This window comes from Ruditapes philippinarum, unplaced genomic scaffold (genome assembly GCF_026571515.1).
Source record: "Ruditapes philippinarum isolate M1 unplaced genomic scaffold, ASM2657151v2 ctg13715_1_1_1_1, whole genome shotgun sequence".
Lineage (NCBI taxonomy): Eukaryota > Metazoa > Mollusca > Bivalvia > Venerida > Veneridae > Ruditapes > Ruditapes philippinarum.
The window spans coordinates 16,060-88,148 of NW_026865439.1; the positions used below are offsets into that span (position 1 = coordinate 16,060).

The 72,089-nt window shown below is 33.3% G+C and overlaps 1 protein-coding gene across 1 annotated transcript; it reads left to right on the forward strand.

Annotated features, from left to right (window-relative positions):
* Positions 1–16,147: 16,147 nt before the first annotated feature.
* Positions 16,148–53,425, forward strand: LOC132729006 (uncharacterized; the record flags this gene model as incomplete). Its single annotated transcript, XM_060714730.1, has 23 exons — positions 16,148–16,346; positions 21,143–21,277; positions 32,246–32,381; positions 33,059–33,198; positions 33,740–33,916; positions 34,437–34,625; positions 34,955–35,215; positions 36,491–36,709; positions 37,486–37,680; positions 38,002–38,496; positions 39,819–39,980; positions 43,008–43,374; positions 43,795–43,994; positions 44,574–44,804; positions 45,501–45,728; positions 46,086–46,256; positions 46,903–47,097; positions 47,536–47,811; positions 48,579–48,773; positions 49,275–49,430; positions 49,864–49,947; positions 50,610–50,697; positions 51,383–53,425. Coding segments are annotated over 23 exons (4,620 nt in total), but the record flags the coding sequence as incomplete, so codon positions are not given.
* Positions 53,426–72,089: the final 18,664 nt, after the last annotated feature.

The window sequence follows — 72,089 nt, forward strand, 5'->3', positions numbered from 1 at the left end:
AGACGCGTTCTAATCGGTGGGTGCGTGGTGCTGAAATGAGTCTTTCCTTGCGTGTGGATCTGGGTTGTACCTTACTTGCAGGCCTGAAATTGCGCATTCGTTAGAATATCATAATCCGTGGCCCATTTCTTTAATCTGTCATTCAGAAAGAATCCATAGACACAAAATAGTTCGAAAATGAGTATAAATTTCATCGTAGATTCTTGTCTCGCGGGAAGGGACTTAAACATTTCAAAACATACGCGGGCTTTTGAGGCGCGCCTCAAGTTGTTCATTTTACTTACTTAGTTTCATATTAAACTATTGATTCTTTTGTTCTAATCTCATGTGTTCTCTGTTAAGCTGGTGTGTATATTGGTTTCGTGTACATTTGTTATGATTGTAATCAAAAAGCAGCTCTTTTATATATTGTTTATATTATTATCGCCTAGCATTCCTCACTCTTATATCACTTTTGCCTATATCCACATAATGGAGTTGTGAATTATGCTCTCAAGTCGTTTTGTTTTGTTTCTATTCTGGTTTTTTTTCAAGAATATCTACTTTTGCTAATTCAAAACGTCATGTAAATAATGACCACAACATTCATGCTACATTTCACAACTGATAATCAATTTTGTTTTCATTAATGCCTGGTCCAAGGACTTTCAAGGCTTATTTTTATATCATTCACGAGATGAGTCTTTTGTGGCCAGTTACCATTTATAGAAGTGTTTGTGTGGTTGTGGTGGTGTTTGAGTTGAACAGTACATGTTTTAGAAGATAAGAGAAAGACACTGGTTGCATATTGCGAATTCTTCGGGTTAAGAGTTTTGCAAGTGGCAAGTACTAAATGTATTTTGTGTGTAGTATTGGCGAGTTGTGGATGCTGCGGATGAATGGTGTTCTTAAATTCCAATTTTACTATTTCAGGTCTTAAATGTTGAATTCTGCTTGAGCCGGTGCGTAGGGGCGAGGTGGACGGTAAGCGTTGGGGTACAGCTTTCGGGAGTGAGCCGTTGCGATGACAGGCTCAATCAAACGACGCCTGCAACATTTTCAATTTTGTCGTGTTGTGGCGTTCGGTTTTGAGGATTCTGTAGTTTATGCCTGATTTTTGGGAAATGCTGGCCTTAAGAAGTACGTCAACGACACTTTCCCCGATATGGGTGATGGGCAACGTGAAGAACGTTCAGGCTAATGCGGTCTCATGCAGACGACGCATTTACTATGCGCACTTTTTTAGTCTTTACAAAGGTCTAATAAATAGTCCCCGAAAAACTATTTGGATTTAAAATCACGTGAGTGTGCTCGCGGTGAGACTGTTATCGACGCCGCTGGTGTATCAGTAGGTGAATCATATGAGGCATTTCAATATTGCGAGTTGCTCGCTCATAACTGAAGGTCAGGTCTATAGGCGTTGTTCACAAGTTGAGGACACGAGCTGCGCTGTGGCTATCGTTAGGTGATAGCTATTATTCCCTTACTATACTTAGCTTTTCTGAGCCGGAAAGTATCGGTATTTGTAATAAACTAGTGGTTAACTAAAGTCGTTAAGTTTTAATGCAGATGATTTAGCTGTCCAAGTTTTTGATATGCAAATTAAAATCATATTCCGTTAATGAGTTTTAATAAGTCGGCAAGACGGGGGGCGGTCGGTTTTGCGGTATTATTATTAACCTCTTCGACATTCCAGTGAACGCTTTCTTAAACACCCTAAGTCTTTATCATATACATTTCTCTATTACAGTGTGTTTGTCGATGTTGTAATTTTTGGTCCACTATGATAAGCTTGTCTTTCCGCTCGCCAGACCGGGTTTTTTCATAATCGGATGTTCTTCTTTTTTCCATATACTTTCTTGGCCGGGAAGTGTTTCACTTGTTCCGCAGTGCATGGCGGTATCTTTTAAATGCTTTGCAGGACTGTCGTACTTTTTTCACGATGCTGAGAAATCTTTGCACAAAGTAGGATTCTAAGATTAACTGTTATAGACGCAGGTTTGACTGCGGGTGGGGAAAACTGAAAAATTAATATAAAATTCCAACAATCCATATCAAATTTAACACAACCTTTATTTTTAAACACGATTGAGTGGTGAAATGATATCCATAGGAAAAATCCACCGAGTTTATATACAGAAAAGTGCCGAAAGCTGTGGAAAAAAAATAACAGGAAGCCATTTCCATTAACTATGCAAACCATAGTTAAACAACAAATCACCTTATTATTATTGTGTTTGTGAAAAGTAATATCACCCTGCTTCCTTGTTTTGTATTATAAAACAAAGTTGGCTATGGACTTAAGCCTTTGAAGGGGAGTAATTTGTAAGACTGAGATCAGTTGCCACTATTAAGCAGGGAAGACTTAAGAAATGCCACATTGTATTGAAAAAAGTTTTACTTAGGAGTTGTTTTTATGAATATGGGAAATTTTTATATGTTTAAAACAATTTTTAAGAAAAAGCTTCCTTATTGAAGTAAAACTTGCAATTTACTGTAATTAATGGTTTTTAGGGACAAAAATCTGTAAAACATATGATCAGTTTGATACTCAAACATGACCATAGTTAACTTAAAGGAAAAATATAAAAATAATTATCACTATTACACAGGTACAATACAAGTGGTGTACAGTAAAGTTGAAATGACATTAACATGACAATGCATAGGTATAATTACAGAATACGTAATTAAATCAAGACTTGGGCGATGTATAAAATTTACTGATTATAGACAAGTTGCCTGGACGGCCCGTGAAAACTTTGCCGTCCCCAAAGTTGAAATACTGAGAACATACATTGAAAAGAACTACATTACAAAACTTTACATGTAAACAATAAAAAGATACAGCAAATAGAAAGTATATACAGATAAAGATATGTACGAAACAGTTAAGTTGTGTTTCTTTGGCCGTGATGCAAAGGTGTGTACCAGAGAAGTGTGAGCTTAGTGTCGCGTAGGCTAGAAAGCGAGGTAGGCAAGGTAAAGTATCGGACCAAAGATGTTCAACGCTTGTCACCGGAGATTAAAAGGTCTTGTGTCTGATGGGATAAACATTATACAGAAGGATGTTTCTTTCAACGAATTTATCTTGTCTTCAATTTTGCAAACAAATGTTAAACTGTATATAATGCAGGAATGTTATAAGCTTGTCATTTCTTGATCTTCAATAGTGAAATCAGCCATGTAAATGTAAAGTTTTCTGTTTATACAGGTGCCTAAGTTGGAAATTGGCAGGATATCAGAGGGGGGATTCTTATGTTACAGAATGCTGGGCATAGAGGTATTGTTTAAAACAGTAGCAGAAGATACATGAGTCACCTGTTGGTCAGAGTTCTAACATAGAAGAGGTGATACTGCTATTACAATAATTTTTCTTCAAAAGGAATTAGCAGTTACAAAAGAAAGTGTAAGACGAAGAGCGAAACAAATTAAGGGGGATACAGTGTTCCTCAGGTCAGAGTTCGTAATGGATTAATAGGTGGTGTGAGAAGAGACGACGTGTTCGAGTTGTTTCAGGTGATACTTGGTGATGATGAGAATGATGGGTGTAGGTGGATGAGAGTGGCCTTCTTACAGGTCGTTAATATGATTGAAGGAATTGCAAGACTGCATGTATAAGGTTTTCTTATTTTTAAACAAGATGCAGGAATGGCAAATAACCTGAGAGCCTACTGTAACACCCAGAGTTGAAAAAATCAAGAATAGGCCGGCAGTTAAGATCTGGCCAGTTTTGATTGAATGTTTATAAGTGTCCTCAATGAGTGGCCGTCTGTTAAAGATTGGAAGGCAGGGCTGAATCTGTGTTTGGGCTAGGACTGCCGACTCATAGCGCGAGGACGTAGGTGTCAGAGTGGGAGCTTTTCGATCAGTTAGCTAGTAAGTTGAATGCGATTTTATGTTCAGAATAATTTTAAATTTTGGGCAGAGAGACATTAACAGGTTGAGCGATAAAGCTGAGTCTGCAAACATGTTTTTATAGAATGGCTTCTCAAAGAATTTTTGTATTAAAATAAGGTTTATATGATGCACTTTAGAAATTTCATGTGTGAAATTTTGACAGGCTACCAATCTTGGTGGTAAATAAAAAGTTTGATGTCATAACAGAGACACGTGACAAGGCCGGAATGATAATGCAAAAGGTGCAGAGCACCGTGGGGTGGGCGGTCATTTTATGATTGATGTTTGCAACTTCAACTGACAAAAGAGGTGTTCATGTATACGAATAAAATTGAGTTTTGATCCAACTTCAGGATTAGCCTTGGCTCAATGATATTTTGGACCAAGATCTGAAGTTGCCAAATGGAATGAGAGGCAGAATCCCATGTTGATTACTGAATAAAGCTAGCACAACAACTTTGGGAAGGTTAATGAGATGCAAAGGTGCTGTATTTTCGAGAGCAGAGTGAGTTATATTTAGTTCCATGACAATCCTTTAAATCATTTTGGTTTAATGTCATATAATGTTGCTTGCTTGAAGTGATTGAGCGAAAAAATAAGGAAGGTCTAAGGCCTGTTTACATGGAGTTGAAGAAGAATTGATAGGAACAGGGAGACTTGATTACTTTAAAAAGTTGATTGCTCCTTTTGTACAGTTAAGGAATTTTACAGAAATAAAGAGTGCTATTCTTGTGTCTGCACAAACAAACATTTTGCGCTGGTGAGAATATAGCGCTGTTGGAACTGTTTTTGTAGTGTAATATTAAAAACCTTGATATTTAGTATTTAAAGTTTGTGAAGTTATCGGTTTGTAGTCGCGGCCTTGTATGACAGTTGTTCTTCCCTTATTTTGACTGGGTATAATAAGTAGGCGATAATTTCCGTTCAGCTAAGCTGTAACAATTCCGATTTATATTGCGATCGTAGAATGTGGTCAAGTGGCTTAGATTGGATTAAGTGGTGAAGAGGTTAGAGTTTCCATCATTTTTGTTAAAATTTATATTGTAATGTTTATAGAAGATATTAGTAGTTGTGAGCATAGCAATTCAATTTTGGTTTATTTTGTATCCGGCGTGCGATGGAAATTATCCATCTAGCATTTGCTGTTGGTGCGGGATAAATGAAGCTGAAGTGATCCCCCATGTTGCTTCCCATGTGTCCAGTATTTTCATAGTTTTTCCGAGTAAGAGCATTTATTGTGACGGACAAGCATATTAACTGTTCTTCAGTAGCAGTTCCGAACAGAAGACTGTAGACAAATTTGTCCAATAACATGCAGGGAGTGCCTCTTCGCCTACGTGGACATTTTTCGCTTGAGTATTCTGGCATTAAGGCGTTTAGATGCGATCTAATTGTTCATCCATTCCGGAAAGGATGTTTCGGCCCTGATCGTGTTGTATTTGAGCCAACACAGTGGCTCACCATGTATACACAGTTTCATTGTCTCTATGGACAGTTCCTCGTATAACAGGGCAGTGTTAGTTTTTTTTCCGGAATTGGCAATTCAAAAGTGTAGAACCAAATGTTCATGTTGCAAGATGTAAATCTGGCAAGTGTTCTTAAAAAGCGGACTCCACTAGGTGGGGTTAACCTTCATGATGAGCTTACTTTGCACGTTGGCCGGCGTGGTTGAAGGACAGATTAAGAAGGTTCAGGGCAGTGCGCAAATGAGGCAGTGGCCCGCCAACTTTTAGTTCTCTTGGAAGTGTGGGTTCTAAAGAGAGAGAAAAATGGCATTGCAGGTTAGGCCGGGTTGAAGGGTGGGCTCAGCCTCCATGAGCGCGACGTGATTGACAGCGAGGAATAGAGTAAAATGTGTGGTAGAAAGTTGGGTGGCTTAGCGTAGCATGAAAAAAATATTTTAGGTTTGGGGACCTATGGTTCCGAAACAAGGGGAAATAGTGTTATAGGATAGAGTACCAATAGGGTGGGTGGTGGAGTTATCAGAGAGATAGAGGAAGTAAACGCATGCCAGGATGCAAGACAATTTAACCCTCCTATGATGGCCGTGTTTCTCGCTCACCGGGGTGCTGCTGCTGGCGAGACAGTTGCATCTTGGGTGCAATGAAAGGGTCTTGGCCTTGAGCTGCTTTCGCTGATAATATTCTGCACTACATCAAGAGCGCATTATGTTCCTGTGTTGGATCCATTACTGGACTTTCAAAACTGGGACAGTGCTGTTACAATTACTGTGACCCATAAACCATTATTAATTTTTCCAGACCCATAAGTCCTTTTCATTTGTTTCAGGTGGGTATTCCGTATATATATTGCTTACCAGAGCGGTGTTTTCTTGTTATTGTACTTTTACATTTTGTTTGGTATTGGTGTGGTTCCTTGGCTTGCTGTGGTTAACGAAGCAACGACTCAGCGCGCGGTGTTCGTGAGCGAAGGGATAGAGCTTGCATTTGTGCTGAGGGGGATGAGTGTTGACTTGTGGTGTTCGTGACCTGGGTGTGTGTTGGCAAAGTTGAAGGATGTCTCCGGCACTGTGCGAATGTGTGTACCTATTCGCTGGGTGCATCAGACCAACCACTGTACCCACCACCTGGAGGGCTTGTTAACGCAGATTTGTGTCTGGGGGGGGTGGGGGGAAACTGAAAAGTTAATATAAAATTCCAAAATCCAATTATAAATTTAAACACAACTTATTCTTAAACGATGGATGTGTGAATGATATCCCATAGAGAAAATCCAACGAGTTTATATACAGAAAAGTGCCGGAAAGCTGTGAAAAATAACAGGAAGCCATTTCCATTAACTATTGGCAAACATAAGTTAACAACAAATCCACCTTATTATTATTTGTGTTTGTGAAAAGTTATCACCCTGGCTTCCTTGTTGTTGTAGTTATAAACAATTGGCTTGACTTAAGCCTTTGAGAGTAATTGTAACTAATCAGTGCCACTATTAAGCAGGAAGACTTAAAATGCCACATTGTATTAAAAAAATTTACTTAGAGTTGTTTTTATAATATGGGAAATTTTTTATATGTTAAAAACAATTTTTAAGAAAAAAGCTCCTTATTGAAGTAAACTTGCAATTTACTGTAATTAATTGTTTTTAACAAAATCTATAAAACAAATGATCATTTTGATACTAACATGACCATATTAACTTAAGGAAAAATATAAAAATAATTACCATATTACACATACAATACAATGTACATAAAGTTGAAATGACATTAACATAACAATGCATAGGTATAATTACAATACTAATTAATAAACTGGCATTATAAAATTTACATTATAACATAACTTATCAAAATATGCATTTCTTAGACTGGTGAACACTTGATTGAGAAATGTATGACACCTTTAGCCTGAAGCAAACCATTTTTAAAAATTTAAAAATATGTCACTGAACTTTTTCTATATACCTCCGGTACAAACATTTTGCAGAAGTATAAAGTCTGATAATTAACGCATAACAATTTTACAAAGATTATTTCATCGACAAAGATTTTGCGAATTTTGATCGCACAATACTACTTCACTACAACTGTACTAATTGCCCAAAACACAATGGCTTAGGTATATGGCTAATGAGGATTTTATTAGAAACTGTAAAGTACATCAAAATAGTACGCATATGAAAAATAAAAACGTAAAAAAAAATGAATATTCTCGGGACTAACTTGGCCTTTAAATCTAATAGTTTTCTTTATTGTTAATCATTTGATATTAAAGAAATGTAAATAAAAAACATTTCTTGATAAAAAAACATCGGACAGCACAAGTTATTGTTTCGAATAAAGCTGCCAATATTCTCTATATTGGCTGTCATAATAACAGTGTTATTTTAAAGAGACAATAGAAGAAGAACTGAATGACCGGGCGGCCCTTTAAATTTCATGTAGGATTGGATATTGTCCACGATTACATTTTGTAATTTTTTACTTAATGGTAAAATTTGTTTGTTTGTTTGATTTGGTTTCGCAACCGACACAGTTAGGTCACATGGCGACGTTCCAGCTTTATGGCGGAGAAAAACCTCAGGTGCCCTTATTCATTTTTCACCACCGACGTTCCTTAAAGCTAGCGGATAGCTTCCCACACATTGAAATAATCAAAAGTCCGGTGTCCGGATTCGAACCAACAGCGGTGAGGGGGAAGTGGTTTTTAAAGCAAACGACCATCTACTCCGGCACGGACGCCCCACATTATTGGAAAATTGTTATGTAATCGCAAGCCCCGTTTTAACTACACATTTTAAAAAACACGAACGGGGACTGTCTTTCCATGCGGCATGGTAGCGATATGGTCCTGGCTCCTGTATTGTTGGCGCTTGGATTGTTATCATTTTCGTTTACACTTAAAACGTATACTACTATAAACTTATATACACACTGCACAAAAGGGAACCTAGTATTATGTGCATTATGTAAACATGATAATTTGATTTAATTACTTCGTAAATTACTACAAAAGATTAAAAAATATAGGGCGTTTTCTATTGTTTGCCCTGGACAAACTTAATTGATTGGTAAAGTGACGATTGAATTCAACCAAAGCTACAACAATACGGTCACTACGAAAAATTCGGCTTTTTTGAGATTAGAACATTCTGATTTACTGTTTAATTTGACTTTTATGACTAAGCAACTAATTGAATAGACTGACACAATTTTAAAAATGCCAATTCTAAATGACAGCGCAATAAAACTTATAACCCTATGCTTTAATATAACAGCAACAATGGTATTGGTTGGTGCAACTCGTACTTTTGGAACACTTGGATAAATAAGACTGAAGCCGATTTGATTAGAAATGCTGACAAAATTGTTATCTGGTTAATTGCATTTTACAATTGAAAGGGCATTTATTCATAAACCAGTTTCATGATCTGCATCCTAAGTGAAACATCACATGGAAAATGTTGTGTATTTATAAGCACGTGTAAAATATGATAACTTCAAGGCGAACACTGCCTTTTCTCTTCACAAATATGTTCGAAGTTACAATGAAATAAGTTAAAAAGTAAACCGAGCTGTTATGTTTAGTAATTTTATGGAAAAAAAATGACTTGAAAATACTTCATGTTTTACGTGCAAAAGGTGCTTCAAAAGACATCCCAGAGCCCGCCATTTAACATCTAATTTTTCAAAATATTTCGGGGGAACCCCGGACCCCCCCCCAGCGGGAGGGGTATACCCTCTCCCCCATTCGGCACTTTCGTGTCTCGTTTTCGCGTATATTTTTCCAAGCCCTAGCTACGCCATTGAGTTTATATTGCAATTCAAATTTAAATTGTAAATACTTAAGAGTTTTTTCATACTGACATTTATAGTGTGGTGAATGTATTGTTGTTTTCATTGGCGTAAAGGACAAGTAAAATTGTTAAACATTCGTATGCATAAGTATATATTATTTCCTCCGTGTGAAAGGGGCGAAGGTGAAATTTCACTTTATTTAGATGAAACGAGATAGCAGGTTACACAGAACTATCTTAGGTGACGATGTCTTCTTGTAAATGGTCTATTCCGCTTCTAACAATCCTGTGTACGTCTGTTTGTTATGTTGGTAGTAAGGAAACATACAAAGGATTGAAATTAAGGCAAGTGACATTTATAATGTTTCAATTTAATGAATTAGATTTATTTACAGTTTTGATACAGAACTTTCAGACACATACTTTTTTTCCTTTTTTATTTTAAGATTTAAGTTGAATACTAAGTTTGCAATTTGTAATTGATGCCAAGTCCCCTTTAAAGTGATTCGGTTATTATTGAAGGTATGCTATACAATTTTCTTTTTTTTTTGATGATATTCATTACAACAAGTGACAACAACTACAAACGAATTATATACAGATGTTGTTGTTAAATGTAAGAGTCATTAATTAATATAGCATAGTCTATGTATAGCAAATAATAAAATGTTCTTGAGCAAATATCATATTTCATCATTTAAAAGGTGTGTTTTTTTTAATCAATTAAAATCTAATTCATTTACGTTTCGTAGGCATATCGAAAATACTTGTAAGTTTTTTTTAAGGAAATGTGTTTCAAAAAATGTTTTTGGTATATTGCCATTATTTTCAAAACTTCCAAAGCATTTACAATGAAACTTGATGCATATGAAATAGTGATACCTGTCGCACCTCATTTTAAGGTCAAAAAAGTCCATTCATACTTGGTTTATCATCAAAATGCCAGATCACTATGACATATAATCTTAAAACACGTGTTTGAAATTTTATATGTTTATAATGTATTGTGATCCTTTGTAAAAATATTGTGAAAATATGCCCTACCCCAGGGTCGCATGGGCTTATCAAGACATGAATATGAATAAACTTGAGCCTTCTGATAATGAACAAAAATGTGTTGAAATATAAGTATTTGTATGTGTTTTGAATTTCACTGAAAGCATAAATTTGAAGCTGTGAATATCGCATTTTGTAAATGAAGAACAAAAATATGTTGAAAATTCATTGGTAGGCCATAATTTCCCGGACGTTAAATTTTCAAGGACCATTCCCACGAAATTCAATACTGTTGCTATTCTACAAGTCACTCCTATCCCTGATTAATAAGAAGTAAATAAAAAACTGAGCTTGGATAAACTCATTAATTAGACGACAGTGGTATATTACATGTGTACACTTAAAATAATGACTACTGAAACTAACAGAGGAGCATTTTAGTTTGCAAGTGCTTATAAATTCTCCTTATGTAAAGACATACACATAACATGCGTTAAGTGAGCTCACTGAACCAAAGGGATGTGAAACACTGTACTTAATTAGGAGGAAATTGAGTGCAACTATTGAGAATAATTATTCTCTAGGGAAACTCGACCGAACCTCGTTACCACCTCGAACAGTTATCCGCGAGCTAGATATTCCGGTTTTTATCGGCAGCCAGTGTAAGATTCTTAAAGTCTTCTTTCTAGTTTTATAAACAATTTGTTTTGAGGTACAAACGGGAGAGGAACTGAAACACGAACGAATGATTAGTTATAATGATAACTTGTCAGGAGTTCTTTTGATAGCAGTTTCGAAGTACCTTGAAAACGTTACGAATTTCGTGGGAAAACCTTTTTATATACCGAAGAAACAATCGTGAAAAATAGTAATTTTCATCTTGTAGTGCTTATTTAAACTTTGATAAATAAGCTAGCCTTACACATTGTTTTACGAGAAAAAACTTCTAACAGAATTCAATGTCCATTTAACATTGCTTCCTGTTTAAAATCTGCTAGTTTTGATTAAAATCCTTATTCATTGCTCATTCGTACACATTGCATTAAATTGTTTATTTATGATCTTCTTCAACCGTCTATATTAAGCAGACACTATTAATATGGGGTTCCCTTAAGTAGCGGCTAAGTAATTTGTATCATTTATACCATTATAAACAAATATAACCATAATAACTTTCGCACGTATGCAGCCAAAATGTATGATCTTTCTAAACATGAAAAAAAACAACCGCGGTTGGCTCTCACTATCGATTTTTTCAACAAATTTGCACGTGCCCTCCGAATTCGAGTGAAAGAAGTTCGAATTTATATTTTTGTTACAGCTAAAGAAGCCAAACTCTAGGATTAGAAAGGGGTCAACTCACATCTATTAGTGTAAAGACTTTTTATTGTCATATCGTTTTTCATGAAATTTCCTACGTCTCTTTTGGCAAAAATTGATACCTTGTAGAAATCAAAATATCCAGTGAAAACCTTAAGATGACCCCACCTCATTAAATTTAGATAAAGGAAGTGCATACAACCTTATATTTTGTTGCAAACCATTTGCATGTAATTGGTTTGGTAGACCGATAGCATAGTAGTTTAATGCTCTCTAAAACTGCAAGGATTAAAATATACATGGATGCATTATACTTGAGTATTGTAATCAAATGGTATTTGTTGTGTAAGTCAATGCTCTACATTATACAATTATTGACTAATTTAAACGCTAACATGTTCCGTTTTCTTTGTGTTTTACGTCACACCGACACATTATAGGTCATATGGCGACATTCAAATTTACAAAAAGTAAATTTTCCTACGAGATTCGTAACGGTTACCAGGAACTCTGTGACAGATATCATAAGAACGCTTGGCAAGTTATTATGAGAGCTCCATCATTCGTGTAATAGTTTCTCCCCCGTATGCACCTGAACACAAATTGTACCCCGTGGTACAGACATGTCATATCTGGCCACATATTTGACATTTGATTTCTTTTATGCTATTTAGAACTAATACTTCATAATAGTTTAAATCATATTGCGTTTCGCAGTGTTTGCACTTTAAGAAGTCCTTTATCCTGCTAACATTTGATAGTTAAGGCTCTTTCTGCTAACCTGTATTCACTTGTAACACTCGGCCGATAGGCGGACACCAAACAACACTAAGTTCCCATTGATAGGTCAATTAATTTGTCCCTTAATTTTTAGAAATATTAATAAAAAATGCTGATGGTTTCACATAAAAATTCCCAAAAGACAAGTAAATTAATTTCAGCTTTACGGTGAACACCCGTACATCGTCTCATACTGTGCAAATACTGTTGGAAACGTCTCTTTAAGGATTTTCTACAGACGGACGCCAAACAATTAACTTTATTAATAAGATACAATAGATAAAATAATTTTTAACATATTTTACTGCAAAGTGTTACTTATTAATTTGTAAAATTATGACATTTCGGAAATACGATTATTAGGCAGAAAAAATATTTTCGTCAGATAAATTATTTTAACTCAAACCCACTTGTCCCCAACTGATAAGCAATAGTGTAGCACAATGATGATAAAATAATGAACACGCGTGTCGCGAGATTCGACACGAGAGAAATTTCCATCGGTTTGATCGTGGTAACGTACGGCTTCTTCTCTAAAATTCATTGTTTCGTTTATATTGTATATGAACTGAAACCACTGACTTTAAAAAGTTGTAATATGACGTCATCTAAGCATTCATGCCCATTCTGGCTAGAATAACCGCTGAAAATATTTATATCGGGTCATTTCCCGGAAATAATAACGTATGGCGCACAAAATATCAATGATAACGTACAGCGCGTTTTTTTCCGGCTTATTGGATTTTCTATATAATAGAAAGGTTGTGAAGATGTATAGAACCAAATAATGAAACTGAAATAAATAATGTTAATGTCCAGCTTTATTTGCCATCCAACGAAAACGCTGTATTTCTTAAAAATTCTTTGTGTTAATTTTCAAAAATGACAAAAGTCAATAACATATCAAAGTCCGTTCAAAGCAGCCTTCTATTTTTCATAGTGCTTCATAGAACCGCTTTCGTAACAATATACCGGGATAGTGAAGAAATAAAGTAAATAAATAAAGCTTGAACTAAGTATGTTTGTATTCATCCGTAGCTGTTCTACGGAAATAAGTAATATTATCCGGTCGCTATCGCTCCCGTCGATTTTTTTATTTCTGTAGAACAGCGGTGAACGCTAACAGTAGCGTAATAATTTTACAACCGTTCATTCATAAAGATAATGACGTAATTTGAACGCACGAGCGGACTGGCATTAAAGTTTTTTCCGCCATGGATAAAAACATCCAAATCCAAATCCGATTTGAAACTTTATATTTAATGGTCGTTTAAAATGTTAACCACTTGAAAGAAATAAGCAAATTTCAATGTCACTCTTTTATTGCCGATACCTGCGATACAGATTTTGATTGCTTTTGTTGGGGCGATTGTGGAACAAAACACCGCCAGAATATGATAGGCAAATTCATGAATTGCATGTAATTGTTTTGATCAAATTTTGACGTTCCTTTCATTTAAGAAAAAACAAAATCTGTAAGGCTATGTCGTGCAAATATATCTGACGTCATAGTGTCGCAACGTCACGTTAAATGGTACCACCCGTCAAATAAACAGGAAATTTCTTATTTACTAAATTAATTGAACTTTTACGCATAATATCATTTTCCAACTCATTCAATAAATTCAATATAGAACCTACTTTCAATGAGCGATCAGATTGAATAAACACAGGCTCATCACATCTGGGTGTAAGCTAGTCGCAATCACTTTCGTTTTGTTTCTGTTTGACGCGGTTCAAATATAAAGATTTCCTTACCAGACATTTGTTAGGAAAGATTTTAGACTTGTTATTTGGAAAAGAAAATATATCAAGCCGTCCATACCTTTTTAACATTTTTTGCTGTGCTGAATGCGTTTCTTCTTTCTGATAAGGGTATAAAAGTCATAAGACCATAATTATCGCACAACACTGGCGAGATTTAATGTTAAGACAGCAGTGCAAAAATGTTTCCTGTAAGTGGAGGCTTTTCTTTCCATTCAGCATTTTATACAAAAATATTCTCAAACTATACACGTGTGTTTTGATTGGTATATTAACAACGAATATTTATTATGCCACCAGAGTAGTAAAGGGGACTCTTTAGGACCACGACTGCGCATGTGCGGCGCCATATTGGATTCTATATTAAGAATAACATCATCGTTCTTTTTTGAGAACGACATTATTCATCTATTTTAGAATGAAATCATCGTTATAATCTCCTGGTAGTATACGGAGCTGACTCGTATACCCGATCTAGGGCTTGAATCGCGGACATTGAAGGTCAGGTCCTCGGCCCTAGACGGAGAGATAAATATCATCATTTATAAAAGAAATGTCTGTTAATAAATACCTGCTTTACATTCTAATTAATAAAAGCAAATAAACTAGAATTAAAAAAATACAAATAGCTTATGTTTTTTAATATGGTCAAAATAAATAATATTTATACATTGAATAAAAAATAGTACTTGTTTACTTCTAGGCGGCGCGAAACTAAATGACACAAATTATCAGTGTATTATTCCTAAATGCTCCGATCACGAGTGTATCAAACGTGATCGTAGTCACAGTGTCTGGCGTATGTTTATTTAGGTACGGATATGCGGACAATGGTCCATTCAACTGTCAAAGTTAATCTCTTTAAAGTCGCCACTCTGTGGCTACTTTAAAGGGATTAACTTTGTCATGTTTACTTTTAATTGTCCGTCATCCGCTCTTAAATTAACATACGCCAGACTAAGTGGCGACATTAAATAGATTAACTTTGACAGTTGAATGGACCATTGTCCGCATGTCCGTCCCTAAATAAATAGACACAAGACAGATTGGCAATTTTCAAAAACCTTGAGCTTCGATAATTGACGTCTAACGGCAAAAATATGATTTATTAAAAAAGATATGAATGATCGCTTGTTTCAAACATTGTGACAAACATTTCAAATAGATGAAAAGTTATATTCCCTTTTGATACACTAACAGAGCGGACAAATATATTAGTGCATATCATCAGACCGCCATTTTTTTTAAAAAGTTGTTTATCTAAAGTGAGGAAGGAATAAAATGTGCTTGATTCGAAGGGATTTCATTAAAATTTTATAGTTTTACATCTATCATTAGGAAGATTACTTACTCGTGGATTGTTACAGACAATAATTAATTGTTGACATTTGCGTATATATTCAAGAAGGGACTAGGATTTCAGAAAACGAGATCTTTTGAAAGACTGTTTCACGAACGCTGGGTTATTTACTTCGGGCCCATGATTGTCATTGGTTTTATATCAAATTTTACAGTTATTGCTCGTAGGATACTTGAACATGCCCAAATGTCATCAAGAGTAGTTCTGCATGATGAAGTTAGTGTAATTATTAGAATATAAGAAGGAAATCAAAAAATAAAAACGAACTTTTTGGTGATCGGTTAATTAAATGAATTGAAGTAAGTTCATCTTTTTGATTGAAAAAAGGTATTTGCTTTTCTTTAAACTGCCATAGATAGGTCGAAATCGTTACCATTAATAAAATCGTGTTGATTCGTCATTGAAAAGTACGAAATTACAGTTTGATAATTTTTTACTATGTAATTATCAAATATAATTTGCACGGATAAATCAGTAACCCACTGAAAAGTATACAATTTAAAACTAAAGTGTATAAAATATTTTAATGATAATTATAAACGGTAAATTTATGTCGTTTCCATGTCCATGATCTTATAATTTATTCTCGAGGTTTAACATTAAACACATATAGATGTTGAAAGTAAAAAGGATAAGCCTAAGGTTAGCCAAACTCATCTTTTCTGTTTTGACGCCGTGTTTGTGCTCCGTCAAACCAAACAAAGATAAACATCAACGATATGTCGCGGCAAATAGTTATTGTTTCAGTTTTATCAAATGTTGTATCACTGCTTTTTTCATTATATATTTTAGGCATTAATTCCAGGATATGACTGCAATATCAATCAATTGCTACCTTTCCCAGTGGAAACGGATACAGTGCGGTGTTATACGTTTGATAGGCATTACAGATATTTGGTTCCAAACCATTCGTTTTGCGAGGTCACAAAAAATGAAACTGTTTTGCAATACCACTGTGTCGATGGCACTTGGAAACTTTCAAAAGGAACAGGTTATTTAACATTATATTATTGATTATAATCGTTATTCTATGATCGTTATGATAATAAAAAATCCCGGGAGTTTCAGTCTGAGTTTCAAAACTTGATAGTTGCATAAAATAGGCTAAGATATGCCCATTATAACCGATATCAGATATGGTAAGCAAATTTCAGTAGAATGAAATCAATATGAATATTTCATTGTTTGAAAACAAATGCAAAGTCTGTATCATATTAATTCTAATTGTTCAACGGTTCTTAAATCACTTGAGTGATACTTAAATTTTCAGCTACCATTTTCCTCATACTTGTTTGTAATTTATTCTCCATGATCATACAGTAATAACATGTACAAAATATATAATGAAACTACAGTGCAAGTAATAAATATGGTCACCTCATCAAAGAAAATGAAGTAGATAAAAAAAACAGACTTATTTTGTGTTGTGCAGAAAACAGTGTAAGAGTTAAATATTTATTATGTCAAAGCCTTTAATCCCTTTCCAGATAATATTAACAGCCGTCCGTCTGTTTACTCAGGCAATTCCCAATGGTGTATTTGCTTCTTTAATGAAAAAAAAATCGCATTTACTGTCCGTTTTAATCGTCACTGGTTTGTCGAATTTATATAAATGGTTTTAAATATGTTTTGAAAAACTTGTATGTTGATGATAAGAAATTGTTTCTTAACTTGTGTGTTGAACATGAAAGGACAATACATACAGAACTGGCATGTGAAATTAATACAAAGTAAATGTATATTCATATCGATAGTATAAAATAAGTTTATCCATGATACATAATTATCTGTTGTTTAATTTCGTAAATTAAGCAATGCACTGGCAAAAATACGGATTATCATCATACAATTTTAAGATTGAACTAGATAGAAACAGATACAGAGATCAAAGCGTATATGTTAATTATGTAAGGTTTCGGTGGAACGGACAAAAGTTATTTTAACTGTACTTTTTGAGATTTGTTTTCAAAAAGTGTTAGTTTATTCATATAGTTAACAATTATTGACTTGTGAGCCATTAAATTGCATTTGATATTCACCTGCAAAAGTCATATTGACAAATCGTAAAATCAGTATGCTGCCTGCTGATCAATATCACACCATATTTAGTGGCTCACATGTCAATAATTGTATGATAATGACATAATGAAGAGGTGCACACTGTATAGATAACTTTTGTTTAAAAAAAAATTATTTGTACAAATTTTTTTCTGTATCAATATATGTATATGTTCTTTTGGTTTATTGGTCATACAATTTGTCATATCCGATTGGTCAATATCACAATTGAAGATCAACTGTTAAACAGTTTTCTTTTATATTATTATTTGGCATGATCATCATTGTGACAAATGTCCAAATTACAGCACCAAGAAAAAAGTCACACAAGTCAATTGCTGAAAACTTCAATTACGTTCAATTAATTATTGTTATTATCACTGCGGTATATCGTACCCCGGATATTGCTCGATATTATGAGGACTTTCATCCCATTTCGCGACTTTGAACGGAGAACGAAGGTAAGTTCAACGTCGATATTTTCCAAACTAATGGCTATTTCATTTATTTCAACGGGTTTTATATATCTAGAGGTATTTTTGTAGCTCTAAAAGATGTAAAAGTATTACAGGTATTTGTAAAATTGATTAAACTACCTCTAAACGATCTGCTGCTCACTAGGAAATACTGACCGCGATACTGTAGAATCGTTAGAAATAATTATATTATCAATTTAAAAAAAAATTGAATCGAGCATTTTTTTTATTCACAATCCAAGTATGCTTTGTCCAAATTTCAGGCAAAAAGTGTGAAAGTACAAAAAGATACAGGCCAAAAAAGATACAAGAAAGTGTACCGAGTATTGATTTTAAGTGTACCGAGTATTGCAAAATAGCCAAACTTTAGTGTACAGTGTATTGCAAAACAAAATGAGCACATAAGTATGGAAAATCGATATTTTTGTCTAATTTTCACGTCTGTTTATCGATTCCATTACATTCTGCTGATAATGTACTGTTTATATGATATATCTATTCAAATATGTATTCAGATTCAACAATGCATTTTCAGTGTTATTACTGTTCTTTTCCTACGGGCAAATACAGAGATTTAATTTCCAATTTGATTGAAAATCACACTATGGATGAAATAAAGTGTGTGCAGTGTCGGAAGCAGGGTCGGGAGCAGGAATGAACCATCAAAATTGACGATAAAAATCTTTAAATGCATGTCTCAAGAGAGACCCATCTCTGAAAAGAAGGAGAAGAAAAAAAACATTGATTTAAGCCTCTTTTACAAGTTCAAACTGCTATGAAACTATAAAAAAATGCTTCAATACTGATCAAACTGGGCACAAATGTTGGATGGACCATAGCCTGTGGAACACCATGCTCATTTGAAATTTCCAGTTACCATGACAACGGGGGGACGTCTCAAAATTGCCAAAAATCTCTTTTTTGCGTTGTTTTTCCCCCATCAAAACTGATTTCAAGGTGCAGCAACTTCTAAATTAATTGAGATAAAGTCTAAGATTTTCGGCGTTGATTACACGGTACGCTTAAATCGACCTGAGGCCATTTTAGCCCCCCCCCGCCACAAGTCTCAAATTTTCTCGGCGATAAGAGGGGCTACTGTCCCACTTCAAACCCCCAAAAACAGAAGGGGGTACACCTCCCCTGTGGCACCTCCTTGATGTACCTTTTTACTGGGGTGTGGTGGTGGTGCCGAAAAAGTGATCACTCTTTTGAACAACATTAATTTTCTCAAACTCAAAATTTCTAAATAGCGCATGTTTTACACTATTTGAGGCCTCAAAAGGGGTGGGTGTAAAGCCTTCAAATATGATAAACAAGAAAAGGAAAGGAAAGGCGGCGTTCAATTAACGCAACCCCCCTTCGACCCATCAACACGAACCAGTGACAAGGAGCCCAGGCGGACCCCAAACAAAAACAGGACAGCACAAGACAGTCCTAAAACACGCCTTTATGTGGTAAAAGGTAATAAGGAACATAACCTTCTTATTGCATCTGCAGCCCTTTATCATTATCTTATCTAAATCCATTATTCGATTTTTTGAGCTGTATTCGCTCGGCAGTCATACGGTAACTCATTGCTAATGGCGTAACATATTTCACATGCAGACGGTCTGCCGTTGCTAGAGTGCAGGTACAAAATGACCGAAAGTTACATTTATATGGATTTTTTGCATAGTAGGAAGTCGTTTGATAATACAACATGTAGATATTGGCACACTTGCTCAATACCATCTAATATTGACAATCTTCAGGCAGCATTAATGGACTTTGGATGCTTTTTTTACTATTTAAAGTAAGATATGCAATAACTACATGTATTAACAAATTCTGGATAGGTTGATCCTTCGATAGCAACGAGAACTTTGTAAACACAGAAAATTGCTGAGTTCGACTGAGATTTTTCATGATCAGGAATGAAAATCTGGATTATTCGCAGATGTTTCTAGTAAAGTACCTCCGAACTCTGCATAATGTGCACATATAGTGCAAATAAGTATACACAATAAGAAATATTTACAATTAAATGTGGTAAATACTCTGTGTTTACTACTTTCATTTACTCTATATTGATAACCAATACTCGTTACACTAAAAAGCAATACTCGTGACACCGGCGGGCAACTCCAACGCAATACTCGGTACACTGACATGTGTATTTATTCTCAAAATGCACTGTCATCTGGGGTTCTATTGTTAATTGAACATTTACATCATAAACATTATCATCATTATCACATTTCACTCGATTCAAGTTTTTCTTTTGAGGAAGTATATGCACAAAAACATCAAATTTGACTGATCCGAGCTCATTTATCACGTGAGCAAAGAGACGAATTATACCTCCTAATTACATTTCAAAGCTATTTCTCAACATGTTTGGGGTTTCAGCAACTAGAGAAATTATCGAAGTATTGTGTTTTTCTATAAAAATTATAACAAACCAATTCCAAATGACTAAATATCGTCACTGAACTTACCTCCCTCCTCGTTCAAAGTCGCGAAATGGGACGAAAGTCCTCATTATATCGAGCAATATCCGGGGTACGGTATGCCGCAGTGTTATTGATATTGATAAAGGTCTGAAAACTATTTAGAATAACTGATGACCACCATGTCAAAATGTGCAGAATGCAACATCAATGCTAGTACATGCAAAAAAAAGCACTTACAGACAAACAGACAAAGTTGTAAATTCTTCCGGTCCATTAGTTTTTACTTGAATTGTTGTATGAAAATCTAAAATAACTTGTCAAAAATATCACACTTATGACACAGGTTGCATATTCAAATAAATGCATGAATTGATTAAAAATTGAATACATACACGTAAGTCAATCAATCAATCAATCAATCAATCAAACAAACAATCATTCAATCAATCAAGCACTCAGTTTATTAATTAATTAATTACTATCTTGATAAGGTGTGATACCTGGAAAGCATTAATCACAACAAATTAATATGAAAATAAAGCCAATGTTATAATAACATTAATGTTGGTCTGTATACAGATTTTTCAGTTACTTTTTTGTGGATGAAGACATCGGATGCTCATCCGTGAGTTTTAATTGGACACTATTGTGAACATGAAAAACTGGCATTCGTTATCTACAAGGCCAATTTTTGTTACATGAAATAGTCCGTTTCACTGGCGAATTTCGAACCTACAGTTGAGAAGTAGCGATGAAGTCAATATGTCCATCACAAACTATCTGTATATTTTACAGATCATATGATGATTTTTAAATTACAGACTCTCATCTTCGACCTAAACGAGCTGTTATCGCAATAAAAGCAGTCGTTGCAGCTGCAGTTCTAGTGGGATTAGCAGTAGCAACAGTGATTTATTGTGCTGTAAAATATAAAACCATGAAATGTGAAGAACAAAGTAAGTAGTGTGAACGTTTATCAGCATTAATAGAGCATTAATTAAGGAAGTGTTAATATCTGTAAGATTTATGAAAAATACTGGTCAGTTTATGAAATGACATATAATCCTTTCTATCAACATATACCATTAATATGTGAAATAGCATGGACTTTAATTGACAATGATAGGACACTCTAATTTAACCGTATTTTATTTTTTTAAATGCAGCCCATCTGTCCGCAACGACGATCAGACAAATTAACAAGATGAAATCCGCGGTAAATTTTCATTTTTTTTATCAAAAACTGGTACTAATAATTCATTATAACGGTAACACCAAAAGCTCAATTTCAATATTTAACTTATTTACAGACCACCAAAGATGCAATACTTTAGGCTTACTTAGTAACTTAGTCTTAGTTTGTGACGCCCAATTGTTTTACAGGTAATATTACGGGCTTTACAATTTGCCCAAAAAGTGAAATAACTTTGCTCAAATGTTGGAAAATATTTTTCAGATATTCCATATATTACATATTTATAGAAAATTTCAGAATCATTTTGTATTTATTTATTTTGTCAATCAGTTTTCAAATGCCCGCGCAGTGAACTAGACAATCATTGTTGCAGTAAAGTTCTCTAGTATGGTTGTCTCGAATCCGGATTCTTTTAATGTCACTTGTATATTTTCTACTTTTATAATTAGACGTTCATTTGGAATGCAAAGAAAAGGTAAATATGGTATATTAAAGGACATAGTCCAAAACGATAAAAAAAATATTTACAATATGAGCCAGTATTATGCAGAATGAAACATCGCTTAAATTTCTTTAACTTATTTCATAATGAAGGAGTGTTAAATAACAGGTAACAAGTGGTTATTGGAACACCAAATTCTTTTTTCCTAACCAGGTTACAAGTGATAATTGCAACACTTTTTAAATACAAATACATTATAAATACAGAACAGAACATAACTGTTATTTATTTGATTTGTACATCATCATATACATTATATAATTTCAGAGTAACAAATACATTTCAGTGCGAGCAATCAATGAAATGATATTAAAGAAAGAAATAATGCTAACATCAAAACATTATATGTTGTTAAGTCTCAGTTAAACGAGGATGAACATATCAACAAATATTTTGTATTATCATTTAACATAATGTATTATTGAATTTCTAATAGTCATAGCTTTTTTATAATTAACAGCTGATTTGCATAGCTCATTCCTATTTTTACTTTGTAACAGCACTATAAATTTAAAAAGTTTTGGATTTACAAAATAGTATATATTGATATAAATGCTACGAATAATTGAATAATATGGACATATGAGAATAAAATGAAATTAATCTTCGATGTATCTTACAGAACAACATTGACAATAACATTCATTTCCTTGTATTTTATTTCTAGCATATCTTCCAGTTTTTATTCCAAGGTTATGTGCAGAAGTTCTTAATCTAGTAATAAATCGTCTCAAGTGAGTAGGCATTAAATCAAGATATTCTGCGTAATAAAAGTTTAGCTTACACACATTATATAAATCTGGTACAGAACTTGATTCTTTCGATACATTCTCGTATGAAACAATCAATAAGTCTAAATACCAGAATGAAGGTTGTTTTTTTTTTAAATTAAATAATATATGGGTTATTCCAAACATCTGTAAAACCATAGTCATACAAACGTTTTTAAACATATATTACCAAGTTACATAATCCTTTATTACAATCATTTAATGCCAAGTACAATAATAGTGTCTGTAACCAATATTTAATAATACGTATATAACGGGAGATGAACAAAGGATACCTTCCTAACTCTCCATATACACCAACAATACAGGTAGTATTTCTTACTGACAAAATCATTTTACAAAATTTCGAATGTATTCTTTCAATATGTTTTGATTTTGTGACGCCCCATATTTCTCTAGAATAAAACAAAAGAATCAAATAACTGACATATTAACTTGGGTTAAAATCATATATTTTACAATCTAAAATCGAAACATTCAATGCCTTTATCGATTTACCTGTAACGTATTCCTGATTTAGTATAAAAAATTACCTGTATCAATGAAAATTGTTCCAATTTAATTAAAATATTCACTACTTCAATATCATTTCCATTATATGACCAAAAAACTCGTTTCCTAATACACGCCCTATTTTTCTAATTACAACAATTTTAGATTTATCTGTATTAACTTCTAATCCCAAATTTTTACAATATTCAATGCATTTGCAATTCCTGAGGGGTTTTACCTAAAATCAACATATCATCAGCAAATAAAAGTAAAAGTAAAACAATTTCTTCTATATCAAGTCCGGAGCTGACATTTTCCTGTAAAACAATATAGATCTACTACAAGTAGCGAAAAAAGTACTTCAGACATTATTTCCTCTTGTCTTAAGCCTATAGCATACTCAAAATACGAGGGAAAATCGTTACATGACCTAACACAAGATTTAACTTTATTATACATGTCCCTTTTAATTCTTAATAATTTACCTTGTACTCCTAAGTTATACAATTTCACCCACAATGCATTTTGCATTTCTATATATAGTATCAAAGCATTTTTTCATCAACAAATACAAAATATGATCTTTTATTTTCATGTAGATAATGTTGTACCATATCTAACAGTATAAACAAGCAATTATCATAGTATTGCAAGCAATCCATAAGACCCCTACCGGTTAGAACCCCATCAACATTCTGAAGGGCCATTGGCCATTCACTTATGTTTTAATTTTTTCTGTTTCTTTTAAGAAATATTGTTTGAAAAGTTCTTTAAAATTGATCACAGGAAACAGTTATTATGAACAGACAGACTGAAGGACACTTTAAAGTTATTTTTTAAACATCCCTGATACCAAAATATAACATTTTTGAAAGCAAACTTCTTGAACTAACTCTTGAAATAAAGATCCAAGATGTCATACATGATGTGAGTGTAACAAAGAACAATTAGTAGCAAAGCTGTTAATAATGAATGTTTATTTTAAAAATGAAATATGAGAACGTTAAAAGAATAATTGGAAAAATTCAAAGTTTAAGGAGGAGATAATTCTGAAAAATAAAATGTTAGATTTATTAACCTTGTCATATCATAATGATGTGGGAGTTTGAAGTAAATCCTAAAAGTAATGAAGAAGTTGGAGTAAAGTATACCAATTTCCCGAAAAATATTTAAGTTTGAGTGAAAAAAAGAAACCTATATATGAAGTTTGAAGAACATACATTAAGAAAAAAAGTTATTAAAAAACACATTATTTTTTCATGTAAGTTCAAAGTTCTGATAATTTTTGTGCTAGAGTTAAAACCTTGTCACATATGATGTGGTTGATGACCAGAAACTTATGTTTGAAATTTGAAATAAATACCTGTAGAAACAAGAGGACCATGATGGCCCTGAGTCGCTCACCAGAAACAACTGTTTTTCAGTGTTATTTTTCAAATGAACTTGCTGAAAGACCAGTCGCACTAAACTTTTACTTGCCTTTCAAGCTATTGAAATAGTTTGCGTTAATATATTTTGGAGGCTTTGTTAAAAATATCTATGTTGCAAGTGTGTTCCTATGAGACTATGTAGGATATAATAATGCAGAATACATGACCACTACAGCAGGGTTAATTTTGATGGGACATTTTTTCTTTATAACTTTTGTGAATGAATACACAAAATGTCACATGCAAAATATGTAAGGTGTTTACAGTATGGGACAACATAATTTTTATTTAAGGGCAAGTACGTGCACAATCGGTAAAATTATGGAGCTTTCGTAGCATCTATCTTTCGGAACGGAATTTGTAAAAATTACCGCTGCCACCAATATAGAACTGTTGCGATTGATTATAAAGGGATTGACAATACAAACAATCGACTTACCTTCCACGTCAGGATCACAGCCAAGCTAGGAATTGCCTACTTCTTCTAGTTATAAATTACACTAATATGGCGCCCAATTGTCAAGCCTAACACACTAGTTCCGGTTGGTCCGGAACCTTCCGTTAACTTCCGTCAACTCCGGTAACCAGTACCATGCGGTACTACAAAACTCTAAAGTCAATCGCAACTACTCGGCCCTTTCCGTCAGTCTTCGGACAAGGACCTCGAACATAATAGTATGAATACACAGAACATATCCGGTATTTTGGCCTAATCTACGCTAAGAAACTAAAGATATAAACAAAAAGTATTTTAATGCTGGGAGTTGTTGACAGGTTTATTTCCAATATATGAAGTAAAGGTCCACCTAAAATAAGTGAACTGATAGGTACAAAAGCAAACAATACATTATTTATATATTTATTATCCCTCGCCGACATCTTTGTCCGGAGCATATCTCAAAAAGTATTTGAGGTATCAACTTGAAACGTCATAGGTAGATAGACCATATCGATGAGGAGTGCAGTGCACAAGAATGATAACTCTACCCTACATAATTTTTCAGTTATTGCCCATTGTTATTTTTCAACTTAATTTTTGTCCAAAGCATAACTCAAAAAGCTTATGAGATATCAACATGAAACTTCATAGGTGGATAGATCTCACTAAGAAGATGTGCAGTGCACAAGAATGATAACTCTACCCCCTCATCATTTTTGAGTTATTGCCCTTTGTTATTTTTCATACTGAATTTCTCACCTGAGTGGAGCATAACTCAAAAAGTCTTTGAGATGTCAACATGTAACTTCATAGGTGGATAGGTCTTATTGAGGAGGAATGCTACGCATAAGAATGACAACCTTTCCCATTATAATTTTTGCGTTATTGCCTTTTGTTATTTTCATACTTTTTGTCCGGAGCATATCTCTAAAAGTATTTGAGGTTTCAACTTGAAACTTCATAGGTGGTTACATCATAGTAAGGAGGAGTGCAGTACTCAAGAATGATAACTGTACCCTGCATAATTTTGCAGTTATTGCCCTTTGTTATTTTTCAAATTTAATTTTTGTCCAGAGCATAACTCAAAAAGCTTATGAGATATCAACATGAAACTTCATAGGTGGATAGATCTCACTCAGGAGGTGTGCAATATAAAAGAATCATAACTCTACCCCCTCATAATTTTTGAGTTATTGCCTTTTGTTATTTTTCATACATAATTTTTCACCTGAGTGGAGCATAACTCAAAGAGTCTTTGAGATATCAACATGAAACTTCATAGATGGATAGATCTTATTGAGGAGGAATAATGTGCAAAATAACGATAACTCTTCCCCTTATAAATTTTGGGTTATTGCCCTTTGTTATTTTTCATACTGTTTGTTCTGAGCTTATCTCAAAAAATGTTAGAGATATCAACTTGAAAGTTCATAGGTTGATAGATCATATTGAGGAAGAATGCAGTGCACAGGAATAATAACTCTTCCCTGCATATTTTTCAGTTATTGCCTTTTGTTATTTTTCATGCTTAATTTTTGTCCAGAGCATAACTCAAAAAGCTTATGAGATATCAACATGAAACTTCAAAGGTGGATAGATCTCACTCAAGAGATGTGCAGTACAAAAGAATGATAACTCTACCCTTCATATTTTTTGAGTTATTGCCCTTTGTTATTTTTATACTTAATTTTTCACCTGAGTGGAGCATAACTCAAAGAGTCCTCGAGATGTCAACATGAAACTTCATAGGTGGATAGATCTTATTGAGGAGGAATGCTGTGCACAAAAACGATAACTCTTCCCATTATAAATTTTAAGTTATTGTGTGTTATTTTTCATACTTTTTGTCCGGAGCTTATCTCAAAAATTGTTAGAAGTATCAACTTGAAATTTCATAGGTGGATAGATCTTATAGAGGAGGAGTGCAGCACACAAGAATGATAACTCTACCCTGCATATTTTTTTAGTTATTGCACTTTGTTATGTTTCATGCTTAATTTTCTTCCAGAGCATTACTAAAAAAAACTTTGAGATATCAACATTAAAATTCATAGGTGGATAGGTCTCATTGAAGAGGAGTGCAGCAAACAATAATAGTTTCTTACCCTGCATTATTTTTCAGTTATTGCCCTTTGTTATTTTTAGCCATCAGTATTCACATAGGTTTCAAAACTGTAATCACTTCAGTCATCAGTTTTCATTACCAAAAGACCTCTTACAATTGAATTATTCTTCTCTATTACATATATATTCTTCCAATGAGCAATCACATTCAACGAGGGATGGCCATGTTGACATGGCTCTTGTTATTATGGTTGTAGAAACCGAAAGTACAAAAAAACCAACCTGTTGACATTTAGTCGGATTTGTTTAAAATTGAACATCAGTGGGCATATTTAAATTGCAAATTGTTGTCAGACATATTTTCAAGCACAAACCTTACCGGAGTAGACATTAGATGTTAAATATATACATTCGTTTTACATTATCTCTGTTTCTTTTTATGGTAGAACTACTTTCAATCCGTTTTGTTTCCGAGGTTATTATAGATAATAGCCGAGGCAGTACCGAATGCTCTAAAGTTTGTGCAACCCGATGTAAATGGATTGTCTTTATTTTCAATTATACAAACTAGGCAAGTCATTTTATTACCGTCATACCACAAGCAAAAATTGCTTTCAAGCCACTCGGTACGAAAAACTCGCTTCGGAGAATTATCATTTTGCTTGGACTTCTCAGTTGTTTCAGTATTCGCCGATTGATTTGGTTGGGAAACCTCATTTGATATAGGCGCAGAGTTGTTTACGGTAGATTCTGTCGCTCCATCAACGTTAGCATTGTCTTTATTGAAGAATGAAGTCAATCTTCGCTGCTTTTTTTTCGAAGCAAACATTGTGAATTTACCCGGATAATGACGTCACAATCTGAAACATCTGAGCACTTTTAACGTGTAATAATCACTAAAGCGTCTAAGATAACTCATGTGACCGATGAGCTGATGAAATTCTTGCTATTTATAGAAAAGTATATATACTACGACGCTGGCAAAAATATGCGTCACGGAAAACTCACGGCTATAATATTACCGCGTTAAATGCAAAAGTACTGCGTCAAAAACGCTGAAAACCTCTCAAGAGAAAACACGGCATGTAGTGATGTAATTAAGTGAATATGAATGAAACCAAATAAGTCCTTATATATCCTGTGCTCAATATGTGCTCAAGTTATTTTCTCTTGCCAGAGGTCATGATCTCAAATAATTTCATCAGCAAATATGAAAGACATTTCATCATGAGTTGTTACCCTTTCATTAAACTATATTTGAAGAAATGCCATGGTCTGGGGTATTTCAGCTTTAGCAGTCCTTAAAAGGGGCCAATCAAATAGATATGAGCAATTTTTAAAAACAATTACTATAAGAATGCTAATACCAAAGTTTGGTGATCATCAATCAATAAGTTATGTAGAAAAAGCTGTCTAAAGGTTTATATTATTTTTTAGCTCACTTGACCCATAAAAGGGGCCTATCAAATTAATATGAGCAAATTTGATAACAGACTACTTAAGAATGCTACAGACAAAGTTTGGTGATCATCCATCAATTGGTTCTGTAGATGAAGATGCCTAAAGGATTTTCTATTTTTAGGTCTAGAGACCCCTAAAAGGGGCCAATCAAATAAATATGAGCAAATTTGATAAGAGACTACCTAAGAATGCTACAGACAAAGTTTGGAGATCATCCACCAATTGGTTCTGTAGAAGATGTCTAAAGGTTTTTCTCTATTTTTAGCTCTCTTGGTCCCTTAAAGGGGCCAATTGAAATCATATGAGCAAATTAAGATGTGACTGTCACAAGGATGCTACAGATCAAATTTGAAGTAAATATGTCCAGCGGTTTCAGAGAAGAGGGTGATTGTTGATGCATGACGACGGACGCCGTAGTATCCCCCTTTGATACAAATAGCTCATCCTGAGCCTTCGGCTCTGGTGTGCTTATAAGAACTTATAGTGAAAAAGCCTAAAAAAATAGAATCAGAAATCTTGACGAGGTTGCTGACGTTTCTTAAGTATGAAAGCTTTCAATATAATCCCTACAGTCAAGATTAAAATGATGTGTATAATTTCCATTCTACCCTCTATCCATATTTTAAGTTTCATAAAATGTTCAGCTTTTTTTGGTCTAAAAACAAATATTGTTATATTACCATGTTGTAAGCCTATTTGTTATTTGTTGACATGGCAACCAATTTGTTTTCAAAAAAAGTGAAAAGACAAAGACATGCATAATCTCTATACTGCCATCTACCCATATTTCAAGTTACGTAAAAATATTTTCATTCCTTTTTGCGTTATCGCGGGATCCAGTTTTGTGGACGGACGGACTGACGGACGGACAGACGTGTCAACAATTTGGGTTTATTTGCTTTATCTTTGATCTTTATGTGGCATTTTCCCCCATAAACCAGTAAAATTACCACATAAACCAGTCGGTTTATGGGATTTCCTTCTTTTTTTAACTAAAATTATAGACGCAATGAAGCTCATAGATCATTGGATGTTCGCCCGGAATGACGGACAGACGGACGGAGGGTAAAACTAAAGTCCCCTCCGGTAAACCGGTAGGGGACTAATAAAGCATCTACAGTTGATTTACCCTTTCTAAATCCAAACTGTGCATCAGATATAACATTATTATTTTCACAAAGAGACGTTATACGTTTATTTAATATTATAGTGAATCACTACTCTGATTCGACTTTAGACCGTTAAAAATGCGTAAAGCTTCTACATATCGCTTTCTTGCCCTTGAGCATTCTACATTAACTCAGTAGGCCATTTTTATAAAAAAAAAACTTGTCAGAAAAAATACGACTCACGATTATATACATAAGATTTAGAAAACAATGGATCTGTTACCTCACGTAATACATCAGAAAAAATATTCATAGAGTTATTAACAGAATCCCTACTATTTTTTCAATATTACTTGTTAAAGAATTGAAATATGGTAATCTAGAAATAAGCTGTGACCCAAATATATTCTTGTATATATAGCCACATTTATACCTGACCTCATATTTTACCTTAATCTCATCCATGCGTTTCGAACACCTCAATGTTAACAGCACCCCTGCATGGTCACTAAATTCATTGAATGAATCAGTAGTAAAATTGCATAATTTGTTAAAGTTGCATTCTTTTGTTATCATATAATCGATAACGGGCGCCCCTTTTGTATTTGCGAGAGTATACATACCAGAAATATCATTAAAATGACGACCGTTAGCATTGCGCAAATTGTTTGCATTGCAAAGATCAAGTACCTTGACCCCAAAACTGTTACGAGATTTATCAATTGAGGCCCGTCTTAAAGGATATATAAACCAAATATATCAACATCAGAATTGAAATGAAAAAAAATATATCGGTTTAACTTCAACCAAATAATAGTGTCATAATGTGTACAAACCACTTGGTTTTTAACATTCTTTAAAGTACAAAACAGTTCCTGCACTGCATATGTTCTCATTTCTATTTTGAAATTTTCTATAAAAGTTATAAGACACATAATTGGAAAGTTCAATATCACTATCTTTGTTGGTCCAAGACTCATATAAAAATATAATGTCATTTTTTAGATCAAATTAACAAACTCACTGTTATCATACATTCACAGGTTAAACCGTTTACTGTCCATGATAGAATATCCAGTCAATTCTCCTCGAATCCCAAGCTCGAATTATCCCCTTTCACCGGTTTTCCAACTATATATAGGGTATCATATGCTAACCTCGCCCTTTCCCTGCTTGTTTGGCCTCCTTTAGCTTAGGTATAAGCTTTCTCCTTTTATCATTTACCTTTTTTGGAAATTGTTCTTGAACGAAATTTAACTGTGCCTTTGTCTGTACATGTAAAGGGAAATGATCCTGAAATGGAAAGTACGTTATAAAATAAATCTATTTTCTTTATTAACATTTATTAAAGTAATTGAACATATATACGTGTATCGAATCATTTCACGGCCGAGGTGTTAAAGTCGATGACTCTAATCGAGTAACCTCTCTGGCGTGGGTTCGATCCCCGGGAGATGCTTTTGTAGTTTAGCACGGAGAAAGATAGTCTAGAACTAGTGTAACTCTCCAGGAACGATGGTTAGGAAACTACCCGCCTATATGACTGAAATTTCGTTAAGGAAAGGTGTAAGATGAAACAAACAAACATTGAAAAATAATGAAACTAAACATATGACAAAAATTGATTTGACGTGAATTGTGAAGGATAACTATAGAAATAATTTGTTTCAAAATTAAAAGAAATAACCAAAAGCTGTCTTGTATCCCAATTAAAGTTTCTTCATTTTCATGACAATGGATGCGTGCATGCGCACGTCTAGTGTTTAAGCATATCAATAGAATCAGTTTAAGTCTTTGTTTATAGCTAAACTAAAGATTAGCAGGAAACGAGCTTATTCACATGATAAAAGATAGAAATATAAAGAAATTTACCAATATATTTTACCTGGAAATGTCTATTTTGTCCAGTTATTCGGCAGCACTGATTCACATTGAATCAAACATTTAGGTTTTGAACTAAACAAAACAATTTGAAGCTTTTTCTAATTAGCATAATACATAAAGAATTGTTAAACTTGAGCCGACACATCGAAATTTTGTGAAATATTTTCACCTATTTGTTTGATTTCCTTGCTTTATAGATATCTTTGTCTTTCAGACTTTTGATTCAATTAATATTAGTAACTTCTTTGTCGCAGTTATTTATAATAATCCCGTCCTTTATATCTTTGTTGTTTTATGTATTAATCTTCAATCCTAAATATTTAATTGCAAAATTGAATACTGCCCTGGCTTTATAAGAAAACACATAAAAGCTGCACTTAAAACTGTTTTATAAACGCAATAATTGTTCATAGATATTGAGTATTGCTTCTTTCGAGTGTAACATAAAAGTTTAATATATGTGCAAGAAAAGATTTTCTAAAGAACGAAATTGTCGTACAAAACAATTATTTCTTTTGAATTCATCATTAATAAAAATAAGTGATTTATTATTAAAGAAAAACTTGAAGCACCAAAGTACACTGTTTGCCCTCCCCCTGATATACAGCCAGTGTATATAGCAAACAGAAAGGAAAAGACGGTACATGTCAAATGGACAGATCCTTCTGCAACAGATGATCAATCTGTTGTTTCGTATGTATATCTTAATTAATATGATACATACTTTTGGACCTTTCCAAAGTGTACCCTTTTGTGTTCCTCCAAATTTTCAAGCATGTCTCGTGAAATGTTAATTGTTCTGTATGTTAACACGTTCTGTGAAGTTCTATCTTGTTGAATTGTCTTTACTAGTAAGTATTTCCTTTTCATTCCCCTTATCTCATTTTGTCTCTTTCCCCATTTTTACAACCAAACTCTGCCCCTTTAATTCCTGTAACAGCTGTTTCAGTTCTTACACTTTCACTTATAACGTGTCTCTCATCTCCTTTCACCGCTCATGTGTCCTCTCACTTGTTTTGTTGGTGCCTGTCTGCAATTCTGGTTTGGGTTATATCGGTGGCTGTGTTCTTTGAACTTCGTCTTGTCTTATTGATCTTTATTCTCATTTTTTAAACTATTTTTTCATAACAGATATTTGATTGGTTGCTTTTTTCATACATCCAATAAACACCCTTTAAATATTAAGTATATCGTATGTTTGGTGGTAAAATATTTGATTGCTTGAATGATCAACTTTTCATGATAAGGATACTAAACAATATCTGTATTACAGGTAAGTGTTAACATCATCCATTGTAATTTCAAATTATTTTAAGATGTACAATTTAAACGTCACCAATAAAACACTCGTATATAATTTACCTTTTTAGAAATGAACAGACACATGGCTTAAAGAAAGGCGATCCGTTTCCAGGATTACCGAACAAAGGGCGAAATCATTCTATTATTTATACAGCCAAAGACCAACATGAACTAAAGGACATGTGCAGTTTTTCATTTCATGTTAAATGTAGGTTAATAATTGCATGACGGCATGACTTGTGTTTTAGTTGGGTTTCTGACCTTTGTAGAAATTATTATAATTATTTTACATTGTTTAGTTCCAAACTTAGCTTAGCTTAATATAAAGAATTTTATCCTGGGATCGATTTTTCGAACATCAAGCGATTGATCTCTGACATTAAAACAAATATGTTCATAAATTAATTTGTCGTTTACTGTTGATTGAATCATACCACTAAGTAGCAAAGCAGCATGTAATTACTTGTTAGTTTTCCATGTAAGCCGGTTATGGTGACCGACCGCAAAGTAAGTTGGTTTTAATTTAAATTTTAGACTTGACATGTATGAGCACCAGCAACATAATGAACGAAAGGTCTCTGTCAGATGTTATATAAGGCGGAATCAGTTTGTATAAAGCACGCGAAAGAAAAGAAAACAGCATACATTTTAAGGTATAACAGGTATATATTTATTCTACTAAAGGTGCCGGAATGTTTGTCAGTAAATTTATCACTCCATTAATATTGGTTTTATATTAAAATTTTAAGACTTGACATGTAGTGAGCCACCTACTCCCATGAATGGACGAAAGGTCTCGTGTCCAGATGGTTATATATACGGCGGAGAATGCACGTTTGTATGTTTTGATGGATACGTTATTGTTGGTAGTAATAAAACAACATGCCAGCAGAACGAAACTTGGAATAACTCACCAACATGTAAAAGTAATATTACTGTTGCTTCCCTTTGATTGTTTTAAACTTCATGTTTATATGAACATTGACGTTATTGGAGATATAAGCATTAAGCTTTTTCAATATTGCAATTGGTTATCTGAAAACTAAACTGAAGACAAGTTTCGTACCTATTGCTCTGAAAATATTATTTAATATATCATAAATTGATTTATGTAGTAGGTATAAATAAAAGAAATGTGTAAGCAGGACAACACTTGAGATAACTCATTGGTATAAAAAAAAGTTATGTTTCTGTAATTTCTTCAGATTTATCAGAACAACCTACAGTTCTTATAAAACTAACGCTCTTGGAAAATCAAGCATGAAGAATATTTTCAAAAATATTAAAATTGTTACACGAAGAACCAACTTTTGAAAAACTTGTTGCTAAAAAGAAAGTTTAACATATCCAAAGTATATATTATATTTGCTTTGTTTTAGGTTTAAGTATATGAATTATTTGTTTGATAGGTATGTAGTCCGTAATGAAAATGTTATATCTTTGCAGAAGTAAAATGCAACCCTCCATTTTCTATTACTAACGGAATTGTTACGTGTGATAAAACCAATACTTTTGAATTCAATGATGACTGTCTGATCTCATGTGGTGATGGATTTAAATTGAACGGACCATCAAAAATGACATGTAGGGCGAATAAAACATGGTCTGTGGACACCAACATAGTCAGTTGTGTTGGTGGGTATTGTTTTGTACCACTTGTTGTATTTATTTATTCATACAAAACTATCTTATTCTTTTGTTTTCAAACGAAAGATCAACAAATGACATATTTAAAAAAAATAATAATGACTATAGGAAGTAGTTAAATACTTAGCTGCTGCGAATGCGAGATTATCGCATGGAAAATCAGTTGATATTCAGAATAGCAGTACAGTCACAACGTCTGCACACAGCAGTCTTGACTACATGTATGCAATTATTTGCCAGTACAAATTTTGAAAATGAGTATTTTGTCGACTCGGCTGGTCAAAGCATTTTTTAAATAATTCCGAATCATTTTACAGATGATGAACCTCCTGTCATTTCTTGCCACACCTTTCAGACATTCTACGCTGATCGTGGTACATTTAGCACCACTGTAAAATGGATTGTTCCAACAGCTACTGACAACATTGATTCAAATCCAGTTATATTGCAAACATCTGGTCCCACACAAGGAGACATTTTGCCAGAAGGTATTCATTCGGTGACATATAAAACCACTGACATTGCTGGTAATTCCTTTGTAGCACTCTCTGAATGCACAATACAGTTAGAAGTTAAAGGTAAATATATAGTTACCGTTTACCATATTTTAACGTTTTGCAATGTAAAAACATACCGTTGAAGGACACAACAATAATGTAGCATTCCATATATCGAGACTGATATCGATTGACAACGACAATATAAAATTAAAACTCAATCAATTTCATATTAGTTATGAAGTAACAATGTTGTTTTGGAACTAAAAGATAATAATATAAGATCAATACAAGTACATGTAACGTATAGGAGAAATTTCAACTCAGTGTTGTGATTCCTTTCTGGTAGGTAGGGATCATTGAGTTAAAAACTTATGAATTGAATAACGGTGGTAGTGATATGAAAGACTTTATTACTATCTATGACATCTCATATATAAGTTCAATAAAACTCAGCTTGGTTTTTCTTTAGGAGTTATATTACTTTTCGTTGCCACTTAAGCATCTCAGTAAGATGGCTCCAATGGCTTGTATCATATGTACATGTATATTCATTTGAATACAATTTACATTTTTTTCGTTGCATTATTTCATACGTCTTTTCCAATGTCAATTTGTCATGCAAATGTATTTCAATAAGTATGTTAAAACTGATATTTAGAAAAAAAATACAGCATGCACATAGATCTTGTAGTACATAATGGAAAAAATGAATATTGGATCGATAGAGATATGAAAATATAATACATCGCTTCAAGCACATGTAAAACATGGAATGTGTAATAGAAATATTACTTTGCCATTTTTTTCTTTGATAACTAAAATGTCATAGATATAATTCCTAAAAAATATTTTAAAATGCTTCCTTAATCGTTTAAAATTGTCCGTGTGTATTTTAAACGCATTTAAGTTAATTCCTTTTAACGACGGGACGAGTGTCACGTGATCTAATTCGATTTGAATTGAATAGAAAACAACCGTGACGGGTTTACTCCTTTTACTTAGGAAGCGTGGTCGCCCTAAAACGTAAAAATAATGTAAAAATCATATTTTAGGAACGCACATCCTATTCATTTTGAAACAAAGAATAAACTAAACGATGTCACTTGGCGCGTTGTTTAGGTGCACCGGTCAATAATGTCATATTATGATTCATTTCCGATATTGACTATAGAACAATAGAAAGGTCAACGATGCCATTAGAAAATAAACAAATTAGGTTTCATTAACGTTTTAAGTAAAAAGTTATTGGAAGACATTAGTAAATCGATGCCATATAATTGTATGTAGTAGTCAAAGCATACACATTTTCTTTATATGAACAGCAAATGGCTACTAAAATGTTTTTTTATTCAGTAATTCGATGTTTCATTGGCCCGACGGATTCTTTAAGCAACTCTCGTTTCATGATGTACAATTGCAGCGATACGTCATTTTATTATGGTGTTTCATGTACACTTTACTGTGACCTTAATCTGCCATTGAATGGCTCTAACCTATTAACATGTGAACGTGATGGCGTGACTGATAAAGGGAAATGGAGATGGGGACAAGAATATCCACAGTTTTGTGAAGGTATATTATTTATCACTGTTTACAGTAAATTCATTTACACTTTTCAATGTCAGCACTTGCTTCTGCAAGGGAAATAAGGGAAATAGACAAAGTGTTAAGTGCAAAAGGATCCTTCTATTTTCTTACATAATTTCAAACAAGACTGCATACGCAACATGTCAATATACTAATTAAATGGTTCATTTGGAAATGCTTACATTATTATGAAATATTATTATTATTAACGAACAGCAACGTCTGGTCAGAACTCATTAGCAATTTGTTTGGAGTTTAATTATTTTTTTTAAAGAGTAAAAGCTAGGAAGATTCCATACTTGCGGGATTCGCAAGAGAACCAAGTTTGATATTACTTTTTATCACACACCCGTGCCGATTTTGCGACTCCGTAAATATGATACTGCACGGCCGTGCATATATTTTGACGTGACGTCATTAGCGTTATACAAACATAGTGTAAAGACGCGCTTTATGTAAGCGTTATACTATAGGCGCGTCAATGAAAAATGACTCTTATTTCACTTTAAACGGTCTTTATTTTGGGTATGTGATAAATAGAATATTGAATTTGTGTAAGTTCATTACTGAATTTATTGCACTCGTTGAATAAAATAATATTATTCAACTCGTGCAATAAATTCAGTATTGAACTTACACTCATTCAATATCCTTTATATGATAAACAAATTCTGTTTTTTATCAGCTAATAAATGAAACGTCAAATAACCTTAAGACTTATCATCATATATTTCTTCCTCATTTATGCCAACGTTCTACAGTTGTTGAGTGTCCGCCAATAGACCCGCCCTTATACGGCAGTTTAACGACTGACTCTATAAACGCTCGACCTCTTCACGTCATGTCTTGTCAAAAAGGATACGATATACCGTCTGTGGGAACGCAATTTCGAGGGAGGCTATCGTGTCAAGACAGTGGCAATTGGTATCCTTTAGACGCTTTTCCTGACTGCATAGGTATGTTTATGATTTACATCAAGCGTCTTTTATGATTGTAATTTTGTAATTAATTTATACTAAATTTGCTATGATTTGTTTTACTGCAATTCAATTCTAAGAAAATTACCATATTTATAAAACATTATCATAATAAAAATAAATACAATAAGAAAAAAAGAAATAAATATCATACCCATTGTTTTGAACTAAGCATGGTTTGCGCAGAGCATAATGACCATCCACAGTTTCTTTGTATTCTTATGAAAAATATTTACGACAACAACAATGATAGTAGTGAAAATTATATATAAAATGTTATTTAATCACGCTGTATTGCAGTTTCATCATTACCTTGGTTGAATCTACCTGTAGAACTTTACTATGACGGAGATTGCAATGACAATAACACAAAAGCTCAGATAAAAAGACAGGTTTTAGTCTACTTATCCGGAGTAAAAGCTGATGTCGATAATTCTATTTGTCCCGACAACAACACGTGCAAAATAGATAACTTAAATGTCTTTTGCGGTAATACCTCGAGCAGAAAACGGAAATCTGCAACTTCACACGTTATCTTCAAACGTAATGCGTACGGTTTAATAAGATTCAATATTATGAAAAAATGGCATACAGGGGACAAGTCAATACAAAATCCCTACTCCGATCTTGCTAATGATTTGAATAGTATAGCAGACAAAATAGAGAAAGATGCTCATGGCGGAGTAATTGTAAATGCGAAGGGCTTTACATTACGAATTGGCGGCGTGCATAGGGGTACCTCAGATTTGTTTTGCGATCTGGGGTATAAAGTTGATACAGGAAGTCTGTCATGCAGTAAGTTATCTCAAATGGTGAAAACATGCCTTATTTAGGCTCCCAACACATGCTTTTGTTTGAGAAATGTTGTTTAAAAAAGTGACCACTTTTAAGGCGCCACACCCTATCCAAAAGATACATCAGGGGGTTGCAAGAAGGGGGATGTGCCCCCTTCTACTAGTATTTGGGGGTTTGAAGGGGGCGGTAGTCCCCCTCATCGCAAATAAAATTTTTGGACTTGTGAGAGCTAAATATGACCCAAAGTCGATCATAAGGTAACGTGTAACCAACGCTTAAAAGTCTTTGTCTGCATTTCAATCCATTAAGGAGATGCAGCACTTTGAAATCAATTTTGATTGAAATAATCAACGCCAAATAGTGATTTTTGGCAAATTTGAGATAGGCCCTCGTTGCCATAGTAACGAGGGCCTTTAAGACTGAGCATGTCGATACAACGGCAATGGTCCAGTCAACATTTGCGCCAAGTTTGATCAGTATTTAAGGAGTTTTTATAGTGTTATTGCAATTTGAACTTGTAACGGGAGACTTTTCAATGAAAACGGCCATTTTTCACAAAATGCTTATGAAGTTAATGGGAAAAATATAAAAATACCTAGATAGTAACCTTGAAGTAATGGGTAAAATATTTGAATTATTGATAAATACCTAGATAGTAACCTTGAAGTAATTGGTAAAATATTTGAATTATTGATAAATACTTAGATAGTATAAGTAACCTTGAAGTAATGGGTAAAATATTTGAATAATTGATAAATACCTAGATAGTGACCTTAAGGTAATGGGTAAAATATTTGAATTATTGATAAAAACCTAGATAGTAACCTTGAAGTAATTGGTAAAATATTTGAATTATTGATAAATACCTAGATACGTGTATATAGAGATTTAAACATGCTTCTTAAAGCATTTTAAAAAATGGGATGTGTTAAATGAAGATTATTTACTTTGAATAAAACAATGTGAGGAACTGTTTGTAGAAAACAATCCTGATTTTAAAACGTTTGTAATACATTTTTATTATTAAAGATTTAAAGATTCAAAGATATTTGCCATAAATTATATTTTGGCTTATATAAAATACGCCGATTATTTTCTTTAAAATACTTCTTTTATCATTTTCTAATAGCATGCACAGTTATGTAGTTATGCTTGAAAACTCTAAATTTATCGTGCAGACATTATTGCACCACAAGTAAATCCAACAAGTTCATGTAAATCTTGCTGAAAAGCGCAGATATTGAATGTATTATTATTTCATCAAACAATTAACCTTAAATAATTTATACTAATTAGGTATCCCTTAAATTGTGTTTTTACAGAACCTTGTCCACCAGGGTTTTACTTGGACTCTGAATCGGGGAATTGTGAGGCTTGTAAGATAGGGGAATATAATGCCCGTGAAGGGGCCATCAAATGCAATCTTTGTGAAAACGGCTACAGTACTTTAGCAAAGGGTGCCAAAGACATTCGTAAATGTATAAGTGAGTCAACTTCCTGTTTCATTATTTATATCTTATTTTAAAACAAAATTTACTTTTTTAAACTTTAGATTTATGCTACAAAAATCTGGAGAAAGTGTGATCCTTCGAAAGCATCTATCACAATAGAATTAAATAGAATTGCAGGCTCGGTGTATCGCCATTCCAGCGTTGTCTGTGCCATGTGGAGGCCGTAAAAATTGCCCCGTACATAACATAAGTGATGTTATTTTTTCGATCCTTGAAGATCTTTCAGCACAACATTATTGTAGTGTTTATAGTACTTACAGTTTTTACTTTTCGGCATTTTTCTAGTAATGTGGTTCCATAATTCCTACTTGAATAATGTTAAATTACCCTTAGGATATGTTGCCTGTTTCTTTTTAATTTTTCTTATACGTCTTATACCTATAGGTATGTGATATTTAGGTTTCATTAACTCTGATGCCCTTCAAAAACCCACTTTGTTTAGTTTTTCTTAAAAGTGTAACATCAAAGGTTCCGTGATAACCGCCGTATGAATATATCTGCGAATGTTTCTAAATTAAAAAAAAAAACTCACCATTTTCATGTTTAAATGTTGAATTCTGATTAAACCGGTGCTGGGGGAGTGGACAGTAGTTTACATTTGAAAATGACGTCCATCAGCATGCGCAATCAACCCAAGCCTTCAACATTTCAATTTTGTCTTTTTGGACTTTCTTTACGGATTCCTGTTTTATTTTTCGACTGAGCATTTACATGAGGCATAATAAAAAGCCACATTCCTCACGCCCCCTATCATCGGCAAGAGGGATACTCAATTTTCAACAATTTGAAGTGCTGGAATCAATGATCCCAAAAGACCAGAAATTATAGCAACACTGAAGGTAGTACGGAGAAACTTTTTACAGCTTCCAATCGGCATCTTCTATTGTGATGTATATAAAAGATATTGTTTGCCTTGTAGTTTTGTATAAAATTTAAATACTGAACCTAAATTATATAATTGCAAAATCGTATGAAAACATTTAATTTTATGAGTATTTACTTGATAGAGGCGTATTAAACTGACTTTGCAAATTATTATAGTAAACATCATAGTTACTATTATTTAATAGAAATAATTATCTTGTCCTGCTTTCACAATTCACATAAGTTATCATTACCATCCCTTGCATATTGCCGGCATGTTCTGCTTCGCTGCATATGGATACCAGAGTTTAAAATAGAAAAGTCCTGTCCGCCTATCACATGCCAAACTGCTGGTGGGATTTTCACCATAATTCACAGGATACATAGTTTTTGGAGACATTTGATTTTGTGACAAAAGCCCTTCTAGTTTTTTAATAATAATTTATTTTGATAATATAATTTTAATATTATTATATTTTATTATTGTCGACGCCGGTGAGCGGCGTCGTCTCTTATGGTCTTATGGAATGTTTTTTTTATTTTGGCCTATGGAAAGAGCAGTTATTATTATCAGTTGATGTCATGTTGCGTTAATTAGTTTTATTTTGATTCGTAAAAATCAAGTAAACAAATATGTTGTTATATTTGTATTTAATAACGTCGTGTAAAAAGCATGTGTATTGTGATATTATTTTCACGAAATTGCAGACTCAGTTTAACATCTTGTCCTTTAGTAGTATTGGCAATACTAAAACCCAGATTTCGAATATCGTTGTGGTCTACATTGATACCGTAATCTTGTTCATTAATTTATATATTTTCAAAATTTTCCTACAAGAAGAACGTTCACCTGCAAATGAGTATTAGGATAGGAATTGAACTGTTGTAAACGATTATCCTATTGATTTTATCCATATTACGTTAATCTATTGCACAGAATGATTGTTTTTACAAAGTGTAGCAGTATCCGGATGTTGAAAGCTATCCGATTTTCTGCAATTAATGCTGTCACATGACCATCTAACTTTTTATGAATACTTTCCACCATTACTTTGCATGGCCTAATAAAACTGAGCCTGCAACATTTCATAATTTTGCTGTTTAAGGTGTTCTTTTGGGTTTCAGGTTTTCTGTATTTTAAGTTTTTTTTCTTATTTGTTTAATTAAGAATTAATCTCCTTGTTAATTTAAAAATCTAAAAGTATCATCACGGTTTAGAACTGTTCACTATTTAGGGGAGAAAATGTGTAAGCGGCCAGATAGCTCAATCGCTACAGCCGCGGTACACTATTCTGTGGGTCACAGGTTCGAGTTTTGGTCAAGCTGAAAGTTTTTCTCATCCTGTGACTGCATATAACCCTGAGTGTAATTCTCTCTGCTCTGTAAACATAAAAAATTTAAGGACACAAATCAATATAGTGGGAAATATGTTGTGGTTTAAAAGAGAAAATTTGTAGCCGGCCTGATAGCTCAGTTGGTCCTCTGACAGTCATGGGTTCGAATCATGGTCAGGCAGTTTCAGTCAGGGTTTAGAAGTGGTTTTTCAACTGACAAATGTTTGATTCATGTAACAGATTGTTTTAAATTTGAAATAAACAAAGGCAGTATTGCATGATGCTTTTAGATCTACAAAAGGCATTTGATACAGTTGATCACACTATACTGCACATGAAGTTCTTCTTCTTCTTCTTCATGAAACTTCAAGCATCTGCCATAGGTAATGATATTCTTACATGGTTCAAGTCTTATCTCTGATAGACAGCAGCTGGTGGATGTGGCTGGTACTCATTCTACTAGAGTCTAGACAGAGTCTATTCTTTTGGGTTCAACTTTCAACTTAAACAGGGTCCTAGCCTCCAGGTCACATGTAATTGTACTTCTATAAAGTACACATCTTTTGTTAAGCATTTAGGTGCAAAACTTGATCAAATTTTTTTGGTGTCGCATTTGATGCTTTGCATCAATGCTTTTCTTGTTATTTATAACTTGTTTACAATCTTTCTTCGATACATTTTACTAAAAGGTTAAGCTTATGTTTATTCGATTAAAAAAATCATATCATATTTGTTTGAAACATTATTAAATCACAAACCGTATTACATGTAGACCAAATTGAATTTTTTAAAAATATTACAGAATTATGCAGCCCCGGCTATTTCTCCAGTACTACAATGGAGGAATGTTCAGCTTGTCCATTTGGCACTTACCAAACGGAAAAGGGTCAATCTAGATGTCTCTCATGTCCTGTTGGTACAACAACTAATAAAACGAGCAGAACATCCGCAGATGATTGTGTCTACTTTGATGTGTTCGCAAATGGTTTAGCTGAAAGGACTATTATTGGTTCTTTCACAGCAAATCAGACACAAGTTTTGACAATGTCTGTTTGGCTTAAGGCACATAATGAGATACATAAAAATACGACAATCGTCATTGGTGATTCCAACGGTGATATTATAAATCTTCGAGTAGCAAGTGAGATCTCGATACAAGTTGAATCAGGGTACGAGTCTAAGATTACAAATTACTTGGTTGTTGAAAGTGTCACTATTTGTTTTTATTGTCAAAAGTGTTTGCTTGATCTTCGCTGTGAATGTGTCAGTTTCATTTTGCAAAAATATTAGAGATTTACGTTGTTTTCATCATAGGCGGAATTGTTAAAAATATAAAATCAATCTTGAAATTAAAGTAGTACAGAATAAGACACATAATAAGGGAATACTTTTTGTATAGAAGTATTATTAAAAAAACAATACATTCCAAGTACTTAACCTTATTTCTTTTATATTTTAATCACTTTTATTGCCTTTAATATTTTCATCACCTAAACTAGTAAGTATTTTTTATAGCTGCACGTATATTTTATAATAAAAAAGCAGTATTTTTTAAAACAAATGTAATAAGTTCATATTCCTATTTTCAGCAACGTTGTTTTGACTATGGGAAGGTTGTCATACAATTACTGGACACACATTATTTGTGAAATTGATATAGTCTCTGGCACTTTTCGATTATATGTCGCAGGGTCATTGGAAGTTGACGAGGTGGGAATTACAATTGAACTGTCACGCACAGTGTCTGATGGCCAGTGTTGCTTGAATTTAAGTTGCTTGAATTTCTATGGTACTTACCTAATAATTTAGAGCTTTTGGGGTTTAACATGGATGTCAACAACTATAATGATGCTGGTCAAACAACGTACTCATGTATTTTAAAGGCTACGTTTATATTAATAAAATCATATTTGCGATAAAGAGTATTTTATTATCTAATGACAAGGAGATTCTTCGAGTATATCTGACATAAAACTCGATAACATTTCAATTAATAATTTGTTTGAAAAAAATAATTCGAACTTTGGACACGTTCATTTCGTTTTTAAGATAATTTTGTTTGTTCATTCCAAACACAATATGTAGGAAAAAATATACATTCTGCCATACCACTGTTACAGTTTGAATTTACTATTTGATGTCTTTAAATGCTAAAGAAAAGGCAGTTTCAAATCCTAACACATAGGTTCGCATAAATTCATATATACAATTGAGTTAAAGCAAACATTTACCGACTGTTGAGAAAACAATAGTACAAAATCATGTATTATTTACATTCGACTTAGAAAGCTATTCTGCACTTTGTGTTTGTCAAGCAAAGCCTTTGTCATGTAAAATTTCTAAAACAAATACCTTCTAAATAATTAAGTTTTTATTGCAATGGAATATTGTATCTTTAAATTTAAAATTTTTATTTATATAACTTCAGGGTTGTACGTGTCAGGACTAGTCCTTTATGGCCGTGCACTTACTGAAGATGACATTAAGTCATTGTCACGGACATGTACAATTACACACAGCGACGAAGTTTTTTCAATGTCAGGAATTTTGCCAAATGTCAGAAACGGCATTGCTATTATAACATCAACCGCATGTGAACGTAAAAATCCAATCGCATTTTTAGCATACTTAATGTTTACATACATATATATATATATATATATATATATATATATATATATATATATATATATATATATATATATATATATATATATATATATATATATATATATATATATATATATATATATATATATATATATATATATATAACAAAAAACACAGTCCATGGGTTAACTTATTCAATTATTTGCCACGACGTCACATTTGCCCTGATGATCATAAGAGAAACCGGTTGGCAATTAATTAGATAAGTTAACTCATGGACTGTGTTTTTTGTTTTATTTATATGTGACTTTTTCCGGCACTTGTTTTCATTTTTTGTATATATTATTATTATATATATAGAAATTTTGTAGTTCATGATTTCAGCCTATTCATATATTCAGACTGATTTACTGTTGAAATACGATACTCAGTAATCTTGTGTCAGTTAAACTGTCATAGATGAATAATTTTTAAATCTAGTGGACCGGTTGAAATAAATTATTATGAATATTGTTATGTTAATAAAATATCATTCTCAATGGCTGTACATGAACAAAGTCAAAGTCCTTAACGGAATGCGGACCCATTGCAAATTAGTTCAAATTGCCTGATATCATTGGATGATTACTTAGCAAAAAAGTACGAAATTTAGAACGTATTATCTAAGTATTATAAACTTTTTTAGCGCTTAATGCATGTGCTAACAACCCTTGTGGGAACCACACTTGCGTGAACATGGTGAACGAGTTCTCTTGCATTTGTCACGGAGGAATGACTGGTGCTATTTGTGATATACCACCGGATTACTGCATTTACAACCAGTGTGTTCAAGGCGATTGTCAGTCTGGCAGTGGAAAATATAGCTGTTCTTGTTATAAAGGATATAGCGGAGTGTTTTGTGATATACCTCCAGGTAGGAAGAGATGTGAAGCTGAGTTAATATGAGCTGTTTCACAACTTTCATCCGACAACGTCATCCATTTGATAAATTTTTTCATCCCTTCTTGTCCAGAATCATTATACAGTTCAGCCTGTGTTCTCAGTAGAAATTATTTTAATAAAATTGTTTTTTGTAATTGTTTTAAGTCAAAACTCATAATTTGTTTTACACAACTTTATATGAAAGATGTGTAGAACAATATAGCAATACAAATGCATTGCGCGATTGTTAATTCTTAAAAATGTACTGATAACATTTCTTACATTTCTTTACATTTTCTTTCTTTACATTTCTAAACATTTGTATACTATTTCTTGTTATCTTAAACAGTGAATGGAGGTTGGTCTCAATGGGGCGAATGGAGCGGCTGTGGCGTCACTTGTGGCGGCGGTCTTAATTCCAGATCAAGGCATTGTAGCAATCCACCTCCTTCTCCTTATGGCAATGATTGTAAAGGAAGTGACACAGAATTGATTACGTGTAATGACCAAGCATGTCAAAGTATGTTTAATTTTGTTTTAACTTTGAAAACTGTGAACATAATGATGTCCAAGATTTATTATATACCCTACTCAAGATGATAACTTTGTAATATAACACTCAAGTACTGTCTTCGTGTCCAATTTAAAATGTAAGAAAAGTACAAAATACATTTTAAATTACTGAATATTTGGAAAATTATCTACAAATAAATTTAACGCACGTTTTAACTATTATTGGTTCATATAAAGTTGCATTGTGTGTATCCAAACTAACCTTTTTTCCGCTATTGTTTTCCTTTTTATATCTTACGCCAAGTAAATGATCCAATGGGGACACGACGGAAATGCTTCAAATTATTCATTCATCTCATTTTACCTTTTATGATCATACTAAATTAGGAGTCAGCGGCATTTTTCTGTTTTATATACAGCTTTTAAATGTCAATCTTAACATTCTTCAATTATCAACCAATCGTAATTTTAACAGACATTTGATCAGTTTAACTTTACAATGGAAAACTAAAATAATGTCAACCTAATGTTATATTACTTTTTTGTTGTAAGCAAAGAGTATAATCATATATTTTTTTCATTTCTGTCAAACCCGTCAACTAAAATAAAAAACAACGTTTTAGTGTAAACACAATTGTGACTATATTTTTCAGCTTGTCCAGTGCTTAAAAGTAGATATGGTGCAGTAGTTAACTGCCACAATGTGTCAGCTTTTTTGCAGACATGTAACATGACATGTATTCCTGGTCGAGCTTTAAGCAATGGACAAACAAACTTTCTTGAATATACATGTGGTGATTCAACAGGGCATAAATGGCTTCCAACTGAAAAACTCCCAGAATGTGTTGGTACGTGAAATTACTTGTTCTCTAGAGCTCGAAACTCTATTTCTATTAGTGACAATATTTCGAACAGTACGTCGAAATTAGAATTCGTATGACCATATTACACATGAAAGCAAAATTGAAGCTTTTTATTCTAAAATGATATTATAATAACTTTAAAAACGTCGGAAGGAGATATGCATATGGAGTTATTGATTTCATCGATAAACGTCTAAGTTAATCGATTTTTGTTTTCTTCACATGTTTCTTTCGATTACCAGCAAATTGGACTGTATAACATAAAGTTGGCGTACGGTTATTTGTTATAAGATTTACTGCTTATTTTTAAAAGATACTAAGATTATAGACGAGCAATTTATTTGTTTATAAAAGTATTAAATGTAAAAAGAAAGTTAAGTTATATAAGTCTACAATAAAAACATTTATAACTTAATTATTTAGAGTTAAATCGACCAAATGTTTTGGGGACACTAGTAACTGTGGAGTACACACAGCCTATTTCCGTGTCGGCGCAAAACGATGTTACTGCGGCAGTTGAGAATAATTTATCTGGAGTTAATTGTATTTCTAATGAAGCATGTACAGTAACAACAACAGTTTCTACTAGTTACCAAAGTCATAATAGAACACCGTCAACAACATTAAAGGTGTATTTGTCAGTTAAACTGTCAGATACAGGCGATTTAGATGTGGCAGGTTATCTTTCTAATGGAACAGGTATAAATTAATGAAGCACATTTCGGTTCTTATTCTAACATGCTTTATGTGTACTTTGATTTATATAATTCCTAATTGACAATTATATACATTGACTATTATGACCAACTATATTTTATGTACTAGCTGACGAAATATCTGAGACTTTTAATGTTATTTATTTGATACTATATTCATATTGCATATATTTGTCTTTGTAAACTTTGTATTTTTTGAATGGCCGCTTTGATATGACAATTGCCCTGAATGAGTTAAAAAATATATCTTAAAATCGACCCAAGGCTTCATAAAATTGATGTTTCTCACACACACACACGGACGCACGCACGCACGCACGCACAAACACACGCGAACTTACACGCACCCAATCACATACACACACACACACACACACACACACCTTGTATGTCTCTAACGCATTGAAACAGTTGTGTTTATGTTAATGTAATTTGTTTATTGCTTATGTCTGTAGCTGTGTAGATCCTTATACGTAATACTTTCGTGTAAATTTAAGACAAATTCAAAACAAGTATCGCATAAATGTATGCGCAGTGGAGTTTCCCAGAACTTGATTGTTAAGAATATGATGATTATGCCTAATCTATTCAAGTCACAATGAAGGGCTATTTCATCAACAATGGTTTCTATAGTAACGTATTATTTCAGTAAGCACCAAATGACAGTTCGTAGCATATCAAATTTTGAAATACATGTATATGCTCATAATGGTTTAGATTGCAGCTTCTGTTATCAATTAATTTATCTAGAGGCTTCTGCCATGCAAGAGTTACTTCATGCGCTTGGATCAATTAACGACGCCATTGAATATATGCAAAACGACACAGAATCAATATTTCAAGTTTCTGTCAACGGTGTCGATTATACACTTGAAAACACTACATTAGATTTTGTAGGCACTGTTTCGTGTCCAAATGGGTACGCAGGTGCGGATGGCCTATGTGGTACGACATGTTTCTCTTTAATACCCTGACTTTAAATCAATTTAAAAGTATTTGGCTTGTCCTGATATGCTTTTCAATATTTCGTCTTTATATTTTTGTTAAAATGATGTTTTTTCATCTAAAGAAACACTAGTTAGATTCGCAAGATTTTTTCTAGCTGTATGCTATAAATTCTGACACTTTGTATTTACAATTATGTTGTAAAAATTATTTCCAGAATAGAAAAAGAATTATTTTTAAAATTGACGTGCATAATGTAAATTGAAAATTAATATATATCAATACAAAAAGTTTATTATTTAACAAATTACTGTACATTGTATTTTCGTATGCTTGTAAAAAGTGATATTTTTTATACTGTTTTTGTTTCGAGTTAATTATTTTTATTTCTAAAGAATATATTATATCAATAGAATAAACATGATGTGTTTTTTTCTTTTCTCACGGATGCCAAATTTGTAATTGCAATATTGTTTTCTTTTTCTTTTCTTAAATCACCAGCACAGTGTCCAGTGGGAACATATCTTGTTGACTTCGAGTGTATAAATTGCGAAATTGGATCGTATCAACCTTTGACTGGACAGACTGAGTGCTTTTCTTGTCCATCCGGGAATACCACAGCCACATTTGGATCTTCGGATATATCTGAATGTTCTGGTAGTTAATTTCTAATTTTAAAGAATAATACAAATATGTTATTTACATCATTAATCCATTTACAAATGGAATATACATGAAATAAGAACTATGCAAAATATACATAAATATAAATATGATGGAAGCTGTCACACTAACACTGTGCTATATTAATTTGCATAAAGCTTCTGACGCTGATCACGAAACAATATGGATTCAAAGTGAGTTATCGCTTAATAAAACACTTACTGACTTTGTTATTCTATAAAAGACAAGAGTCATACTAGTTGCAAAAGTTATGATGAGGAAAAGTTCCTTGTTTAGATTGCATATAAATGGTGTTTACAATGTACAACATGCGTCAAATCTATTTTATCAATATCTTATAAACCTAATGGCAAAAACAGATTTGTAGGAAGTCTTAGTCCAAAATAGTTTTTATTCTTAATTACAGTGAAAATATCAAATGAAACGGATTCTCATCATGATGATGACAGTGATGACGACACAAAACAAGTCGACACGGACAATTACACAAGTAAGTGCAATATTTGATTCATTTTATTTTTATTATAATGTGTAGTGAAAAAGTTTTTTTTTTGTAAATAGCCTCAAATATATTGCATTAATTAATGTTAGAGTTCTACAGTTTTCGTCGTCTTGAATATATACATATATTTGTTTATTACATCTTTTCCCGTAAATTCTGAAACTTTAACAAATGACAAATTAACTTGAACAGTAAAAGGGAATGAAGCGTCACAAATATAATTTATTTGCATTCTTTCACACACGTTGAAATACTGCAAAAGAGTTACCTAGATTTTATCAAATTTCTTTAAAAAAAAGTATTTTTTATCAAATATGAGCATAGTATATATTTAAATTGACTGATCTTATCTATCTAACGTGAAACAAAGAAATATCCTCTATATTTTATTATAATCTTTATTTTCATTAAAACATGTTAAAACTGATAAATTAAAAGATAAGAATACATAAACATACTATACTATTCAATATGATTTTATAATACCTTTTAACATATTTACTGTATGTAATGTCTTTAAAAAACTAATCTAACATGAAATGTTTGAACATTTTAGTTATTTCGGTCTGAAAAAAATATGACAGTTTTAATTTTAGTTATTATGATTTAAATATAGAAATATCTTTTGCTTTTAAACTTTGTTTTTGCAGCTGTTACTATTATTGTCGTCACCTGTGTAGTTGTTGTTTTAGTAGTACTTATCGTGGGCAGCTCTTGTCTGAGGAAACACCTTAAAAGGTTGGTATATTTTATGTTTTTAGTGAATTGTTTCTTGTTATTATCAAATAATGATCAGAGTAAAGATGTGCATAGATTAAATATACTGGATATGATACCATTGTATCATAGACAAAAATTCAACATTGTAAGAATTCTTATATTGACTCACATTGTTAAGATGTAACAGCATGAAATTGAATATTAAATGGTCAGTAATCGTCCATTTTGTTTGTTTTGGATGTCATTGAAAGAATATCAAAAGTTTTGTTTTATATTCTTAAAATATATTTTTAAAATGTTTTAGTTTTAGCCAACTGATTTACAATAAGACAGTTATGACGATATATAGTGAAAATACAGTTGTACTTCTTTGTGCCATTAATTTTCAAATGTCACAAATCAGGTGTTTTTGGAACCTGTATATATTTGTTATTATAAAGTTGAGAAGTCGCCATATGACCAAAAATAAATGAAACATGTTAAATGAAACGATGATTATTGGCGACGCCGGTGAGCGGCGGCGTCTTTTATGGAATGCTTCATTTTTAAGCACATGGTAGGAGCTGTTATTATAAGCAGGTAATGTCCTGTTGTGTTAATATTTAATTATTAAACCTTTCTGACTAACATCTTAGCTTTGATCCGTTCAAAAGCATAATAAGATCGACTGGTATGTAAACACGCTTAATCTATATTTTATCAGGAAACGGTGCATGACCTATGAAGTTTCAGGGAAGATCTCAGACGTAGGTACATGTATGATTCGCTCACTGTCTAGTCAATCCAACGATTGTTACGACACGCATTCGGACGCTATTCAGTGAATGAAAGGATTTTGACAGCCATTAATGACAACGTTATCTAAATTCTATTGATGCATTTAGTTTTCGACGAAAGAACGAACACGTCCTTATAATAGTATTGACTTACTAAATTCATTTAAAATATTTTGCAACAAGTATATAATGTGTCTCATTTTAACAGCGTTTTATGTTCGATTATGGAAAGTTTGGATTGGACAAAATCAAAAAGAAATCACAACAATTTCTTTTCAATAATTTAAGAACAAAATTCAAAATATAATATAGTTAATAATATAGATAATTATATACATGTAGAAGATAACAGATATGAAAATAGGCATGAGTACATCTGCTTGATCATAATAAGTTTCATTTAAAAAATTGTTTTTGTTTTTGTTTACCATTTATTTAACAGGTTCAGTTAAGACATTGGCTTTTTAATTTGTTCACAATTCATAAGTACAGTTTCAGTAAACAGATTGTTTTAAGATGATTTTTTTTGTTCATAATAACAGTTCACGTAGGTGATTGTGTTTTAATCTTGTTCATAATAACAGTTTCACTTAGTTGATTGTTTTTTTTTTGTTCATAATAACAGTTTCACTTAGGTGATTGTTTATTTTCTTGTTCGTACTTACAGTTTCACGTAGGTAATTGTGTTTTTTTCTTGTTCATAATAACAGTTTCACTAAGGTGATTGTTTTTTTTCTTGTTCAACATTCATAATAATAGTTTCAGTTAAGTGATTGTTTACTTGTTTTTCTTTTTCAAAATGTTTTCTTGTGGCTTTTATGTGTCAGCATAAATTATATTAAACTGTTGTACTAGGTGACGGATGAAAATAAATTTTGGAAGTAACGTTGATTTTAAAACATTTGCCTGCTTAGAGCAAGTACGATAAGTTGATTTAAAGGGATAGTAATAAATGAAAATTGATGCACAATAAATAACTAAATTTGTAAAATCCCACTGGAAATAATTTCAACTTCTAATATAGATGTTGCTAGATTATGTTGGCAATTTATATTTGCTTTTTAATACAAAGAAAATGTGGAAATGAGCTGTGAACATTTGATACGCCCGGCTTAATTAAAACAAGTAGAAGCTTCTGGAATTGGAGCATCTTTCTGTATCTGTATCTTGCACTATCCTCCAAAAATCTTAAATGACTAATACCCGTTTGGAGGACTCGCCCATATGGACAACCGTTGGCCAGTATAAATTAACTCAAATACGCACACAGTCTGTGCATTCCGTATCACAGGTCGCGATATTGTCCTGTACAATCACGTGATACCGGAAAACATCCAGGATGAAAGATTTTTTTTGTAGTATAATGAAAGAAGGTTTCTCTCGTTGGCGGAAAAGCAAATTGTTTATTTTCAGATCAAGAATGTTAAAATATGAACATTTTGATTTAATTTCATCTTTTTTAAACTATATAATGTTTTAAGGAGAGATTTGAAAAATTAGTAGGGCGGTAGTTTTTCTATTATCTGAAGGCCTGCTTTTTAATATAATCAGTATATAATATTTGTAGATTTGAGCTTGTTTACCTCTTAAATAGAATAAGTATACCATTTCAGCGTGTTTACCTCTTTAATGGAATTAGAATATATTACATTTAAATATAATGTTTCAGCTTGTTTACTTCTTTATTGAAATAAGAAAACATTGCTTTTAGATATATTTTTCAGCTTGTTTACTGTTTTAATGGAATTAGAATATACTAGTATTAATTTTAGATATTATGTTTTAAGCTTGTTTACATCTATTCAACAATAAGAATATATTACTGTTCGATATACTTAGTAGTGTTTTAGCTTGTTTACAATTTATTGTATATAAATAGAACTATAAGTTGTAGATTCCTTTAAAAATTTCTTATTAAATATGTCGAGCTTAATGTATATTGTATTGCTTTATTAAAATTCAGATCAGAACTACTGTCTTGTGTTTTCTTTGTCAGACCGAGTTTAAAAAAACAATATACTGGACATTTTGGTTATAAGAGTTAATTTTCTGAACTCCTATTCCTTCAATTGTTCTTCATATAATTCAAACTTATGTATGAAGACATTATTGAAGATCAGATTAAGGGTGAAGATAATAGATAATTTTTTGCCGTCTGCTTACGCATTTTTGTATGAAAATTTTTTGAAAGCAGAATCGGAAAGCTTTTTCCGGACCGGTTAAATCACAAGTATATAATTGCTCTGTAAAGCACTTTCATTAAGACATCTCATCAGACAAAGAGTTTGATTTGACACAGGCCATCAGGATGAAGGCCAATGCTTGTGACACTAAGATATGTACTGCGAATTATGTCCGAGTAGATTTCTATTCATTAACAATTTCACATTTATTGGCATTATACTCGAAATGTCAAAGGCTTATATTTAACAGAATAATATTATTATGTTTTAGTCCATGTTTTGTTAACCACACAAAAAATGAACTATCTGCTACAGATTGCGAACCTGCAGAAATCAAATCCATATGATTATGGTTGATCATTATGAAATTCATTTATATGTAATACAAATGATAAGATGTTTATTCGTTTGGATTAAATTGTTTCATATAATAATAATAATAGAATTATGAAAAACTTTGTGATAAATAGCTTACAAGATAATGAGCGGAAACCATACTAGCATTCAAGAACCCTGTGACCTTGACCTTAATACTAGTGACCCCAAAATCAATAGAGTCACTTACTAGTTATGACCAATCAGTATGTGAAATATTAAGACTTTGTGATCAAAAGTCTCCAAGATAATATGCGGAAACCGTTCTGACACGTAAGGTCGCTGTGACCTTGACTTTTGATCTAGGAACCCCAAAAGCAATACTGATACTCTGTTGCTTATGACCTATCACGATAAGAAATAGGAATTTTTGTGATAATTATCTTTCAAGATAATGAGCTAAAATCATTAAACCATTCGAAGGCCCTGTGACCCTGACCTTTGACCTGGTGACCCTTAAATTAATAGGGGGTATTAACTAGTTATGACTAATCAATATATGAAACATGAAGAAATTGTGATAAATAGTAACCAAGATAATAAGCAAAAATTATATTACTATTCAAGGCCCCTGTGACCTTGACCTTTGACCCTAACCCTAACCCTAACCCTAGAGTCACTTACTAGTTATGACCAATTAATATGTGAAGTATGAAGACTTTGTGATAAATTGTGACCAAAATAATGAGCAGAAACTATTCTAACATTTGAGGCCCCTGTGACTTTGACCTTTGATGTAGTTACCCAAAAATCAACAAGGGTCACCTACTAGTTATGACCAATCAATATGTAAACTATGTAGACTTTGTAATGAATACTTTTCATGATAATTAGCGAAAACCATTCAGACCTTTTAGGTCCCTGTGACCTTGACCTTTGACCTAATGACAATAAGATCAACAGGGGTCATTTACTTATTACAATCAACCAATATGTAAAATATGAAGACTTTGTGATAAAAGTACCCAAGATAATAAGCAGAAAGCATATTACCATTCAAGGCTCCTGTGACCTTTTCATTTGACCTAGTGACCCAAAAAGGGTTATCAACCTGATAAGACCAATCAACATGTGAAAAATGAAGACTTTGCGATGAATTGTCTCCAAGAGAATAAGCGGAAACTATTCTGACATTTTAGCCCATGTAACCTTGACCTTTGGCCTATTGCCCCCAAAATCAATAGGAGTCATCTACTAGTTATGACCAATCAATATGTGAAATATGAAAACTTTGAGATAAATGATAATCCAATGTAATATGTGTAAATCATATTACCATTCAAGGCTCCTGTGACCTTTGCCTTTTACCTAATGACCCAAAAGTCAAAAGGGGTCATCAACTAGTTATGTCCGATCAATATGAGAAATGTGAAAACTTTATGATGAATACTTTCAAGATAATCAGCGGAAACCAATTTGACATTTAAGCAACCTCTGACCTTGACCTTGACTTAGTAACTTTAAAATCAATGTGGGTCATTTATTAGTTATGGCCAATCAATATGTGAAATATGACTTTGTGATGAATACTTTTCAAGATTATCAGCGGAAACCATTTTGACATTAAAAGCCCCTGTGACTTGATCTTTGACCTAGTGACCCAAAAATCAAAGGGGTCATTTACTAGTTTTGCCCAGTCAACATGTGAAAAATGAAGATATTGCAATGAATTGTAACCAAGATAATGAGCGGAAACCAGTGTGATATTTGAGACCCCTGTGACCTTGACCTTTGACCTAGTGACCCAAAATCAATAGGGTTCATCTACTAGATATGTCCAATCAATATGTGAAATATGAAGACTTTATGATAAATAGTAACCAAGAGAAAAAGCGGAAATCATATTACCATTCAAGGCCATTGTGACCTTGACCTTCAACATAATGACCAAAAAATCAATATGGGTCATCTACTTGTTATCACTAATCAATATTTAAAATATGAAGTTTTTGTGATTAATTCTTTTCAAGATAATCAGCCAAAAACATTCTGACATTTAAGCTCCCTGTGACCTTGACCTTTGACCTAGTGACTTTAAAATCCACAGGGGTCATCTACTAGTTACGATCAATCACTATGTGAAATATTAAGATTTTGTGATAAATACTTTTTAAGATAATCAGCGGAAACAATTCTGACATTTGAGGGCCCTGTAACCTTTGACCTAGTGACCCTAAAACCAATAGTGATCATCTACTAGTTATGACCAATCAATATGTGAAATATGAAGTTTAATTGATAAATTATTTTCAAGTTAATCAGCCAAAACCATTCTGACATTTAAGTTCCTTGTGACCTTGACCTTTGATCCAGTGACTTTAAAATCTACAGGGGTCATCTACTAATTATGACCAATCACTATGTGAAATATGACGACTTTGTGATGAATACTTTTCAATATAATAAGCGGAAACCATTTTTACATTTAAAGCCCCTTTGACCTTCACCTTTGAACTAGTGACCGCAAAATCAAAAGGTTTCATCTACTCGTTATGATCAATCAATATGTGAAATTTTGTTTGTTTGTTTGTTTTTTGGTTTAACGTCACACCGACACAATATAGGTCATATCGCGACGTTCCAGCTTAACTGGTGGAGGAAGACCTCAGATGCCCTTCCGTGCATATTTCAAGCACGAACGGGCACCTGAGTAGTACCACCGACGTTCCGTAAGCTAGCTGGATAGCTTCCTCGCATGAAAGAATCCAAAGTCCCTGTCGGGATTCGAACCCACAGCAGTGAGGGGCAAGTGATTTGAAGTCAACTACCTTAACCACTCGACCACGGACGCCCCACAATATGTGAAATATGAAGACTTTGTGATAAACACTTTTCAAAATAATCAGCGGAATCATTTCTGACATTTGAGGCCCATGTGACATTTGACCTAGTAACCACAAAATCAATAGGGGTCATCTACTCGTTATGATCAATCAATATGTGAAATATGAAGACTTTGTGATAAATACTTTTCAAAATAATCAGCGGTATTATTTCTGACATTTGAGGCCCGTGTGACATTTGACCTAGTAACCTCAAAATCAATAGGGGTCATCTACTCGTTATGATCAATCAATATGTGAAATATGAAGACTTTGTGATAAATACTTTTCAAGTTAGTCAGCAGAAGCAATTCTGACATTTGAGGCCCCTGTGACCTTTGACCTAGTGACCCCAAATTAAATAGGGATCATCTACTAGTAATGACCAATCAATAATTTAAATCAAATATGACGACTTTGTGATGAACACTTTATAAGATGATCAGCGGAAACCATTTTGACTTTTAAAGCCCCTGTGACTTTGACCTTTGACCCCAGTAAACTTAAAATCAATAGAGGTCCATCCATTAGTTATGACCAATAAATAAATAAAATAAATTTTGAATCATTTTTAACATTTAGGAAAATCATTCTGGAAAAGCAGAGTGGTCGAATGATCTTAAATTTTGCACACCAGTTATTTGTCTAGACCTCCATCAAATGGAACAAAATTCAAATATATTTCCAGTCATGTCAAAAAATCTCAGTGTAGTCACTTTAAAGCTTGTCTCTTGGGCAAGTTATTTTATTACTGAATGCTTCATCAATTAGGCTTATATGAAAATTAAGAGGCAAGCTTTTGTGAGGACGGAATGTTTATTGGCGTTGTCCACAATATCTTTAAGTGTCTAGTAAACATCTCCCTTAATATATCAACATTATTATAACTTTTTGATTTAATTAATGAAATACTAGCAAGTTATTTTGATTTTACCTCACTTGCTAAGAAAATTGTAAAATATATAAAATCATTATTGACTCAATTTCCTTGACTACCCAGTACTGATGTCATTACATATCAATTTCTCCCAGTAAAGCTCAATCCCTGAATACCAGGGTACACATACTACAGGCGATTATTATAACCAAACTTCGACTATTGTTGCATAATTTTATTATCATATAATACATAGAAAACAATATTTTATTAGCATTGAACATTAATTATTAAACAATGGAATATGTTATAAAAAATGGGGAAGAAAGCATATTTCCCATTGTGAATGGGTCTGGTTATCTGACCTGTGGTAACACTAGGACAAGAGGGCCATGATGGCCCTATATCGCTCACCTTAAGGAATAGATCTTTACTGGATTTTTCTTATTTAAAACAAGCAACAGGTTTATAAAATTCTTTAATGTTAGTTAAAGGTTAGTGTAAAATGTAAAGAAGTTTTGGCCAACAGCAACAGGAATGCAATCAAGTGTATAGAAATACCTCTTTTTTCTTTTCTTTTAAGTATAGGTTGCTAAAAAATACACTCCCTGTAGTGTGTTTACATCATGAAAATTTTAACAATTACATCATAATTAACAAGGCGAAGTACAAATTTGGATAATACTTCAATAACTAGAACTGTGTCCAAAGGACACGGATGCCCCCACCGACAACATATATATGGTATGTAGTGAAAAAAATTAACAAAGAGCCATAATTCTGTTAAATTTCGCTGCAGCAAAAATTCCTTCCTTTACTACCATCTACACATTAATGTTGTTCATCCCTGGAAGTTTAAGCAAAATCTGCCTTACGGTTTAAGAGGAGTTGCATTCACAAAATTTCTATATGGTATATAGTGAAAATTTCAACAAAGGGCCATAATTCTGTTAAATTTAATCGCAGCAAAAATTCCTTCCTTTACTACCATCTACACATTAAGGTTTTTTATCCCTGGAAGTTTAAGCAAAATTTTCCATCCGGTTTAAGAGGAGTTGCGTTCACAAAATGTCTACATAGTATATAGTGAAAAAATCAACAAAGGGCCATTTTTCTGTTAAATTTGGTCGCTGAAAAAATTCCTTCCTTTACTTACATTTGCTGCCTTCCTTTACTACCATCTACACATTAAGGTTGTTTACCCCTGGAAGTTTAAGCAAAATCTGCCATCCGGTTTAAGAGGAGTTGCATTCACAAAATTTCTATATGGTATATAGTGAAAAATTCAACAAAGGGCCATAATTCTGTTAAATTTGGTCGCAGCAAAAAATCATTCCTTTACTCCCATCTACGCATTAAGGTTGTTCATCCCTGGAAGTTTAAGCAAAATCTGCCATCCGGTTTCAGAGGAGTTGCATTCACAAGATTTCAAGTCGTACGGACAGACGTACGTACGGACGGATGGACGGACAAGTGCAATACTATATGCCCCCCCCCCCACTTTGTGTAGGCATAGAAATAGGTCAAAGACAAAAATGGCCGGGTTGCATTTATATACCAAATAACATGACTCATGAGGCTGTGATGTTACAAAAATTTACTACCATTGACCATTAAAGCAGCACGCCTCCAGATTCATGTTAAATTTCATGAAAATTTTGATAATGTATTTGACAATAGAATATTGTGAGGTGAACAAATAAAGTTATTTACATATTGCAATTGGCACTTACAATCCATGCAAATAACCAAAAAGAGGTCAAAATGTGCAAAAAAATGGCCCTTACTGCGTTAGTACCGCAGTAGAAATATGGTAATAAATATCTGCAAAATCAGTCTTAAATCGCAAATAACATGTAAAATTCAACATTGATCTTGATTGTTTTTACCTTTCTTGAAATATTAGTACATTTTTCTCAATTTTCATTTTCTTGAAATATTTTGGCTCATCTGGAGGCGTGCATCGTTAGTGTCGAACATTTAAAGTCGGTAAACAGGAAGTGGATAAGCGATAGACCTGAACTTGGGACTACATGTTAATCAGTCACATTACCACGTATATCAAGAGGCTGTGTTATGTAGTTGCTGAGAAAACTGTTACGGAAATTTCCTTCCATTTACAATTAATGCCAAAAAATTAACTAAGACATCAAACAAGAAGTGGATGAGCCAAATACCTGATATCATATCCCATTGTATGTGACAACATGTTGATGCTGTATACCAAATATTAAGAGGCTGTGATAAGACGCAGTTGCTGAGAAAATTGTTACGTAAAATTCCTACCATTGACCATTATTATGAATTTAACTAAGTCAGTAAACATGAAGTGGATGAGTGAAAGCCCTGAAATCGAATCCCATGGTATGTGACAATGTGTTAATGCTGTATACTAAATAGGTTCTGTAGAGTAGTTGCTGAGAAAACTGTGACCAAAAATGGCCCAACCAATTCGCCTGCCTGCCCGGAATCAAGTCTCAATACATGATGGTAAACAGTATTTTTTTTTTTTGCATATAATTATATAAAATTTTCGAAAACCAGTATTACAGTTGTACCAGATATCCATTTAGTTCTTTTAATATTAAAATTTTTTTTGATAAAAGTGTTTACTCAGGGGTATCATGTTGGGGACAGGATCTAACCCCCAAGCATCTGTGGTTTATCATATTAGGACACCCCTTTCTACAAAAACTTCTTCCTGTTCACATGAGTGGCTAATTACACAGGTTTAATCATAAAATTAAATCTTTTAAAATGTTATAAAAAAAACAACAAACAGCAGGGATCTCAGGAAGGTCAGAATTTCACGTGGCAGACTGTTTGGCCATAAATTTTCATGAGTCAAATTAGTTTTTTCTTGTGTTATTTTTCTTCACGAATCATGTTCATGTTTCAGAAATTACTGTTTGGGAAGTCATTTAGAGTAGATTTTCAAGTTTAAATTGATAACTATTGTAAGGTTAGGTAATTTGTAAATTATAAGCTTCTTGCTTAGTTAACAATATGACACAGTCTCCTTTCTGATGGTGTTACGAAATTAATGGAAGAATCCATTATTGAATGGGGAATCAACTTCACTGTAGCTTTGAAATTTGGGCTATTCTGATTGACTTTGTTTTCAATTAGCATTCACATTCAACAACATTTTCATCTTTCTAATGCTTAAAAGAAAAATCCTCATAACAATGTCTGTTGAGACAAAAATACAATTTATCCCTACAAAGACAGTCTATATAATCTTGCAATAAAAAAAAACCTTTAACCACCAAAACAGAGACCAGTTTTCAACTCTAAACCATAATTTGAATATACTTTGTAGAAACCAACAAGCTCATGCCTTGTGAGAAAAATTTAAGCTCTAGCCCTTTCCATTTTGAAGTATAAGAACCTTTGAGTTTTTTCTTTTAGTTGCCATAGCAACCAGAGTTTAGCATTGAATGGAATTCTATGAACAATCTTGATAGAGCTTCATACAAAGAGTATTCCTGCCAAGTTTCATTAATGTTGGCCAAGTAGTATTATAGAAGATGTCGTTTGAATAAAATGTAGACGGACACCGGATGCCGGACGCATTTGATTGGCCATCCTAAAAGCGCACCTGCACTATGTGCAAGGTGAGCTAAAAAGGTATTAGAGTGGACATTCTTGTCAACTGCATAATCGTTGGAGATTTATTTCTAAATGAAATTTCCAATAAAAAATTCCAAGGGTTTTGATGAAATAAGTTCTTGTCAAAAGTTATGCAAAAGAGAAACAGTGCAATAACAATACATTAAAATTATAACAAAATGGTTAAGTATGAACAATTCCAAAGTGCAATAACTCAAAACTTACGAATGGTAAATCATCATTCTTGCCCACTAAACTTCTCCTTTTCACAAATTTATATCTCAAATTTAGTTTGTGTTTTAAAAGTAAGACAAACTATAAATGTAACAAAGGACACTTTCAAAACATAAATCACTATTGAAGTTTCAAGTGTATACCTGAAATACATTTAATGTTCTAAAAGTGAAAACAAACTATAAATGACTTCAAAGGACATTTTCAAAAGAAAAATCACCATTGAAAAGTCCTGGACATCTTAAGAACAAAAATACTTTTGAAGTTCCCAGTCTACAACATAAATACATTTTGTGTTATACAAAGAATACAGACTTTAAATGAACATTACGTACATTTTTAAAACAATAAGGGCAATAACTAAACATTATGATGGGCACTGCACTTTTTCTCAACCAATGAAGTAACAAAAATACATATTTAAAAAAAAATAGTATAGCGCTCCAGATAAAAATGGGGGCCAGTTTTAAGGTGTTTATTTATACAAGAGGGTCATGATGGCGCTGAAATCGCTCACCTAAATATAGAAACTCTCCATGACAAGGAAAAAGTAATTTTGTAAACTATTAACAAAAGCAGATATAAAATCTTAATCTTAAACTGATATCACAAAGTTGGTATATCTGAAATAGTTCATCGTAAAACAGTATTGGTTGCTATTGCTAAGGGAAAACAACGGTTCCAAAAGATGTTTACATATGAGGAAAATCAATGATCCCCCCCCCCCCCATCTTGACCCAATGGGTTTTATTTGAACAAACTTGGTAGACACCCACTAGAACATGTTTCATTCCTTGTAGCTAAGCTTTAACTATTTGTGTTTTTTAAAGAAGTTTTTTAAGTTTTTACTTTACAAATATAGGGAAAAATCAATGACCACCCGGGTGGGTCCAATTTTGACCCCAGGGCTTTTATTTGAAAAAAACTTGATAGACACCTTCTTGAATATGTTTCATGCTTAATATCTAAGCTCTAGCTTATTGGATTCTTTAAAGAGAGCTTTTTTAAGTTTTACTCTATATATATATAAAAGTAAGGAAAATGAATGACCCCCGGCGTGGGGCCAATTTTGATCCCAGGGCTTTTATTTGAACAAATTTGGTAGACATCCACTAGAAGATGTTTCTTCTAAGCTCTAGCTCTTTGGGGTTTTTTTGGGTTTTTTTCTTCCAGTTGCCATGGCAACCAGAGTTCTTCATGGACTTAAATTCTTTTTACAAAGTTTTATATGTGATCACCAAAGGGACATTCATGTGAAGTTTGAATCGTTAAAGTTTACCGACGGACGGACGGATGCCGGACGAATTATGATCACAAAAGCTCACCTTGTCACTTTGTGACAGGTGAGCTAATAAACTGGAATAGTGTCGCTTAAACAATTTCCAGTATTAGGAAAAATAAAAGAATTTATTTAATTTTACCTATGAAATATGGTGCTATATCAGCCAAATACATTGTATATATCATATTAATATAAAAAAATAAATATGTGAGCGGAGCCAAAGCCCATAATTACTTTAAGGACTACTTAATCAGATGTTTTTCCTTTGCAAAGAGTATCTTCAGCTATTCAATTCATCCTCAAAAATTATATGGTAATGTTTTTTTCTGATCAAGACAGTTAAAAATTGTGCATTGACTTTGAACCGCGTCATGCGCCAATTAGTAATCAATGCATTACTGCGCTACGTATAATTGCAACTGCATGGCAAATAAGTGTATTCGTAAACAACTTGTATTCTTGAAATTTAAACTAAATAAAAAGGTTTATTTTTCCTTTTATGTGAAATATAAATATATTTGCACTGAACATGATACAATTCTAGGTATTTCACTTGCCTTTCTGGCTCGTGAAAATATATTGAATTTCATCATGTTTCATGAAAATATATTGAATATTTCCCTGAAACGCAAACATATCCCTTATTATTCAACATTTTATACAGATATTAACAGAAATTATGTAATAAGCATATCGATATAAATGATAACCAATATAAAATCAATTCAGCTCTTTAAAGCTACATGTCTCCAGATGAGCTAATTAAACTATTTCAATACAATCTTGAGAAAAATGTAAAAGAACAGTAAAAAGATTTAAGATTTAATTTATAATTTACATTTCTTGTATGATTAATGACTAATTTAAATACAGAATACATCCCTGTACTTCTGCTTCATTACTAACATAGGAAGGGGTATTGCAGCATATTTTCACCTCTTTTAAGTAATTTACGTGGATCGTATGAAATTGCAAGCACCGTTTGCAATATGTCAATTAATTTCTTTGTTCAATTCACAATATTTTACTTAGGAAAAAGATATCAATTCTGAGTGCATTGTTGTAGAATAATGCACGGTTTGAGTTCAGATGCGTAGTAATATAATCACGAAGGCCGATAGGCCTGAGTGATTAATTACAAAGCATTTGAACGAAAAACGTGCATTATTATACAATAATGCACGAAGAATTAATATCTATTTCCATTCTAACACGTCATGAAAAAATATAATTATTATTATAAAGTTGGACTTTATGTTTGGTGGTTAAATTGTTTTTTCGCCTCCGAGTTTCCAATAGAAACGTTCTTTAAAGGCTTTTCCAGCGGGTTGAACTACCGTGTGTAGAAATATTTTGAGAATAAGGAATTTTGAAAACGTTGATAAAACTTTAATTGTTTGCTTATCTTATTTCACTCTATAATTTTTCAAGCGAAATACAAAGTATTAAAAGTGAAATAAATGTAAAACTTAACTCGTTTGCAGATTTTTCATACATCATCTGCTGGTCATGACCAATCATCATACAAAGTTTGAAGTTACTAGGCCTAAGCGTTCTTTAGTTATTGATCAGAAACCGTCTTTACTTACAAGGTCAATGTGACCTTGACCTTTGACATCTTGACCCCAAAATCAATAGGGTTCATCTGTTGGTCATGACCAATCAACTAACAAAGTTTGAAGTTTCTAGGCCTAAGCGTTCTTCAGTTATTGATCGGAAACCGTTCTTACCTACAAGGTCTATGTGAGCTTGACCTTTGACCCCTTGACCCCAAAATCAATAGGGGTCATCTGCTGGTCATGACCAATCATCATACCAAGTTTGAAGTTCCTAGGCCTCAGCCTTCTTTAGTTATTGATCGCAAACCGTTTTTACCTACAAGGTCAATGTGACCTTGACCTTTTACCCCATAATCAATATGGGTCATCTGCTGGTCATGACCAATTATCATACCAAGTTTGAGTTCCTAGGCCTAAGCCTTCTTTAATTATTGATCGGAAACCGTTTTTACCTACAAGGTCAATGTGACCTTGACCTTTGACCTCTTGTCCCCAAAATCAATAGGGGTCATCTGCTGGTCATGACTAATCACTATAAGAAGTTTGAGGTTCCTAAGCCAAAGCGTTCTTAAGTTATTGATCGGAAACAGTTTTTACTAACAAGGTCAATGTGACGTTGATCTTTGACCCCTTGACCCAAAAAACAATAGGGGTCATCTACTGTTTATGATCAATCACCATACCAAGTTTGAAGTTCCTAGATCTAAGGGTTCTTTATTTATCACTCGGAAACCATTTGGTCTACGGACCGACGGACCGACAGACAGACAAATGCAAAGCAATATACCACCTCTTCTTTGAAGTGGGAGCATAATAATTTGAAATTCAAGTGTGCATTTTGCTTGTTTCACGACATCGTTTTTATATTTTCCCATACTTCATTTTCAATTTTGTCGTTTTGTGCGTTCCATAGATATTCTTTATTTCTCTTAATTTTAAAAAAGTCTCGCACATCGAACTTATTACCGATCGATCGTTACCTCTACATAACTATGACTCCCTAGCTTCGTATTTTACAGATCATGTAAATTAGTTAGTTACTTCAAATGGACATCTTTTAGCGCCTTTTCATCCCCTTTTTTGAGGCCTCAAGAAGTGAAAAAACCCTTTATTCAGACCCCAAGCACTTGTTTTCGTTTTAGAAATGGTGTTTAAAAAGTGATGACATTTTCGGCGCCCTCCCCTATCAAATAGATATATCAAAGGTTTGCCAGAAGAGGGATGTGCCTTCTTCTGTTTTGGGGGTTTGAAGGGGGCGGTATCCCCCTCATCGCCAAGAAAATTTTGGAGATGTGACAGGCTTAAAATGGGTTCACGTCGATCGTAAGGTAACGTGTAACCAACGCTGAAAAGCCTTTTAATCTATCTCCATTTTGATGGAAAAACAAACAATGCAAAATAGTGATTTTTGGCAATTTTGAACGCCGCCCCCACCCCCCGTTGCCATGGTAACATGAAATTTAAAATTGAGCATGCTGTTACAGAGACTATTGTCAAGTCAAGATTTGCGCCAAGTTTCATTAGTACTGAAGCATTTTACATAGTTTCATTGCAGTGTGAACTTTTAACAGGTCATTGAAACGCCATTTTTCACAATATGCTCATGCGTGAAAAAGTTACAAACCCATTTTATAAGCATGGTTTATTATTCTTATGTTAACAAAAATTGTGTTCTAAGCGGTATGGTCAGTTATGTGTTTATGTGCCGTTAAAACACATGCAAACAAACAACAAACAATCGTATATTAAAATGAATCAATCAATAAATGTAATGTTGTTTGTTTGTGAGAGCATCTGCCGGAAAATCATTCATTGTGATATCATTGACAAAAAACACATACAATTTCATTCTTTTTAAAAGAATTTAACGTACATTTTCGCTTGTTTCACATCATCATTTTTTCTATCTAATTCCGCATGAACATACACATTAAACTTCATTTTCAAAACGTTATTACGAGAACTGTGTTAGTGTGCCGTAATTAAAGTATTTCATTGCATCATGACAAGCCAAAATCAACTATGTTTGACGAAAATTAGAATAAAGTCAAACGCTTTATGTTATTTTGGATGCAAAAATCATATGAACGGATACGGATTTTATTGTATATTAAATTTATTTTTATTAATTGTTTTTTCTAAACATATTATTCACAAGTTCAATTGATAAAGGTATGGCAAAAATGAATTATATGTTTATTTGTATGCCATGATTAATAAAGTGTATATTAAATTTCTATAGAAAATGTTTACATTATGTTATGATGCTTTCCCGTACCTCGCTGAATCATTCATTGTGATATCTTCGGCAAAATAACACAATTCCATACTTTTTCTAAACAAATTACCAGATGAATTAAATATTGGAATTTAGTTTGAAATTGAAGTGTACATTTTTCATTGTTTCGCGGATTCGTTTTATACTGACTTAAAGTTAATGAACATACATTAAGCTTCATTTTGAAAACGTTATTACTGTGTTTGTGTGGCGTAAAACACAAAACCAACTAAACAAACAAAATCGACTTTGAGACATTTTGGTTGTTGGAGTAAATAAACAAGTTTTTGTAGCTATAATTTCTTTGTGTAAAGTGGAGACATTTAAGAAACTTTGTAACACCTTCAAAACAAAACATGACATTCCACATTAATCAGAAACTTTATAACACTTTCAAAACAAAACCTTACATTCCACCTGGCAGAACGTTTTATGATTCAATGCGTGCCGTTGTTTATTTGTGAGATATTGTGGCATTTGCCATTGAAGTGTTTTATGTCATTTATCGTAATAACGTTTTGAAAATGAAGTTTAATGTGTATGTTCATGGGGAATTAGATAGAAAAAATGATGATGTGAAACAAGCGAAAATGTACGTTAAAGGAAACTGTTTTTTGGTTTAAAGGTAATTGTGACCTTGACCTTTAACCTTGTGACCCCAAAATCAATAGGGGTATTTTGCCCAATATGGACTATCATCCTATGAAGTTTGAATATTGTGGGCCAAATGGAACTTAAGTTATGCTCCGAAAACTGTTGTCAGTTTAAAGGATATAGTGACATTGACCCTTGACCTTTTGACCCCAAAATCAATAGGGGTCTTCAACCCAATATGTACAATCATCCTAAGAAGTTTGAACATGTGGGTCGAATGGAACTTAAGTTATGCTCCGGAAACTGTTTTCAGTTTTAAGGTAATAGTGACTTTGACATTTTGACCCCAAAATCAATAGGGGTCTTCTACCCAATATGGACAATCATCCTATGAAGTTTGAACATTTAGGGCCAACTGGAACTTAAGTTATGCTCCGGAATCTGTTTTCAGTATCAAGGTAACAGTGACCTTGACCTTTGACCTTCTGACCCCAAAATCAATAGGGGTGTTTTTCCCAATATGGACAATCATCCTATGAAGTTTGAACATTGTTGGCCAAATGGAACTTAAGTTATGCTCCGGAAACTGTTTTCAGTTTAAAGGATATAGTGACATTGACCCTTGACCTTTTGACCCCGAAATCAATAGGGGTCTTCAACCCAATATGTACAATCATCCTAAGAATCTTGAACATGTGGGTCAAAAGGAACTTAAGTTATGCTCCGGAAACTGTTTTCAGTTTTAAGGTAATAGTGACCTTGACCTTTGACCTTTTGATCCCAAAATCAATAGGGGTCTTCTACCCAATATGGACAATCATCCTATGAAGTTTGAACATTTAGGGCCAACTGGAACTTAAGTTATGCTCCGGAATCCGTTTTCAGTATCAAGGTAACAGTGACCTTGACCTTTGACCTTGTGACCCCAAAATCAATAGGGGTCTTTTTCTTAATATGGACAATCATCCTATGAAGTTTGAACATTGTTGGCCAAATGGAACTTAAGTTATGCTCCGGAAACTGTTTTCAGTTTTAAGGTAATAGTGACCTTGACGAACGTACAGCAGTGTGATACATTTCTTTAAGCGATGTGAAATGGTGCGATACGAAGTAATGGCGGATTTTAGATTACGTCAGAGTGAGTATATTTAATAAAAGTGTAACAGTAATTGACTATTTAAATAGCAAATTTTGTGTGGATGATGAAGGGCTCTGACCTACATGTATTTCCTACAAATCATAGAATGCGTAAAAAACAAATATCAGTCATTCATGAAAATGCATCGTTAGGAACCAAAACGTGTGCGTACAATTAATTTATCGGACCAGTTATCATGCATACAGTAAGAAATAAGGAAATATTGTAGGTGTATGCGAAATTGATATTAAAAAAGATTCATGAATTTTGTTTTGCTATTTATAGTTAACCTATTGTTGCATTCACTAATAAAATATCTGCTTATTGTCTTCATTTTATAGGTATGTCAGATTGCCGGTGGCATTTGAAGTTGCAATACCTCAATGACTTTCTCCTAACAATGTTATTGATTCGTTTACTTTGACGATCATATACAAATATTATCTTCCGCTCCGCATGCAATATATTATTCGGGCAAATATATCAACATACAACAAATATTTGAAGCAAACTGGTTCTTACTCACATTATTTGTCACTTTCCTCCGCCATTTTTCAGTATCGCACCATTTTAATTCGCTGAAAAAAGTATCGCACCGCTATACGTTCGACTCCCTGGTTAGGAAATTCATGACTCATCCAAATATTAGCCATTCCGCTTTATACCAGAAATGTGTTCATACGTTACTTATGCTTTTTTAGTACATCATTCCGCGAAATTGTTCAATTGTTATTATTAAACTTTCAGTGGTCAAGGCGGCGGATACCTACTGGCCTTTAATCTAAAACCCTAGGCGATTGATAAGTGTTTATCTTTTATACTCGGTCAATTATTTGTAATATATATTTCCGTTAGATTGTTTCTCATACTATTTTTAACACAACAATATTCAATATTACATGTACTTGAGTAAATGGAAAACAATTCAAAAAATTACATCAACCGTGTATATTGTTATGCATATTATAAACTCGGCGATTATCATGTAACAATATACAGTATTATAGATTTAGTAATTGGTCTTACAATATGGCGGGTCGTATTTCATCAGATACAAAAAAAACGAGGAGGAAAGGAGTTCATCTTATAATCATCAAATTCTGGTGGCTTGTGTAAGTCTTGTTTGTCAGATACAAAGAAAACGCAAATAAATTGTCAGTTATCAATCACTATACATGTTCACTATACCTGTATCATGTATTTTAACACACCTATAACTAGATTATCATCGTAGATCAATTGGGTTGGAACGAAGGCATGTTGATATTGGAGGTCTTCCTCCACCAGTAAAGCTGGAACGTCGCGATATGACCTGTACTGTGTCGATGTGACGTAAAACCCAAAACAAAACAAAAAAAAATGTTGATATTGTCAATATTAATACAATTATTGTTGGAACCATTTTCTTAATGTCGTCAGATTTCATCCAAGAATACATAAAATAACATAATGTTTATCAGCTGTTTATTCCTATTCAATAGAACTTTAAACCGTGTGTGTTTATGAGAGCCGGTATTCTCCATTGACGTGATGTCATTGCTTCTCGGGACAGGACCAAACATTGCTTCTCAGGACAAGACCGGGACAGGACCAAACATTGCTTGTCGGGACTGGACCAAACATAACTTTTCAGGGCAGGACCGGGACAGGACCAAACATTGCTTGTCGGGTATGGACCAAACATTACTTATCGGAAGAGGACCGGGACATGACCAAACATTGATTGTCGGGACAGGACCAAACATTGCTTGTCGGGACAGGACCGGGACAAGACCAAACATTGCTTGTCGGGACTGGACCAAACAATGCTTCCCAGGACATGATCAAACATTGCTTGCCGGGACAGGACCGGGACTGGACAACACATTGCTTGTCGGGACAGGACTGGGACTGGACCAAACATTGTTTCTAAGGACAAGACCGGGACTGGACCAAACATTGCTTGTCGGGATTGGACCAAACATTGCTTGTCGGGACTGGACCAAACATTGCTTGTCGGGATTGGACCAATCATTGCTTGTCGGGACTGGACCAAACATTGCTTGTCTGGACTGATGAACCAAAATGATTTGGTTTTGTTATCTTTGTCCTCTTTTTCTGCTAATGTTGTAATGTTTGATTCATATATAGAAAACAGACTTTATAAGTGAACGATTTCAAAAGACAATAGAAGAAATATCTATGATAAAACTCCGAAATTTGACGGAAATTGCTGAAAACTGGACTTAATAATGCGATTGATGTTTAAAGATATTCATGTTTAATGCATAATATTTGAACAAAAACAATAAAAAAATAACAGTCATATCAGAATGACATTAACTATATAAACATTTAATGTACCTGATGCATTTTGACATTATTGTACTTGTTCATATTCTGCTATATACATGTATATATACTGTATAGTAGAGATTCTATTTTTTGAAATTGATGTTGAAACTATCTTACATTTACGCTGTTCAACGTTTCGTACCAAAAATATGCTTATGTATCAGTTAGAATTCCCGTAATGTCAGAACTTTATGTACTTGCCAGCCACTTACAAGCGAATGTAACAAAACTCTTTTAACTTCTGAGCGTCAGAGATGCACGTACAGTTATGAAATGAAAAAAGAGTGACTCAACAATAGCACACCTTCTCTTCAGACAGGAATTCATTTTATTCAAGTCAGAAAGAAATGTATTGACTAAAAATGTCCAATACTTCATTTTAATAAGTTAAAAAAGCAAGGTTTTAGAATCCACCTCCCAACAACAGATTTATAGTTGTATATAACAGATTTATGATCGAATAAAGAAATACTTCTGATTTGACTGAGCAAGCATACTGACAAAGAGCATTATCGCGTTTCACTAGCACATTGAAATCTTAATATTGCGTATGGCTTAGATTTTAATACGGTCATTGGCAGGCCATTATTTTCTTACATCAACTGCTTAGTACTGGTTGAGTGCAAGAACGGATATAATAGTAAGTATTTAAGACTTTAGCTTCTTACACGATCAAAATGAAATACATCACATGTATGTTTTGATTATACCGACAAAAATTACAATGCGAATTGTGCATGGCTGGCTGTGAAAACGAGCTAGCTTTTGGTGTTTATAGTTTTGCCCCCGATTCGCCACTTTGCATTCACCAGAGCTCAATTCAGCAGCCGCTTCGTTCCTGGGTAGACTGTCAAGTAGTGTGCCAGTACTAGTACCTTCACTTTCGTAAAGAATCTCTGCATGTGCCTGAACAGACGCGATGCACAGCCGAACACTGTACCTATCGTGTTTACTGAACAGTTTCGAATATACTGTATTGGCAAATTGCTCCAACATACAAGGGCCTATGGTCCATATAGAAATGTACATGGGTGAGCAATTTGGCTTTTTCACACGGAGGGGTCACATGCCAGGTCAAGATGAAATCATCCCAAGTACCAGGGGTGATTGGTTAACCTTTCGTGACTTACTCGGGAGATGGGCAAGAGCCGTTTTTCTAAAACTTGCCGTCGGAAAGTATTGTCGTCTTCTGCAACCACCAACGAGCGAAGAATGGGTTTCGGAAAAACTTGGTGTTAAAAGTCGCCGCTGATGATCAGGATCCATGCTGTTCGCTATCAGTTTCTCTATTTGTAATAGGGTTGGTAAGCGAACAGCATGGATCCTGATCAGACTGCGCGGATGCG